Here is a 72,089-nt window from a genome sequence, read left to right as displayed (position 1 = left end):
AGATAGCTTCGGATGACAACATCGCGGACCCTCTCACTAAACCGAATTATGATAAGCATGAAGGGCATGTTATTTCCATGGGAATTAAACTTGTTCCTGAGTTGTAGTAGTTGATTATGAATTCGATACATTATCTTTTTCATATACTATTTATAACTTCATCGTTTTATTATAATATTTTGTTTTTCATGTGGATTGTACTGACAACATTGAACGCCACAAAGTGAACTAAATTACATTATATTTGTTTTGGTCCGTAATCGCCTACATGAGCTGATAACTCTGGCTATTATATTGTGCAGTCGATTGATGGTGGGTTCAACAAGCCATAAGTCAAACAGTTGACTGATCGATCACAGATGCGAGATTATAACGATACCTCGTAGGACAATTTTTGTGACAACGTAATGGAGTCCTAAATGTTTTAAAACATTCGGTGCCAGGTTGTGGATTGGACGTCCATTGTGTTCCTAGAGTCGATTCTTTTGACTATCGACTGTCTCTTGAGATTAAGGCAGTTTTTGGGTGACTTTGGTTTCTTTCTCATGGTTTGCCGTAACAGGAGACTAAGTAGATTTTTTCTAGGTCATTTCATACTGTGCTTACATCTGCAGCATTTGAGTTGAAGAAAATATCCAACCTTTATTAGGTATGATTATTTCTCAGGGCCACTCGAGGAGTTGTAACTGAAATGCATGGCCATGCTCGAATGATGATTCGTTTATCAGTTAAGTTACTCTCTAGTCGGGAAAACCACTCTTGATATTGATCACTTGTAAAATACGACCTTTGTGAATACGGATTTTGCAAATTGTTTTACATTGAGTGGGAGAAATTTTAGGATATGAGAATCGGTTATCGCACATACACTTGTGAGGACAAGTGGGAGTTTGTTGGAGCTTGTGTCCTCCACAAATTAGTGTGATAACATTTATAAATCTCTTATAGGTTCACAAGGGTATACTTCGTATTTTATCAGTTGATTAACGATTACCTAATAACGGTTGGCTTGCTAGAAAGTTTGACGTTATTATCATACTGATGGCGGTGATCAACTGGTCCCTAATAGTCACATCTAAAGGATGTGTTTGAGAGATTTGATTATGGAAATGTAATCACATTGATGTCTTATATGACTAAAAGGTTAGTTCATGTAATTGACTAAACAGTTAGTCAATGTTTTGATGAGACGGTTATTTAATCTAATTAAATAATATTAGCTAAGACGAATTAACTGTCAATTCGTAAATTGAATATAATATGTTATATTTAATAAATGTATATAATGTTAGCTTAAACGAATTAAGATGTTAATTCGTGATTAAATGTAACCAGTTATATTTAATTAGCAAATTATAAATATGCGATATTTATAGTTAATATATATATTATACAATATTGTCTGTATAAATGTTGACAGACCGGTATTAATAAATCGACTGCAAGCCGTTGTGTGTGGACTTATTAATACATGTCAATATAATTGACAATTTATAAAAAGATACACATTTTTATACATTAAGGTAACATCTAAAAATAAGAGGATTTTATCCTCATTTTTTGGAGTTTCGGTCAAACCGAATTGGAGAAAAAAAGGGAAGAAAATAATCTCCCCTTAATTCCTCCTCATACACGGTTTAAAGAGGAGAGGAGATTATTATTATTCCTTATTTATTTTCTAACCTAATTCACATTTTGACCTAGCTTTTCTCTCATCAAGAAAAACACAACAAAACCCTAAAATTAATGAGTAAATTTTGGGGATCTATTCTAGCAAGAACATAGGCATATCTCATATCATCTTGGGTGCAACGATTAGGTGAATATCATTGCGATATTGTTCTTAGGCCGATTTTGCTAGGACCAAAGGTTGAATCTTAATCCTTTACTAATTTGTTTATGCAATTTCTTTTATGACTAGTTTTCATATATATAATTTCATTATAATCTTTATAATGTTAATGGAAGTATACCGATATTTCCTACACAAGGGAGATGAGACCATCGCAAAAGTTGTAGAATCGGTCAAGATAGTCAAGAAAAGGCTCACCTTGGAGTTGTGGGATGAATTTGTAATTCATTATGTAAGGCCAAGCTTTATTACCTACAAAATAGGCACTAAAACAACAAAGAAACCGTGAGAATATCCCAAGGAACAAGTATTCCCCGAGACAAAATAAAACAAGATAAAATTTAACAACTAATTAGTAAACAAAATCGTGCTCCTCGGCAACCGCGCCAAAATTTGATAGGCTATCGCACACCTATGCAAAAATAAATACCCTAGACACAAATGAATGTATTACGTAGGGTCGAATCCACATAGAGACGATAGTTGTTAATTAGTTATTATGGAGTGATATTTATCAAAGTTGGTTATCGTATGATTGGTTGGTTTGGATGTTGGAAGAAAATAATGGTAAAGAAATATTCTAGGGAGGTCGGGTCACACATGCAAATTATGTAAATGCTTAAATCAAACATAGGAGTTGATGAATCGTTAATTGTTTAGGCTTAGAGACATCCACCTCACGATATTAGCGTCAACCATAGACCGGGTCCTAGAGAAACTCTCGTTTATGACTAGGTCGTCCTACTACACATGCTTTGATCTAATCCGAATTTATGCCTCTCGACTTATTCTAACGAATTAACAAACTTAATCAATGAATAAGGCCTTTAAACAAATTTTAAACGTGACGATACAAACATGTGATAGACACAATGAAACGATATTATAACATCTTAGTTTATCATGTTACAAATACTTTTTATGCATAGCTCCCTTCATTCCCTAGACAAGGTAGACTACTCTAGCATAATCTAAATGTAAAATAAACTAATGACAATTGAAATGATAAACATATTGAAAATAGGAATAGAATTACCTTGAAATGGAAATGGAAATGGAATTGAAGAACAATGCAAATACAAATAACTTGAATATAACTTGAAATGGAAATTGTAATATAAATTGAAATGCTTAAAGGAAATTGTTTATAGTAAATCTAATCTAAACTAAACTAAGAACTAAACTAAGAACATGGAAGTAGTGTAGAAAATACTAAGAAAAATAGTGTGTAAAGGTGTGTTGATCAACAACTTTTATATAAGAATAAGGGAGTTTTGCAAAGGAATCCAAAATGGCATCCTAAGCACACTCTTAATTTTCCTTCAATTCTTGGGTAATTGCCAAGAGAATCCCATGTTGGCCATTAACTCCTGTTAGAAAAAGTGGAACAATATATTACCGTAAATACTATTATAACAAAATAAAAAAATATAAATGACATAAATAAAAGAACAATAATATGAAAAGAGTAGAGTAGAAAGATGTAGCCTGGGTCGAATCGCGCTAGGCGCTTTCCTAAGAGAGATAACGCCTCCACTGCACTGGTTACCAAATAGTGCGTTCTTCTCCCAAGATACGACAACCCGATGGAGTCCTTCGGTAGCAGCAAGAGGAGCCCCCGAACCGATGATCGCCCAATGCTCAATAATAATTATGGTTAAAAAGTAAAGTAATTATCTTGACATTATTCATAAATATATAAGTGTACATATGATAATATGTATGACCAAGAGTATGAACGATACTTTAGCCCATGCACAATGCCTCAACCGAGATGCCTATCACAAAACCCACAGCTAAATGACGGTTGTTTTTATAGCCCAAAAGATGAACTCTTGCCCGTTAGAAAGACGAGTGTTAAACATCGTAAATACCATGCCGTAATTCATATAGTAAATACATGTGTTTAAATAGTTGGTCTAAGCAATACCAAAACGTATGAATCATTAAATACTCTCTCTTTACTCCACTTTAAACCAATTCTTAATTAATCCATAATTCTACATAATAACATACTGGTAACTCATAGAAAATAAAGGTAGAGTAAAAGCATTATCAAACCAAATATTAATACTTGGTCAAACACTATTAAGACTTATAATTAAAATAAATCTTAAATCATAAATTTTCTAACAATCCCCCACATGATTTAAGAATTTGAAAACATTTGAAAATAATAAATAAATAAGATTTAGTAGTAAAATAAATTTTTATATGAAAATAATAATAGTGAGCATACAATACCGCGTAATAGGTGTAGGTACCTTTCAGGTTTGAACCAACACTTAGTGTAAGTGAGCTTGCACTCGAAAGAACCATAGTAGTATAAATACTTTGAACTAGGTCCCTTAGATCAAGCTTGGACTCACCACACACACGGCACGGCAATCGATCAGGTTTTATCTGTGGTGCGCGTTAATGGTCATGCGCAGATATCTTGTATCATGAGTGCCTCTAGGGAGTTGCCCACGTCCCATAGTGGCGACCACACTACGAACACTCATTAGGTGAATCCTCCAAGGGTAGGTGTGACATCCACCCCGCAAAAAATTATGCCTTCGGATTCATTAAGAGTTAATGCTCAACCTCAAACCGTCACAACCAAAATCAATGAGAGCACCTCATGAAACACAATATCACACTTCGCCATAGGAATGAGACGCGGACCAAAATAAAATATCCACCAAATAAATGGTGCTCTCCTTAATTAGCCCACCCACAGCTTCGTTATTACCCGTTGAACTTCTTTCATGGGATCTCCAATCTTTGAAGACGGGTTTCCACTGCGATGGCTACCACATGGGCAATAAGTCCCATTCCCCTCGACGATTCAATTCTCATAATTCAAGTAAGTACTTGCTGGCCAGCTTTTTATAAATGGATCCGTGATATCACTTTCTGAATATTCAAATAAGACCACCATCATGATGGAAAAACACATGTCTCAAAGACCACATACATCTCAAATATCTCATTTTCTAATCAAACTTTGCGATTTTAGCTTTTAGCTAAAAATCTTCCACCACATAATAATAGAATAGGAAGGATAGGCGGCTCGAATAATATAGGTATTATAATATATCTCGATAACTCTTCGATCATTTCGCTTCCATGCTCGTGGTGTCCAATAATATAATAATAATAATAATTGTTGGCTTCGGAGATCTTCATAATATCGCTCCTCCAAGAAATAAAAATAGCCATGACATCGAACCTCCGTCAAATAAAAATAAATAGCCATAATAAACCTCCGCCATATAAAAATAAATAGTCATTGTGGCATTTGGACTCATCAAATTTAACGTCCAACTCGCTTCAATATACCCTTCAAATAAAGAAGGAAAAATATAATTAGTGAGATATATAATAAACTTCCAATAAATAATATATGTTCCAAATTCTATGCTTTCACCACATTCAAAAACTTAATCACCTATTAGATAACATTGACCAAGTTTAAAAATTTCTCATAATCTCAAAAATAAAAATGAGTAAATAACACGTCTAACAAATATTTAAAATACTTGGTCAAATCATAAACACTATCATAATAATTTCCACCAATTTTATTTCACAATTCACAAGTGGTAAAAACCATAAAATCAAAGAGTCGTTAACATTTAACAATATAGCCATAAAGCCAGTTAAATCATAAAAGTCAATATGGAGTCATGTTGATCAATACCATAATCTTTCTCATAACTCCTAAATTAAAATTGGATTAGAGGCTCATTAAACCATATTGAATAATTTGTTAAATACTAACACTCATAAACAAATTCTTAAACCAAAATATTGTCAATATAATATCAAAGAGACACATACATAAAGTAAATCTTCATGTGAGTAACCGTAAATAACTCATAACATAATTCTCATCACCCAACAAAAAAAAATTAAATTATATATTTTTTCCACAAACATGAATATTTGTGACCAAATTGATCCGCTAACCACTAAAACTAAAGATTATAAAAACTTGTAAGTCGAAAATAACCCCCACATTTATCAAGTCCATAAAAATAATAAAATATTCCACCACAATACAATTGTACCATTATAAATAAGAATAAAACTCATGCCATAACATAACCCTTACTATGGATGGATCAGATGCAAAAACACACTAATTAAATTTTTTTTTTAAGCAGATTGAAATATGAACTAATATTATCAAAAACGCAAGAACACGATGACGGTATACAAACTCCATGATTTTCACAAAACAAACTTTAACAACTAATCAATTTTATTCACTTTAAGAACAAGACTAAATTTTCAGCAGGAAAACAAAACCACAAAGAAGATGAGCTATAAATATTGGGTGAGATACATGCGAGACAATTAGCAAAGTACTATGGAGTATTTTTTAACGCGGCTTTTTACTACAGAGTAAATCATATTTCGTAGCATATTATATACGGAATATCAAATTTCACATACAAACCAAGAACACAAAAAAAATTAAGAAACTCAAACAAAGAGTTACATCAAAGTTCAAACAAAAAATAATAGTCTGACAATTTGACAAACTTCAAGCAATGACATGTACGTGTAATTTGACTCTCTGTCAACAATTTGAAATACTAGTTACGTCATTTATGTAATTAACACTACTTACGTATTATCTTCATCTCTACATAAAATTGTAATATTATTTACGGTAGATTGTTATAAAAAGTAATTATCTTGACATTATTCATAAATATATAAGTGTATATATGATAATATGTATGACCAAGAGTATATACGATACTTTAGAAAAACTTATTTATGCATAATTAAAACCCATGCACAATGCCTCAACTGAGATGCCTATCACAAAACCCACAACTAAATGACGGTTGTTTTTATACCCCAAAAGATGAACTCTTGCCCGTTAGAAAGACGAGTGTTAAACATCGTAAATACCATGCCGCAATTCATATAGTAAATACATGTGTTTAAATAGTTGGTCTAAGAAATACCAAAACGTATGAATCATTAAATACTCTCTCTTTACTCCACTTTAAACCAATTCTTAATTAGTCCATAATTCTACATAATAACATACTGGTAACTCATAGAAAATAAAGGTAGAGTAAAAGCATTATCAAACCAAATATTAATACTTGGTCAAACACTATTAAGACTTATAATTAAAATAAATCTTAAATCATAAATTTTCCAACAACTCCTTCTTAAACACCCGGTCAATTGCATAATTAGCATCCAAAGAGCATCCTAAGATGAGCATCGAAGGCATTCTCCCATCTTCTCTACTTGGACTTTAACACTTGATTTTATACTTGGGCTCATTTCTTCATTTTTCTACTAACATAAGTTAGTGTCATTTTTGCTTAGACCAACACTCCTTATAAATTTTCATGCCATGATCAAGTTTGCCTCTACTTAGCCTTTCAAATTCCGATGTTTGCTAAAATGACGGGAAAAAGCTTCCGATCGCTTAAATTCCAACAAAATGTAACAAATACGAGCAATACACCTAGAATGCAATATTAGCTCATATAAACACTAAATAAAGCGCAATAATCAAATAAATCGAGCTAAAATAGAGGGATTAAACTATATATAAAATGGACAGATCAAGGCTGATGCATGTCTAAAATATGATGTTTCACACTTTATTCTACACACATTTCAGAGCTCAATTGTGTAATATATGCCATTATTTCCCTATTTCCCTCTACTTTCATGTTTTTGTGTAATATTGCAGAAATGTGAAGAATTCAGCGGAAAATGAGCCGAATCCGTCCCCGATTATTTATCATAGGACCTGACATGAAGTAGTGACTCGAGGAATGAGCTTGGTGCGCGTTTCAAGGCCTAAAGATAGCAAAAGCATGGGTGCGTACGAGTTTAACAAGCAAAGAAGCACTTCACGATATTACAGCCTGCTTCAGATAGCAATATCTCGAGTTTTAGAGCTGATAATTGAGTGATTCGAATTGGAGGTGAAAGCTTATCCTCTTAGCTTTCCAACGCCGTGTAGAACGTCTAATTTGACCAACTAACGAAGAAATGGCAGCTCTTTTAATATCGTTGCGCGCTCCAGAATTCGTCAGAATGCATTACTGTACAACACCCTTGGTCGTTCGAATGACCTACATGGTCGATCGACCAGAGCGCGAATTCCAGAAGCTGCTGTGCCGGTACCTTGGTCGATCGACTGGACTCATTGGTCGATCGACCAAGCTTCGAATCTGACGCAAATTAAGAACGAGAAGTTAGAAGCCCAACGCAATTAGGTTTTAGAAAATAAGAAGTTGTGTTATTCCTATATAACTCGACTGCTATCAGATTAGCAGGGGGGGCACGGACGGAGACATTAGTTTAGAATTTAGCATACGGTTTACATTGAATTACTTTAATTTTTATTCTCAATAAAATTCATTATTTCGCTTTCGGATTCTCTTGTTCCTTCCTTGTTACGGTATTCCTTCTTCATAATTCCAGTTTGTTTTAGTTATTCATGCAGTAGTTAGAATTGTTAGAAAAATCCCGAAACCTTTAGTTTATTATTGCTTTTAATCGTTCAATTTCAATTATGCATTCGTTCATCGTATTTATCGAATTAGTTGTTGTTATCTTCATTAATATGCGTAGCTAAACCCTTCGTGCGAAGATGTAGGGGACCTATAGCGTAGATGGCGTAGAATTAGGCGACCTGAATTAGGGCATTGGTCGATCGACTGTGCCCGTTGGTCGATCGACTGCCTATAGTGGTCGATCGACTGACGCGTGTATGATTAGCACCGTTTTTAATTTATTGAGTGCAATATTTGACAACGAGACCGAGAGGAGACTTGTTAGATGCTTAGTATTGACCAACCCATTAAGATCGAGAGATAGGGGAGGGAAATAATTAATGAATTAGAACGACTAAATTGCTAAGATCGAAAGATAGGTAATTTAGGCTTTAAGAATCACTTTTCAGGGCGAGAGCTAGCATTAGTGAGACTTAGGGGCTAGTAGCATAGGCCGAAAGGAGCTATTGGTTAACTTGGATCGAGAGGACTTGTTATTTACCCATCTACTCGACTTTATTTCAGACTCACCCAGGATATGCGCCGTCATAGCTATAGTGAACCGACCATCTTAGCATCCCTTTTAATATTTGATTTTATCCATTTTATTTAATTGCTTATTTATTTGCTTTAGTTTAATTATATTGCATATTAGCTTTAGATAAACCCAAAACACCCCCCTTATTTGTTACTTTTAGACTGAAATCTAGAACAACTAAAATTCCCTTCCTCCCTGGTTCGACTCGTGCTACCGCTGTCTATAGTAGTAGTTTCGAATTTATAAATTTAAATCTTGATACTTTACGACGGTATCAAATTTTGGCGCCGTTGCCGGGGAAGTAGCGCTAGTTTTAGTTGTTTTTTTTTTTGTCTGTCTTTAGCCTCAAGGGAAGACTGAGTACCTTGAGGCAGTTCCTATCCTCTTCTTTAGTGTTGTTTCAATAGGTCCTACAGGTCCTATTAGCAGTACTTCAGGAGGATTCACCATTTTCCGTTCTTGGGAGCAGCAGGTATGGACCAAGTCTATACTTAAAGGCAATATAAACAAGGTCATTATACGCCGCCACATCAGTACTATCAACAAGGCTTCCAAGAGCCTTCATATTCTTTTGCACCACCTCCGTAAATCCCTCTTCCTTCTAACGAGAAGGCGGATATCAAAGCTATGATATAAGAGATTGCGACCAAAACTGCCAAACGTCGTGAAGAACATGCAGCATGGTTTAAATCAACTCAGTCCCGAATGGCCGACCTTTCTTCTCTTCAACACATGGAAACCGTGCATGCTATGCGCGTTCGTAGTGGGTCAACCCCTGAAGGGCCTGCTATGAAAAAGGTAAGCCCGGAAATTAATAAAGATGAATCGGGAAGAGAGGAGGCTGAACTGTCAGAACAGAAGAATAACGTTAGGAGTAGAATTGCAGAATTTGAAAGTCGATCGACCAACCACTCTGATCGATCGACCAAGACCTCTGTTAATGCTTCTCTTTCCGACAATCAGAAGCTTTTGGAACCCAGCTCCCATGGTCGATTGACCTCGCCTACTGCTGATATTGTTGATAATTCGATCTGAATTCTTGACGGGTCGTTCATTTCAAGAGCCATGAAGTTATTTCCAGGTGTTGATAAGGACAAGGTCCTTAATTCAAAGGATGTTTCAAAGAAGGAAGTAGAAGAGCAAGCCAAGTTGTCGATAAAGCTTTCATTTCCTGAGCGGCTCCAGAAATCGAAAGGCGAGACTGAGCGAAAATAGACTTTGAATGCCATAACACTGAGGAGCGGGTCTACCATTGCCGGGCCCACTGTGGTGAAAGATGGGTCTGAAAAGAAGAAATAAAGGGCGTCTGTGAACCTTGGTAAAATAAAGACGACTAGCAGCATAGGCAGTCGATCGACTGCCTATCATGGTCGATCGACCAATCCCGACCTTCGATGCTCTCAGATGCACGAAGACCTCAGTCGATCGACTGACCAACCTAGTCGATCGACTGAGGAAGCTGCTGAAAGTGCACAGTTCCATCCTCCAATGCCTGATGACTTGAGAGACCATTTGTTTCGGGGTTCGACAACTCTGAAAATATTGAGGCAAGACCCAAATGCTGATGGGTCGATTCCGAGTGCCAGTGTATGACCCCACTCATCATCAATGGTTTGTTCATGCGACGGATCAAGAGGGTTCTAGCTACAACAAAGAGAAGATGGTCGATTTTCACCCAAGTTTTCAAATCTTTGGTATGAGAGATTTAGAGGAGCGTACTAAATTACTTCTCACTACCCCTTATCCGAAAAGACCGGTGCCGACGAAGGATGAGGTATCTTTCGAGAAATTTAAATCTATTATTCATAGTTTAAATGTTCAAATACCTTTTCTTGAGTTGGTAAATCGAGTTCCCGCTATATGAAATTTATGAAGCAACTTTTGACTAAAAAGCGGAAACTTGATAGAGTCGAGTCATTGCATTAACTCACGAGTCTAGTTCTTACTTAATTCATACTTCTCCGCAGAAATTAGCTGACCCGGGTAGTTTCTCTATCCCGTGTCAAATAGGCACCTTTAGTCTCGATAAAGCTTTATGTGATTTAGGCGCTAGCGTGAGTGTTATTCCATTAAGTCTAGCTAAACGACTTGGTTTAACTGAGTTTGCTTGCACGAGTATGACATTCGGATGGTCGACCGTTCTACGGTCCAGGCCATAGGAGTGTTAGAGGATATTCCCGTGCAAATTGAGAAATTCTTCTTTTCTCAGATTTTGTTGTCCTAGATATACCCGAGGATCGTCACACCCCGATTATTTTGGGTAGACCATTTCTCGCACATTCTTTGGTGCGATTATTGATGTTGGCCTTAGGACATTGACTTTTAAGGTGGGGAAGGAAAGAATTTCATTTGCTCAGTCTCCCATTCATAGGGTGTAATACTCCGTATTTATAAGTCTTGGGGTACTCTATCGAGTAGGCCTTACTCTGTCGAGTAAGGGTAAGTTGCGTTTTAGAAAAGTTTCTCGACCAGAGGGTACTCTATCAAGTAGCCTTAGGTACTTGATAGAGTAAGGGGGTACTCTATCAAGTAGCCTTAGGTACTCGATAGAGTAAGGGGGTACTCTATCAAGTAGCCTTAGGCACTCGATCGAGTAAGGGGGTACTCGATCGAGTACCTTGGGTACTCGATCGAGTGTCCGGTTTTACGGGGAGTTTTCTCGGGTTTTGTTAATTATGCGATTAAGGTATTTAAACATAGTCGTCATTGTTTTAAATCACTTTTACAAAACCTAAAACCTTGTTTAAGAGAGAAAGCAACCAGTTCATCTTCCTAATCGCATTCTTAGCAATTCCCGGAGTTCAGACGGTCAGTTCTTGTCGTTGTTCGTACCGTTGAGTTCCTTGCGTCGAGGGTAAGATCTATGTACCCTTTTATTGTATTTCCTTTGATTTGGTTAAACCCTAATTTAGGGATTTGGGGGTTTTTGTGTAGATTGTGATTCGGTAGTGTTTGTATGTTTGTATGTTTGTATGATAGGAGGAGGTTTTGTAGAAGAGCCTTTTTGATACAGCTGTAGAGACCGTCTGATAATTATGCTTTCCAGGTAGGATTTTCTACTCAGTATTAGTCCCATAATGGGATATTGGTGATGTCTTTGTATTTGGTTGTTTGATATAATGATTGTCTTGTGTTTGTGGTTGTGATTGCTTTGTTGATGGTTCTCGAGATGCGTTCTCGGGTGAGTGGGGTCACTTGCGGGAGTGACTTCACGCCCTAGTTTCGCCCTTCGTGGAACCCGCCACGGAAGGGGATGTGCACATTAATGGACAGGGTTATCGCTCGGTATGATGAGCGGGGCTTAGGTGGGAACGGCTGCGGTCCCCCACCAGGGCGTGGTCCGGTCCAAAGGACGATCGGTGATTGAGATTGATGGGATTGGAGTAGTTGTGTGTATGTGTGACGGTTAAGGCATGTCATGTATCTTCTTGTTGATATATATATATATAAGTTGTGTGATTAGTCTTGACCCGTTTAAAATGTTTTAAAACTGTGGTGATCCATTCGGGGTGGTGAGCGATTGCTTGGCGGTATATCTTGGATACGCGTGGGATCTAGTCAGGGGATGGAGTCATCACATATCGTAGTCCTTAGTCTTCCGCTTTGTGTTTATTAGAACAGTTCCTTTCAGTTGGTTTATAGTTTGAGAACAGTTGTATTTTGCTTACAGTTGGTTTTGTAATGTAATCACTTAAACTTATTTAATAAAGTATGTTTCTTCATTGTCTTATGATTATCATGCCTCGGGTAACCGAGATGGTAGCATCCTTATACCTGAGTGGTCCTGGTAAGGCACTTGGAGTATGAGGGTGTTACAAATGGTATCAGAGAGACGATCCTGAAACCTGTAACCAATGAATCCAAAGAATATAGGGAGTCAATTAAAATGAACCCGGGGTAAAGATTGTAGGAGCTAATGCAAAGACTTGGGAGACGTCCTAAAGTCGCGAACTCGCCCTACAATTTTGAACCGGTCACCATGGGATATGTGTCGGGATCGTTATGTGCTTATTGTGTGCTGTGTGTATTTATGTAGTAGTATGTTGTATGAATTGATGGATGAAAGATGATAATGACGTGAATTGTATGTTGGTTGATTGTAAAGCATGAAAGTATAATTATTGATACATGTAATTTGACATGTTATAATTACGTAAGGAAAAGTGTTTTGTCTATATATATATATAAAGCGATGTGTAAGTATACATGTTGTTGTTGTCGTGTTGAGTAAAAGTACAGAAGGTTAGGAGTATGAATTGAACATGTGCTGGGTGAATATGTTGAACGTATATGGTGGGTAAATATGTGGTATGATGGATGAATTAGTGGAAAAAGATGAATCATCGTGGTATGATAACATGGTTCCGGATTAAGCAGGTTATATAATGGAAGTTATTTTATAGTGTTGTTATGTTAGAAACATGGAATAGGATTTGTAATGTATGAGTATGATTTGTCTTACGAAAGGCTATAGAATAAAAGCATGTGGGTAGTGCATGATGAATGTTGTTACTTTGTTTTCGAAAATAATAATATGTGATTGGGGCTACTGGTTTCATGAGTATTGGGTTGTTTTCGTTTAACTTGGTTGTTGTTTAAGTTGTTTGGAAATAAAAATCAAATAATTATGTCGTCTGATTACAGCAAAGTTGTCTTTAAACTGTTATAACTTGAGATGCGTAAATGATTTTAATGTGATTCCAATTGGAGGTGATAGCTTGTTCTTTTACGATTCTAACGATAGGTCACACACCCAAAACGACCAAGAAATGAGTGAGTTATGGCTGTTTTTCTGAAAACTGGACAGTCTTGAGAATTGGGTACTCGATCGAGTATCCTTGGTACTCGATCGAGTAAGGGGGCACTCGATCGAGTACCTTAGCTACTCGATCGAGTAGCCCTGGTGATTTGTTTTACGTGCTTCTGATCTTCACCTACTCGATCGAGTAAGTCCCTTACTCGATCGAGTGGCCTCAGACTCGATCTAGTGACCCCTATTTTGGGTCATATGTTTATCTTTTGACTTCGTTGCATATTATGTTTAATTCAAAGGCGTTATTTTGCTTCTTTATGCATTTTTTTACATGTATGTTGGTCTTGACGCGTAAGTTACCCAATTTTGTGGTGTAAAGAGTGGCACCTATGATGAGTATGAGTTCGGTGGGGAGGACATGATTTATATGTGTTGGGATTAGTAAGACTTAATTGAGGCATAGAGCATGTTATGTGAGACGAGATGAGTGACATGATTGTATGTTGAGTAATGAAAATGTAAGTGAATGTGGGCAAGGCATGATGCAAGTTTAAGGAACGTGAGAATGAAAAGATTGAAAGAAAGGATGTGGATAGTAGCAACCTGAGATGTATAATAAATTATGGAGGGAGATGGCTAGAAATAGTGTTGAGTAAGAACATATGTAATGAAAGGTCGTTTGGAAATAGTGGTATATAGCGAACTTAATGGGACATGTCGCGACGTGGATTTGCGGTGTAGTGACCGAGTTTGGAAATTTGTGTTATCGAGAGACGAAACTACTGTGTGATTTCCTTGGGTAATTAACGGTATTAAATGAATTATGATTTCTAGAGATGTAAAAAGGGAGATGCAATTGTTTGAACATTAAACGTTGATTCTATGGATAGATTAGTGGCAAGTGTGAGTGATAGCATAATAAGAGAAGATCCATGGTAAGAAAGAGTGGGATGATGTCGGTAGAAAATAATGGAATTTGAGTTTTGGAGCAACGAAGGGGTAACTGGATTTCTAAAGAGTTAGCTAGAAGGAATAAGAAGTTGAACTATTAATTGGTATTATTGAGTGTAAAGAGAAAAGCAGGATAAAAGTAAGCTGAGGAAAATATTCACCGGAGTTATGTGATATAAAGGTAAGGAATCATCGAAATGTGTGATATTATCATGAGGATGTTAGTTAATGGTTATATGGGAGCTTCAGGACAACATGTTTAATAATGAGTTTCGAGAAATTAAGGAAAGTAAGAAGTTAGTAGAATATCTGCATGATATGAGATTTTGGTGGAGAAATGGATGATGATTCAATTAAGGAAAATATTGGGAAGAATGTTGAGGTAATTTTGTTCATGGATTCGATGTTCGTTGTTTAGGATGTTAACCAAAGATAGAAAAGAAATCATGATGTTTAGAGATGAGTGAAGAGGTTCGATGTCCGGACAGTGGTAGTGTTATGGTCTTTGACTAGTGGTTAAGGGTAAGGGTATATTAGAAAAGTGGCAATTCTAAAGAGGCTGATTTTATAAAGACTAAATTGATAAAAGTATGGTTGTCAGGAAGTATAAGACATAGTCTTAGGAGGTGGTTTCTCATAATGAGTGTTAGTTGTATGGTTATGTATGGCAGAAGATGCTGGTGATGCGAATGGAAGAATGTGATGAGGGGCATGCGAGTTAAGCTCGGACAACAGGTAACCTTTGTTGAGTGGTAACTTACGTGGTCAGGATTGACTAGTTGGTTGTGATTACGGGTCTATGATATGTGTAAATGTTTGTGTGAGGTTCTGACCTCACAAGAAGTGGTATGGTGTGATAATTATAAAGTCATTTGTTTTATGAATGTTACGTAATATATATGTTGGATACGGTAGTTTAATTGAATGATATCCAAAAAGGTAATAATTTGATTAATTTGACATGGCTAGTTATAATTTTATGTGTATTAATAACACATGTGTATTCCGTGAAATGGTAGAGATGATGTTCATGAGATGCTTATCTGTTTATTCATATAATATGTTGCGTTGTGATTGAGTAAAGTGGATTTGAGTAAGTTTTCTTGTCCGAAAGGTTATTTCCGAGTCAGTATTTATGGAATTGTATGTAGTTGTGATGTCTATCGATGTGGTTGTGGTGCCTCGGGTGGTGATCCGGGCTCGATATTTAGTGTTGTGATGCGGGTATTTTCACACTACGGTGTGGGTGTTGGTGGCGGTGTTGCGATGCCGTCACCGGTTGTGGTGGAGTAGGCGGGATGATTATGATACGAGTTTTTGAAAGTGCATACCAGTTATACATAGATTGTTGTTTTGTTTGCTGTTGTTCTTTGTGAGTTTTGGTTGAACATGTAGACAGTTGTCTTGCTTATTGATGTTTTCTTTACCAGGTTAAGTTAAGAATGAGGTAGAGTATGATATGAAATAGAGTTGAATATGTTTTCGTTGTTGTCATGGTATAGTGATGTTCTATTGATGGGACACGGTTGTGAGAGGTTGTTACAGTAATTTTGATCTTGTTCTGGATAAGGCTTTAGTAGACATGGTAATGGAAAATGATTCGTGGAACATGTGTTGTAATGATCTCGAAAGCGACAGTAGTTCATAATCTTTTGTTGGGACAGTGAGTGTAGGGTGTTGGGGGAATTAATGTCATATTAAGTTATGTATGAGTTTTGCGGTAATGAAGGAAAGAACTTGAGGATCTAGTGTGAGTATAAGTAACGAGTGTGGATCGGGAGTTATGCTTCTGGAAGATAAGTGCTTTACATAGCGAGGTATGCTGGTTTGCGGTGATAATGGAGAGTTAGTATGGTGATTTTGCTACGAGCCTTATGGTATAGGTTAGGGGTGTGCAGATTGATTTGAAGTATGAGAACTGTTGAAGTAAGAGAGCCTTGAGAAATAGGAGTGATTATGGAAATGAGGTTATAGGCAGTTATCTTTGACATATGGTGGTGATGAGGATAATGAGATAATATAGCTAAGGGTTTAGTATTAGTGAGTTACGAGGACGTAACATTTGTCTTAAGAGGAGTAGGATGCAATAAAAGAGAGTTTCATGGTGGTGCATGCGGTAATATAATTGGAAGTAGAGTGTTAGCGTAGCGTAAAGGAGGGATTTGTTTTGTGGACAATACTTATAAAAGGCCATGCCGTGCTTGTAGTCTTGTGATGCTTCGGAGTGTGAGAATATTTTATATAGTGTTGACAGTTGGACGATGGTGTTATGAGTCCGAGTAAACTTCGAGGACGAAGTTCCTTTTAAGGGTGGTAGAATGTAACATTCCGTTTGATGTCTAGCAGTGTCTTGATTTTGGATTTGATAGTGGATGATATTATGGAGCTAGCAGTGTTAGTGGATGGTGGTTGGTTATGTATGAAGTTGGTGTCGTGAGAGATATATATGTGGTGGATGCGATATCGTGAGTCATGGTAAGGAAGTAAACATAGTTGGTGGAGTGGGTGTTAAGAGTTCATGTTTTATGTTTGGTCGAGTTTTGAGTTCTTAGTTATGTTGTTGTGTCTTGGTCGAGTTAGTATGGTTGTTTTTAGAGTATGGGTTGAACTTCGGGGACGAAGTTCTTTTTAAGGAGGGAAGACCGTAATACTCCGTATTTATAAGTCTTGGGGTACTCTATCGAGTAGGCCTTACTACGTCGAGTAAGGGTAAGTTGCGTTTTAAAAAGTTTCGACTGTAGGGTACTCTATCAAGTAGCCTTAGGTACGCGATAGAGTAAGGGGGTACTCTATCAAGTAGCCTTAGGTACTCGATAGAGTAAGGGGGTACTCTATCAAGTAGCCTTAGGCACTCGATCGAGTAGGGGGTACTCGATCGAGTACCTTGGGTACTCGATCGAGTGTCCGTTTTTACGGGGAGTTTTCTCGGGTTTTGTTAATTATGCGATTAAGGTATTTAAACATAGTCGTCATTGTTTTAAATCACTTTTACAAAACCTAAAACCTTGTTTAAGAGAGAAAGCAACCGGTTCATCTTCCTAATCGCATTCTTAGCAATTCCGGAGTTCGGACGGTCGATTCTTGTCGTTGTTCGTACCGTTGAGTTCCTTGCGTCGAGGGTAAGATCTATGTACCCTTTTATTGTATTTCCTTTGATTTGGTTAAACCCTAATTTAGGGATTTGGGGGTTTTTGTGTAGATTGTGATTCGGTAGTGTTTGTATGTTTGTATGATAGGAGGAGGTTTTGTAGAAGAGCCTTTTTGATACAAAACCGTAGAGACCGTCTGATAATTATGCTTTCCGGTAGGATTTTCTACTCGGTATTAGTCCCATAATGGGATATTGGTGATGTCTTTGTATTTGGTTGTTTGATATAATGATTGTCTTGTGTTTGTGGTTGTGATTCTTGTTGATGGTTCTCGAGATGCGTTCTCGGCTGAGTGGGGTCACTTGCGGGAGTGACTTCACGCCCTAGTTTCGCCCTTCGTGGAACCCGCCACGGAAGGGGATGTGCACATTAATGGACAGGGTTATCGCTCGGTATGATGAGCGGGGCTTAGGTGGGAACGGCTGCGGTCCCCCACTGGCAGGGCTGGTCCAGTGGACAGTCGGTGATTGAGATTGATGGGATTGGAGTAGTTGTGTGTATGTGTGACGGTTAAGTCGTCATCGTGTATCTTCTTGTTGATATATATATATATAAGTTGTGTGATTAGTACTTGACCCCGTTTAAATGTTTTAAAAACTGTGGTGATCCATTCGGGGTGGTGAGCGGTTGCTTGCGGTATATCTTGGATACGCGTGGGATCTAGCTGGGGATGGAGTCATCACATATCAGAGTCCTTAGTCTTCCGCTGTGTTTATTAGAACAGTTCCTTTCAGTTGGTTTATAGTTTGAGAACAGTTGTATTTTGCTTACAGTTGGTTTTGTAATGTAATCACTTAAACTTATTTAATAAAGTATGTTTCTTCATTGTCTTATGATTATCATGCCTCGGGTAACCGAGATGGTAGCATCCTTATACCTGAGTGGTCCTGGTAAGGCACTTGGAGTATGGGGGTGTTACATAGGGATCCTATGATGGTTCAGTGCAATGCTAAGACAGCTAATACTTATGTGATTATTGATGATGTCTCGCCTTTTATTCCTACCCATATTCCTGCTTTAACACCTCCGCCCCAGATTGGGAGCGAATTGGAGGAAAAATCTCGTGTTTTACTTGTTGCAGGGTCTGGTTTGGGGAAGGAACTACCGCATATTGCTTCAGCTGTGAAGGAACCAATTATTCAGAAAGGTGGACTGGGATGTTTAAGCTATGGATCAGACGAGGAGCCGGAGAAGAGCCCAAGAAAGAAGAAGCCAACGCGAGTCACGGAGTATGACTTGGAGTTCGATGAGCCAGACGATACTAGAGCATGGGAGGCCAGAGCTGCTGATGATCCATTGAGTTGCCTAGATGATGGAGATGGGTGGAGTCCAGTGAGAGATTAGTATTGCTCAAGGAGTTTCTTATAGCCGTGCGTATTCGAGCTATATGGCGGCATGATTGACGGATTTGATAGTTATTGAACTTTTGGACCATTTTATTTCTGTTTTAGACTATTTACTGTTTTTGGTTTGCGCGAGACTTCACATTTTATATTCGTTTGCTTAGGATTTTTATAGACTATAGACTATAATTTTGGGTTTACCGCAAATTTTGGGCGCGTTATTTGTTGGAGCTTGTGTCCTCCACAAGTGTATGTGCGATAACCGATTCTCATATCCTAAAATTTCTCCCACTCAATGTAAAACAATTTGCAAATCTGTATTCAAAAAGGTCGTATTTTACAAGCGATCATCATCAAGAGTGGTTTTCCCGACTAGAGAGTAACTTAACTGATAAACGAATCAACATTCGAGCATGGCCATGCATTTCAGTTACAACTCCTCGAGTGGCCCTGAGAAATAACTATTCCTGATAAGGGTTGAATATTTTCCTCAACTCGAATCCTGCAGATATAAACACAGTATGAAATGACCCAGAAAAAATCTACTTAGCCTCCAGTTACGGCAGACCGTGAGAAAGAAACCAAAGTCACCCAAAAACTGCCTTAATCTCAAGAGACAGTCGATAGTCAAAAGAATCGACTCTAGGAACACAATGGATGTCTTATCCACGACCTGGCACCGAATGTTTTTAAACATTTAGGACTCCATTACGTTGTCACAAAAAGTTGTCCTACGAGGTATCGTTATAATCTCGCATCTGTGATCGATCAGTCAACCGTTTGACTTATGGCTCGTTGAACCCACCATCAATCGACTGCACAATATAATAGCCGGAGTTATCAGCTCACATTGGCGATTACGGACCAAAACAAATATAGTGTAATTCAGTTCACTTTGTGGCGTTCAATGTTGTCAGTACAATCCACATGAAAAACAAAATATTATATTAAAACGATGAAGTTATAAATAGTATATATGGAAAAGATAATGTATCAAATCCATAATCATGTACTACAACTCAGGAACACGTTTAATTCCCATGGAATTAATGTGCCCTACATGATTATCATAATTTAACGGTTTAGTGAGAGGATTCGCGATGTTATCATCCGTCGCAATCTTGTCTATCACTATCTCCTCTTGCTCCACGTAATCACGGATCAGGTGAGCTTTCCGATGTACATGTCTAGATTTGTTGCTAGACTTTGGCTCCTTAGCCTGAAAGATGGCACCTCTATTATCACAATAGATGGTGATCGGGTCATTCGAACTAGGAACTACCGAAAGTCCTTGTAAGAATTGACGCATCCATATCGCTTCCTTTCCTGCCTCCGAAGCGGCATAGTACTCGGATTCAGTAGTAGAATCTACTACAACACTCTGTTTGGAACTCTTCCACTGACCGCAAACCATTAAGAGTGAAAACGAACCCTGGACCGAGATTTTGAATCATCTCGATCCGTTTGGAAGCTAGCATCTGCGGAATCGATTGCGCATAGCTTAGTATCGCCTCCATAAGTCAATACCCAATCCTTAGTCCTTCGTAGGTACTTGAGGATGTTTTTAACAACTATCCAAAGGTGTTTCACCGAGTCTTTTGTTACCGACTCGTCATACTCAATGCATATGCCACGTCTGGATGTGTGCATATCATGGCATACATGATCGATCCTATTGTAGATGCATAAGGAACACGACTCATGCGCTCAATCCCTTCAGGCGTCGTGGGTGACTGAGACTTGCTCAACTGCATCCCGATCGTCATTGGAAGGTTCCCCTTCTTGGAGTTGGTGATCTTTGAACTTCTCAAGAATCTTATCCAAATAAGACTCCTGACTAAGTGATAACGTCCGTCGTGATCTATCTCGGTAGATACAGATTCCCAAAATGCGCTGTGCCTCACCCAGATCTTTCATCTGGAAATGGTTCTTCAACCATTCTTTAACCGAAGATAGGAGAGGAATGTCATTCCCAATCAAGAGTATGTCATCGACATACAATATCAAGAATACAATCTTGCTCCCACTCGACTTAATATATAAGCATGGTTCCTCGACCGATCGAGTGAAGCCATACTCTTTTATCACCTGGTCGAAACGAAGATTCCAACTCCGAGAAGCTTGCTTAAGACCATAAATGGAACGCTTAAACTTGCATACTTTCTTAGGATGTTTAGGATCTGTGAAACCTTCGGGTTGCACCATGTACAACTCTTCCTCCAAATAATCGTTTAAGAAGGCGGTTTTCACATCCATTTGACAAAATTTCATAATCATGAAATGCGGCAATCGCTAAGATTACCCGAATGGAACGTAGCATGACTACAGGTTCAAAAATCTCATCATAATGCAATCCTTGCACTTGAGTGAAACCTTTTGCCACAAGTCGTGCCTTATAGGTATCTGGTTGCGCGTCTACAGAACGCTTTATTTTGTAAAGCCATTTGCACTGTAGAGGTTTTACCTTATTAGGTAAATCAACTAGATCTCATACGTCATTCTCATACATGGAGTCCATCTCGGATTGCATGGCTTCGAGCAATAGCTTTGAGTCGGAACAGGTCATAGCACCTTTATAGGTAACGGGTTCATTACTCTCTAGGAGTAAAACGTCATTCTCCTCGACCATACCAATGTATCTATCCGGAGGATGAGAGACTCTACCCGACCTCCTAGGTTCCTCAGGAATATTAACCGTATCATAAGTTGGAGGAACAACTTCCTCCATCTGTTCCTCGGTCGTTGGTTCTGGAATCTCCGACAGCTCGAAGGTTCTATTACTCGTCTTGTTCTCGAAAAATTCTTTCTCTAAGAACGTCGCACTAGCCGCAACAAAAACTCGATGTTCGGTAGGCGAATAGAAGTAATGACCAAATGTTCCTTTTGGATAACCTATAAAGTATGTCTTGACCGATCGCGGGCCGAGCTTATCCTCGTGTCTCCACTTTACATAAGCCTCGCAGCCCCAAACCCGAATAAAGGACAAGTTAGGGACCGTTCTCTTCCACATTTCATATGGAGTCTTGTCGACAGCTTTAGACAGACTTCGGTTAAGTATAAGAGCACCTGACAAAAGAGAAAAACCCCATAATGAATCAGGCACTGCGGTGTGACTCATCATGGATCGAACCATATCAAGTAAGGTTCGATTTCTCCGTTCGGACACACCATTCAATTGAGGTGTTCCAGGTGGAGTTAACTGTAAAACGATTCCACGGTCTTTCAGGTGTTGATCAAACTCATTTGAAATATATTCACCACCCCGATCTGAACGGAGTTTGTTGGAGCTTGTGTCCTCCACAAATTAGTGTGATAATATTTGTAAATCTCTTACAGGTTCACAAGGGTATACTTCGTATATTTAATCAGTTGATTAACGTTTACCTAATAACGGTTGGCTTGCTAGAAAGTTTGACGTTATTATCATACAGATGGCGGTGATCAACTGGTCCCTAAAGGTCACACCTATAGGATGTGTTTGAGAGATGTGGTTATAGAAATATGATCACATTGATGCCTAATATGACTAAACAGTTAGTCAATGTGTTGATGAGACAATTATTTAATGAAGATTAAATAATATTAGTTGAGACGAATAAATCACAATTAATTAAATTAAATATAATAAGTTATATTTAATTAAATGTATGTAATGTTAGCTTGACCAATTAATCATTAATTCGTAATTAAATATAATCAGTTATATTTAATATCAACAAGATGAATGTGTCATAGTGGTAATAGTGAGGGTACACAAACCAAGAGGTCATGGATTCGATCCTCACTAGATGACAATTTAACACATTTTATACATTTTTGGATTAACCGAAAATAAGGAAATATACTCCTTATTTCGGTCAAATGGGCCAAAAATTAAAAGAAGATAATCTACCCTAATTAGTTCCATATACACGGTTTATAGGGATTGGAGGTGATTATTATTCTGGCCTAATTTTTTTCCCATTCTTGCCTCTCATCAGAAAAACACAAAAACCTAAACTTTTACAGAAATTTTTTGGATCGATTCTAGCATAATCAGAAGGGCATATCTCATATCGTCTTGGGTGCAACTGATAGGCGAATATCTACTTTGATATTGTTCTTAGGCCATATTTGCTAGGCCGAAGGTTATTTCTGAATCCTTTATTTTGTTTATGTATTTTATTTATGACTAGTGATCGTCTTAATTAAATTCGTTATAATCCTTCAAATTTTAAGGGAAGTATACAGATAATTTCCCACATTATTATGTGCAATTGCAGGTATAAAGACCACATTAACTCAATTTATTGAGTTATGTCAAGAACAAAGATCATTCGCCAGTATGACATGATCGATCGCCCATAGTGGTCGATCGACTGCCTTATTCAGCACAAAAGCTACTGTTTTAATTCCCTTGGTCGATCGACCAAGGCCCGATGCTGAGTTGTTCTTTCTCCAATTTTAAATTATTTGCACGTAATTTCCTCTTCAATTTTGTTTTCTCGGATAATGCACGGTATATTCTGTCTTTTCAGGTACTTATGGTAGCACTGCTGGCTACTGAAACCTCCTATCTCACGCTGGTTTGGGGGGAGGTTTCCTTTTCTTTGCTTAAAGTCTTGTGAGTTTCCGAGTCCTTTTCATGTCTTATTTATTTAATTTATCGCAAATTCCCATTTCCCTTTTTATTTCATTACATGATTTTGCACAATGGGGACATTGTGTGATTTGGATTGGGGAAGGGTTTTGCATTGCATTCACATGTTTTATTGCATTTCTGTTTCACGTTTATTGCATTTCAGTTTGCATTGTTTATTTTATCTCCTATATATACAAAATTAAAAATTAAAAAAAATCAAAAAAATTCAAAAAAAATCAAAAAATTTCACGTTTATTTTAGCATGTAGGTCGAGTCGGAACGGTAGTATTTCAATGATGACATTGCATTTGCATCTGTTTATGCCTAAGCCTTGCTAATTGACATGTTATTAGTAGAATCACATATGCATAGTCTACGAGTTTCTCGTTAATTTACTTGCTAGACTTGAGACTTGACTTAAATTTTGGCAAACTACTTATATATTCTGAGGTTTAGAGCTTATAACTGGTGACATTCATGACCAGTTCATTTAGGATTTGTGAGTAGTTACTCCTTATAAGACATGTTACATTAATTTGCATAAATATGAACTTGATCTACTTAATACCCGTATGCATTCGGTTTGTGGTTTGTTGACACATGTGGTAGAGGTTCCATTTTCTCATTTTACCCATAAGTCTCACATAGCCAGATTGCCTTTTGTCCCATAAGCTACATACCATTATTTAGCCTACCCTATTCGAGCTAGTATTGGTAGTTGTGGGAATGTGTTTATTGCTTTTTGGTTGTATTGCTCTTTATGAGAAGGTTGGTGAAATGTTGGAAAGGAGGAAAGAAAAAAAAAAGAGAATTGAAAAAAAATTAAGAAAAAAAATGATGAAAAGCAAGTAGAAAAGAAGAAATAAAAGAAAAGAAAAAAATCAAAATCGCATAATTCAAAGTCTTTGTTAAAATGGCGATTTTTGCTCCCATGCTTTATTATTATCATATGGGGAGTTGATTATTATTGGAGATTGTGAGATTAGTGCTGATCATTAGCACCGTTTTGTATTGATTAATCTTGAGCAAGAAGTTGGATGTTGTTTTAATTTGGTTCCTGTAGTTACTAGCTTGGCTTTAACTCCTCTATTCCAAATTCATTTTAGCCTCTTCTTACCCATTACCTCACATATCCATATTTACCTCGGCATGTGTCATGGTCATTTGTTGGTTGGAATGCATATGTACGGTTGTAGAGATTATTTTCATATTAGATTGCAGACATGTTCTTATAGGTCGTAGTTAGGTGAGTGTCACTACAAAATGAATTCTTTCTATCTTTTACATATATTCACCTGTGCTTATGTGTGATATGAGCGACCGGTGAGAGTCCATAATGATAAGTCTCTATAGTTGACGGTTCAAATATTTTAACGACTTCATAACTCGTTTGCATGATTCACATCGCTAATTGATTGTTGGTTGTTGCATTAAGTTGGCTTAGGCTTTATGGTTGCATTTCGCTCTGAGATTGAAGTCGTTCCAATAGGTTTTAGGAACGAGTCTAGTTCGTGCTTGGGGACAAGCAAGGTTTGGTTTGAGGAGATTTGATGCGTGTCTAAAATATGATGTTTCACACTTTATTCTACACGCATTTCAGAGCTCAATTGTGTAATATATGCCATTATTTCCCTATTTCCCTCTACTTTCATGTTTTTGTGTAATATTGCAGAAATGTGAAGAATTCAGCGGAAAATGAGCCGAATCTGTCCCCGAGTATTTATCATAGGACCTGACATGAAGTAGTGACTCAAGGAATGAGCTTGGTGCGTGTTTCAAGGCCTAAAGATAGCAAAAGCATGGGTGCGTACGAGTTTAACAAGCAAAGAAGCACTTCACGATATTGCAGCCTGCTTCAGATGGCAATATCTCGAGTTCTAGAGCTAATAATCGAGTGATTCCAATTGGAGGTGAAAGCTTATCCTTTTAGCTTCCAATTCCGCGTAGAATGCCTGATTTGACCAAGTAACGAAGAAATGGCAGCTCTTTTAAGATCGTTGCGCGCTGCAGAATTCGTCAGAATGCATTACTGTACAGCAACCTTGGTCGATCGAATGACCTACATGGTCGATCGACCAGAGCGCGAATTCCAGAAAAACTGATAATTTTAAATTCGATATCAGATCCAATTTTAAAATTCGGATCGGATATCCGGCTTTGCCCAGCTTTATAATATACCTTCATTATATCCCGATTTCCAAGTTTAGGTGATGTAGACTGCACTAATAAGATTATTTGTATTATTACTTTGAGTAACTAATAATCACTAGGTTTAAACCCGTGAAATTCACGGTCTGTTCTCATATATTCTATATAGAAACAATTTTAAAATACATATTTGCATTGAATACAATAGTTATATGATCAAAAAGTATAAAAATTATATGTGCTCAAATAGAGCTTGGACCAAACGTGGGCAAAGTTAACATATGACATACTCCATAATAATTTCACGGTATGACAGTTTATAAAAGAGTGAGAATATGTCAATTATAATTCGATAATTACCAAACATCTTTAATATCTGAGCAATAGCAATAGTAGTTCTTATTCTTTGGGTTTTCAATAAGAACCCCAAATTATAAAGTTCCTCCATTGCAACTAAAAGTTGTTCTTAAAATAAAGAACCATGTTCTAAAATAAGAACTTAGTTTGTTACATACTAGTTGAGATCCCGTGCTAAAGCACGGCAATTGTGAGGGTTGAATATATAGAGGTGGTATAAATTTAAAATGTTTACATAAATGATTTGTACTTAGAATAAAATGTTGAAATGTACTGCTTATAATGTTAGTAATATTATTAAAAAAAAGTTTATTATTCAAAGGACTTTTAGATTAAATTGTCTTTTTGTGAACCTATTTTTATTGTTAAAAATAATGATAGCTGACTATTATGGAATAACATAATCTAATGTAGATTCACTACTTTGTTATTGAATTGATCGGAAAAATTTATAGATGACTTAATCTTTTAGTTTTAGTTATAGGAGAATTATAGAGGATAGAAGGATTGAATACTATAATATGTTATTGTGAAACCGTTTTTAATAGGATATGCTGCAATAAAGTTATACATTATAGAGTTTTGTAGTATATATAATCCTTGTTTTTTTTTTGTTTCTATTTTAAAATATGAAACTATAAAATAATTTTTTAAAATATTTGGGGGGATGCTTAATCTTTTTAAAATATTAGTATGTTATTTTTTTGATTTTGTCTTGTGCTTAATCTTGTGGTTTTTTATATTAAAATATCAGTATGTTATATTTTTTCGCACAAAAAAAAATCAGTATGTTATCTTTTTTATTTCGTATTTTACATTAATATATTTTTTTTATTTATTTTCGGGTTTTTGTGAAGATTGACAGTGTGAATGCTTTATTAAATAGAAAGTTGGTTGAAAGATTTGTTCGGTATCACGGTATGGACCCACATTGTGTCAATCAATTGTGTGTTAAAGATTTTATTAAATATGGGAAAAAGTTGAGCAATCTTTCGTGCATCTATTAATTGTGTACAAATATTTTATTTACGTACAAAGATATCCTATTTCCTAATTGCCTATTTATTATTTGTGTGTCAATCAATAAAAAAATATTTTCAATAGGGGCCCAGTTTTGTTATCAATCAACTGAGCGGGAAAACTTTAGCAATCCTTATTCTTTTAGTTTAGTGGGGATTGGAACTTAGTGACCAATAAATATGATTTTGAAAATTGTGAAAGGCCAATTACATATAATCTATTTTCTATTTAGAAACTTTATATAAATGTGATCTATTGTAAACAAAAGTTCTTAAACATTGAAATTACTAAAATATGACATGGCAAAAGAAGAACTTATATAAAGTTCTTCTATTGCTATTGCTCTAATAAAAGTTTGTTAATTCAATATGCTAGACAAATTTGTCTTCATAGCCTCCTTCAACCAATATTATTCCGCTATTTAACAAATCGGGCCGTATTTGTATTTGTATTTTGGGGTTATATAGCAAAGAAATTTTAGAAAATAACTTTACTTTTAAGTGCTTGGTCTTATGTAAATTTCTTGTATGTTACTACCTTTCATTTAGTGACCCTGTCAAATTCTTACCCGATCAGAAAATATGACCCATTTTCTACGGTCAAGATGGGAAATTTTGACTCTGGTGACCCGTTCGACATGAACTCGTTATTTTTTAGGTTTGAAATCCGACCTATTGGTTAAAAGGTAAATCAAGAATATTTTAAAAATACTTGTGTTTGTTTATGCATTATATTTGAAATAATAGTAAAAAATTATTTATGTATTATATTTGAAATAATAGTTAAAAAATTTAATTTTATAAATATGTCATATACTCCCTCCGTACCACACCAAAGGTAACGGAGGGGAAAATGGAGTATTCAAGAAAAAGTGGAAAAAGTAAGGGTAAAGAGGAATAAATAGGTGAGATATGTAATTGGATGTTTAATTGTGGGTTGGTAGGTGGGGTATATAATGGCATTTTGTATAAATATCAAATGGTTATAAGGATAACTTGGTAATGTTATGGGTCAAATAAGGAATCTTACCTTTGGTGTGCTACGTGCGTTTATAGTAAGTGTTACCTTTGGTGTGGTACGGAGGGAGTAATTATTAATTGTAATTATTAATTAAACCTCTTAAATTTGCTCAATTGTGAAATTAAGCCGCTTATGTTTGATATGTAGTGATTGACCTCTTAAATTTACTCAAAAGTGAAACATAACCCCTTCTTGTATTTTTGAGAGAAATCTCACCGAACAATTATTCAACATTTATTTATACAATTTGTTAACCACAAAAAACATTAATTATAATTGTACTAATTTTCATAAAAAATTATTATACACAAAGTTAGATTTATATGAATAAATTATTAAAAATCCGACAAAGTTTACTCAAATGTATTGGAGTTGTATTATAGTTGGTAAATTGAAAAAAAAAAAATCTTAAGGGTTGTTGAATTGACTAAAAAATTGTTAAATTGTAGGATTATTGTATGTAAATATGATGAATTACTACGTTCCAAATTTATACGGCTTAATTTCACAGTTAAGCAATCTTAAGAAGATAAATTACCACTTTAGCCTTAACCAATGTAAGCGTTGAATATGATTAAAATATTAATTTTAAAAATATACTTTACTTTTTAAAAAAATCGTAAAAAAAGGCGTTGAGAGCTATTTTTTAACCAGTATTCTGACTCTAACCATATTTATAAAAACAAAATTGGCAAAAAAATCGTAACAATATGTAACGCCCCGTAATTTCGGACCGTTAATATATTTCGAAAGTAATTTATTAATCAAGTAAAATTTAATATTAATGTATTTGAAGTAAAAATAATTCAAAGAAATATAATTTTATTATATTTTGTAGTAAAGTATTTATTTTGATAGTTTTGAAATGTTTAAAAATAGTTTAAACCGTGTAAAAACCTTTTATTTCGAAATAAGGGCATATCGGGGAAAAATGACAACTCTATTGAAAATTGGGTAAACGATTTTGGAAATGGGTCGTATGAGTATTCAATTTTCTTGTAATCTCGTGTTTAAAAACTTTGGTCTTGTCGGAATTTGCATTTGACCTACGGTTTTAATTATTATCGAAACGAGCCAAAACCGACTCGTAAAATCACGACTCAAACCCGCTCTTTTCCTCTCTTTCTCCTCTAACCCGCGGCACCCCTCCCCCTTTACCTTTCTTTTTCTGATTTTTTTTGTTCTTATGTTCATCTTCATCAACATCTCACCAAAAACCACCATTTTTCTTACTTTTCAAGCTAAAATCGCCATATCTTTCTCGTTTCTTATCGGTTTTTCGCATAATTTATATTTCCGGAATCCTCTCGTCGAGATCTACAACCTGGTATAATTTAATTTCAGTTTTCTTGAAGTTGTTTTAAGACGAATTTTGGCACAAATTCGGTATTTATACTTATAATTGTGTTTTTATTGTTTATTTAGGTGAAGAATTGGAAGACGAGTTTGGGGACTCGTATATTGTCGAGGATAGCGGCTAGTTGTTGTTAGGGTTTGGGTTTTAAGGTGCTAATTGCTCATTTTCTAGCTTAAGGTAACATATTTCGAGTTACTCGACGAAAAATCGTCACAATCTTTGTTGTTTTTGTATGTTTGGTGATTTTTGTTTGAGTAGTAATTTTCACATGTTAAAATTTGATGCATGCATGCTTAATTTATGTCTTTTGTTAGTTTAAATTAACATAGTTGTATTGGGAACGATTAATTAGTGTTCAGACGATGTTATAATGAACAAACATGAAAAAAAAAGAGGAGTAGGGTGGCGGCAGCAGGCCCGGCAGCAGCCCGGCAGGCCCACGGCTGACCCATGGCTGGCCCGGGTCGGCCCGTTACTTGTTTTGCGGTTTTCCATGCTTGTTCGTCATTTTAGGTTCATTAATGATATAATTAGACTAAGTAACATATGGTTAAACTTAGGAAATGAATCATAATAGTAGTTAAAAATTATGTTAATGGTAAAAAAATTATGTTATATTGATAGTTATCACATGTTAAGATAGTTTACAAAGTGAAATTGTAATTAATAGGCTCAAAATGAATTATATAGCTATAATTGTAATGTTTTGATGATTGTGCCGAAAAATCGAGCCTTAGTCCCTTTGACGATTCGATGTCGCTTAATTGAGTGATTGGTCACCGCAATTTAACCCGTGCACTCGCGCAGGATCGGGTTGCGAGTAAAAATTCGGTTGGATGAAATTTTATATGAATTAGATAATTGGCCTTTTTCTTGTTTTAGGCCATTTATCAAGTTTTAGTTCACATGTATAGTTGATTGTATTTAATAGTATCTTATATTGTAGAAATGGCCCTAGATTCCCCTAAAGCCTTTAATATGGTTAATATTGTTAGAATTGGAAATTGGTATTGAATACTTATTGGGGATACTGTTGGATTATTTGCTGAATAGACATTTATATAGCCTTTCACATGATAGAATGTTAGCATTTAGGTTGGTAAGTTGGACTTTTTGTCCTCTTATGGTTAAGTGGGTGTCTTACTTGTCTTGTGTGGTGTGGGCTAAAGTATTCAAGCCGGGACTAGTTTGGGACTAGGTCCTAGGTGAGTATTTCGGCCTTCATCATAGATAGGTCTTTATAGTCTTTGACGAGTATATGTTCACTGCTTGATAGCCTTTGTGTTCCTAACTAGTGGATTTATATCCAAGTTGGGGCATGACCTCGTTACTTATTTTGATAGTAAGTGGTCAGCTTAAGTACTAGCCAACCCTTTGGTGGACTCCTTAGGGTACTCACTTTGTTTTAGAAAAATTGTGGGTCTTGGGTGCGGTGGTGTGTATCCGCATGTCTAGGTCTGCGCAGATTTTAGGCTAGGGTTGTGTTGTGTCTTGGCCATGTTTTATTAATATTAACCGCTGAGCCAAGATACCGGTTCGATTACCTTCCCTACCTCGTGGTATAGACTCGAGTTACAGAGTGACTATTGACGGTACTAAGAACTTATGCCTGTCTTTGATATATTGCCCTTTCTTGTTTGATAATTCTATGAATCATAGAAGGTGAGATGCAAGCCGGCTATGGTTGATAGAGTTTGGATTACAATTTGTTATATGTTTCACATGATAGTTTAAATTGGTCAATTTAGTATTCATATGTTATAATACTTGGAAATTAGATTAATTATCATATTGTTTACATGTTTTACTACATGTTACATTAATTATGACGATTCGTGGCTGGGAGGACTCGAAGTTACTCCCCACTGAATTGTGGCTTTCGTGTTTGTATAAAATGCGTTTGACAGGTTGTTGATGCTTTGTTGGGGTCACAGACGAGCTAGTGAGCATAAGGAACCTTGGACCTAGTTTAGCTATTCTTATAGTAAACCTTTTTAACTTTTGGTTTTGTATATAATTTGAAGGGACATATGTCTCCCTTTTCTATTTTGGGTTTGTATCATTACATTTTCTTATCGTTAGCTATGGCATGTAAATTAGTTCGTTAGCACTGCAGGTTTTGGCACACGCCTCTTGGGAATGTTGGAAATGTTTGTGATTGGTTTAGAAAAAATTTTTTTGAAATTACAGGTTTTGTCTAGTTGAACCAATTACAAACACATCCTGTCAGTTTTTCTGTAGAATTTACGCGTTTTATTAAGGCTAATTTTTAAGGGTGTCACAGTTGGTATCAGAGCTTATTTGCTCCCGACGCACGTTTGTGCACCCCACCTAAAATTACTTGACCTTTAAATAATAAACTTGAGAGATGGGTAGGATGGGTAGAGTTAGGATTTTATGTGGTAGTCTGTTTGTGATTGCTAATTGTTAGGTTTGTTGATTGTTAGTTATTAATTTTGGTGCCGTTAAAGATTGGTTATGCCAAATGAAGAATGCTTCCACTTTCTCGATATTTTTTTTTCCGTATTCAGTGTATCATACCTTAATCTTCCAATTTCGTTGTTCATTCGTCTTTCAAATTCCTCTTATCTCGCCTTGGTAACTACTCTTCAATTCTTTCTCCTGATTCATCCTTGGTTCGTTTTCTCCTTATAACAGAAGTCCATGTGGACACCTTCCTTTTATTCCGCAGGATAGTCCCCTTGTTCAAGAGAACCCGGTTTTGAGAGAATTTAACTTTGGAGGGCGTGAACGAGTGAAAAATTGATTGTTTAAGGTTTGAGTTGTATAGGAGAATATAACTTGGGATCCTTTGGTTAGTCTTGTTAGTTGTGCTTGATATGGGAGCCTAGTGAGTTGAGAAACACCTTGGGATTTATGACTATAGAGAGCTTGTTTGTTATAGATGATTGAGCATGGGTACTACCTTAGTACATAAGATGGAATGAACCTGAGCTACTTCATTTGAGAGTCTTGATGTTTCTTGTGGAAAATTTAAGGAATGATGTTAGCCCTAATCCTTGTAGGCCTTGAAAGGAATACAATAGGACATTGACGTTGCTTAATGGATTGGTATCGTACTTTGGAATTAGTTAGTTTGTTAAACCTTTTGAGTTGACCAAATCTAGTATAGAGTAGCCCTTGTTGACCTTTCGAAATTTGAGAACACGTGGTTGACCTTTTTAATCATATCTGAATTTGGGAATTTTGGTGGAATGTTGTTCAATGTAGTTCGTGAGTTCAATGATGTGATTCTAATTTATGGTATCGGAGATTAGAAGTATTAAGTCGTGAGATGAGGGAGTAAACAAGCCATGGTACTTGGGGATGACATAGTAAGTGAAGTTCGATGATGAGAATGGTAAAGGAGATACTTTGGGACATGGATGGTAACAAATGAATTTGTGTGGTGAATTGATTTTTTCAGAGTTTGGGGTTGGTATGTTACTACCTTGTTTTGAAATGAGAATCTTGTGGAATATTTGAGGAACTTTCTCTTGGAGTTTATAGCTTGGTATTGGGATTCTTGATTGAAGGTTTACTTTTTGAGGAAACCATAGTTGACACTAGTTGGATACGAATATAGCTTTGTTGGAAGCTTTGACCTTAGGCTTGTGGAAGTTGTTTCTGGATGTTTGAGGATTTGGAACGATGAGATCACGCTTATAGTGGAATACCTTGTTTCAGGGAATAGATTAGGATGAGGTAACATAAGCAATTGAGGAAACCCTTGGGAGTGATGTGGTTATGAGTTTTGTTGTTAGGAAGTTTTTGGAACCGTTTTGGGTGTTGTGGTAGTTTGTGATAAAGGTGTCTGGCATTTCCTTGTTGTCTGATTTTCCTTCTTCCTTGATCATGAGCGTTACTGCTCATACCTCTTTTCCTTACTTCATCATACTCCTCTCATAAGTTTGATTTTGGTAACCTATGAAACTCCATCTTTGACACCCAATTAGGTTCGACTTCAATTCTTACCTCATGAAATTCATACAGCTCTTTTGATTATTATTCTTATTATAGAACTTTAAACTAAAATTTTGAAAATGCTTTTATGATTTTTAATGGTTTTAACATTAATGAGTGTTAAATCTCGTTGTTGGAGACGTCCCAATAATGGGTTTTCTCATTTATTGGTGTAGAAATATTTTTATGTCTTGATATGAATGTGGATGTTCTTGTCTGATCAACGAGAGTATCACCGTTTCATTGAAAAGATACCTATATTTTCTTATAACTATATTATTAAGATGTTGTTTACTATAATTTCTCCTTCTAAGTTTCGAGGGCGAAACTTTTTAAAAGGAGGGGTGATTATAACGCCCGTAATTTTAATCGTTAATATATTTCGAAAGTAATTTATTAATCAAGTAAAATTTAATATTAATGTATTTGAAGTAAAAATAATTCAAAGAAATATAATTTTATTATATTTTGTAGTAAAGTATTTATTTTGATAGTTTTGAAATGTTTAAAAATAGTTTAAACCGTGTAAAAACCTTTTATTTCGAAATAAGGGCATATCGGGGAAAAATGACAACTCTATTGAAAATTGGGTAAACGATTTTGGAAATGGGTCGTATGAGTATTCAATTTTCTTGTAATCTCGTGTTTAAAAACTTTGGTCTTGTCGGAATTTGCATTTGACCTACGGTTTTAATTATTATCGAAACGAGCCAAAACCGACTCGTAAAATCCCGACTCAAACCCGCTCTTTTCCTCTCTTTCTCCTCTAACCCGCGGCACCCCTCCCCCTTTACCTTTCTTTTTCTGATTTGTTTTGTTCTTATGTTCATCTTCATCAACATCTCACCAAAAACCACCATTTTTCTTACTTTTCAAGCTAAAATCGCCATATCTTTCTCGTTTCTTATCGGTTTTTCGCATAATTTATATTTCCGGAATCCTCTCGTCGAGATCTACAACCTGGTATAATTTAATTTCAGTTTTCTTGAAGTTATTTTAAGACGAATTTTGGCACAAATTCGGTATTTATACTTATAATTGTGTTTTTATTGTTTATTTAGGTGAAGAATTGGAAGACGAGTTTGGGGACTCGTATATTGTCGAGGATAGCGGCTAGTTGTTGTTAGGGTTTGGGTTTTAAGGTGCTAATTGCTCATTTTCTAGCTTAAGGTAACATATTTCGAGTTACTCGACGAAAAATCGTCACAATCTTTGTTGTTTTTGTATGTTTGGTGATTTTTGTTTGAGTAGTAATTTTCACATGTTAAAATTTGATGCATGCATGCTTAATTTATGTCTTTTTTTAGTTTAAATTAACATAGTTGTATTGGGAACGATTAATTAGTGTTCAGACGATGTTATAATGAACAAAAATGAAAAAAAAAAGAGGAGTAGGGTGGCGGCAGCAGGCCCGGCAGGCCCACGGCTGACCCATGGCTGGCCCGGGTCGGCCCGTTACTTGTTTTGCGGTTTTCCATGCTTGTTCGTCATTTTAGGTTCATTAATGATATAATTAGACTAAGTAACATATGGTTAAACTTAGGAAATGAATCATAATAGTAGTTAAAAATTATGTTAATGGTAAAAAAATTATGTTATATTGATAGTTATCACATGTTAGGATAGTTTACAAAGTGAAATTGTAATTAATAGGCTCAAAATGAATTATATAGCTATAATTGTAATATTTTGATGATTGTGCCGAAAACTGAGCCTTAGTCCCTTTGACTGATTCGATGTCATTTAATTGAGTGATTGGTCAGCCGCAATTTAACCCGTACCTGTCGCAGGACTGGGGTTGCGAGTAAAAATTTGGTTGGATGAAATTTTATATGAATTAGATAATTGGCCTTTTTCTTGTTTTAGGCCATTTATCAAGTTTTAGTTCACATGTATAGTTGATTGTATTTAATAGTATCTTATATTGTAGAAATGGCCCTAGATTCCCCTAAAGCCTTTAATATGGTTAATATTGTTAGAATTGGAAATTGGTATTGAATACTTATTGGGGATACTGTTGGATTATTTGCTGAATAGACATTTATATAGCCTTTCACATGATAGAATGTTAGCATTTAGGTTGGTAAGTTGGACTTTTTGTCCTCTTATGGTTAAGTGGGTGTCTTACTTGTCTTGTGTGGTGTGGGCTAAAGTATTCAAGTTGGGACTAGTCAGGGACTAGGTCCTAGGTGAGTATTTCGGCCTTCATCATAGATAGGTCTTTATAGTCTTTGACGAGTATATGTTCACTGCTTGATAGCCTTTGTGTTCCTAACTAGTGGATTTATATCCAAGTTGGGGCATGACCTCGTTACTTATTTTGATAGTAAGTGGTCAGCTTAAGTACTAGCCAACCCTTTGGTGGACTCCTTAGGGTACTCACTTTGTTTTAGAAAAATTGTGGGTCTTGGGTGCGGTGGTGTGTATCCGCATGTCTAGGTCTCAAGATTTTAGGCTAGGGTTGTGTTGTGTCTTGGCCATGTTTTATTAATATTAACCGCTGAGCCAAGATACCGGTTCGATTACCTTCCCTACCTCGTGGTATAGACTCGAGTTACAGAGTGACTATTGACGGTACTAAGAACTTATGCCTGTCTTTGATATATTGCCCTTTCTTGTTTGATAATTCTATGAATCATAGAAGGTGAGATGCAAGCCGGCTATGGTTGATAGAGTTTGGATTACAATTTGTTATATGCTTCACATGATAGTTTAAATTGGTCAATTTAGTATTCATATGTTATAATACTTGGAAATTAGATTAATTATCATATTGTTTACATGTTTTACTACATGTTACATTAATTATGACGATTCGTGGCTGGGAGGACTCGAAGTTACTCCCCACTGAATTGTGGCTTTCGTGTTTGTATAAAATGCGTTTGACAGGTTGTTGATGCTTTGTTGGGGTCACAGACGAGCTAGTGAGCATAAGGAACCTTGGACCTAATTTAGCTATTCTTATAGTAAACCTTTTTAACTTTTGGTTTTGTATATAATTTGAAGGGACATATGTCTCCCTTTTCTATTTTGGGTTTGTATCATTACATTTTCTTATCGTTAGCTATGGCATGTAAATTAGTTCGTTAGCACTGCAGGTTTTGGCACACGCCTCTTGGGAATGTTGGAAATGTTTGTGATTGGTTTAGAAAATTTTTTTTTGAAATTACAGGTTTTGTCTAGTTGAACCAATTACAAACACATCCTGTCAGTTTTTCTGAAGAATTTACGCGTTTTATTAAGGCTAATTTTTAAGGGTGTCACACAATATGTGTGAAAAGACTATTTTTTGACCCGTATTCTGACTATATCATGACCTGCATTTTCCGTATTATAACCCGACTAATATAACTCGACCGGCCCGACAGATCTCGTCCATAACATTTGATTTTCGGGGCAAAGTTAAGAATAGTGAGTAAAACATAAATATTGACCAAAATACCCCGAAAACTCTATAACACATCTTCTTCATCCATCCCACTGCTACCCGATAATCCACAGCACACTGGCCACGATCCATCCTCAACGCCATCAAACCCGAGTACACTAATATGGAAATCATATCAAGAATATCGTCACATGTCCGATATTATTTGATATGATATGGTGTATATTTGTGTTTATAGAAAAGAATTGTATTGTATATATTGTTAACTTATTTACCAAGATTAGCATAATATCTTTAGGATGCAATATGTGTATATAATGTAAGGTTGTGATTCTGTTTACGCATTAAGAAATAATCATTCACCAAATTTCATTGCCTCTCTCACTTTTTCATGGTATCGTGAGCTAGGTTTCACATACAATTTTTTTTTGAATCAAACAAAGAATAACAATGCCAGGAGACGATGGCAAAGCTACAAAAATAAAAAGTATTCCCTCAAGTTCCGTCCTATACCTCCATCCATCTGATAATCCCAGCCTATCTCTCACCCAAATCAGTTTTAATGGCTACAACTACGACTTATGGGCTGCCGCAGTAAAAAATGGTTTGGATGCCAAGAATAAGTTGAGCTTTGTTGAAGGAAAGGTTAAAAGACCATCAGATGTTGACGGAGAAGATATCGAGGTAGTAGCATGGAGATCGTGTAATGCCATGTTAAAAGCATGGCTACGGAATGTAATCGATCCAAAATTACATTCGAGCATTGCAGTTGAATTAACTGTGGCTGAAATATGGGAGGAATTAAAGAACCGCTACTCGGCTGGAAACGCACCAAGGGTGCATCAATTAAAAGGGGAATTGATGGAATGTAAGCAAGGGAGATTGACGGTTGTTGAGTATTACACAAAACTCAAAACCATTTGGGATGAACTTGCTAATTACATCAAGATTCCGGCCTGTACTTGTGGTGCAGCATCTGTGATAGCGAAAGAGAAGGAAGAGGAGAAGGTCCATCAATTTCTGATGGGACTCGATAAGAATCTATACGGCCATGTCCGTAACAATTTGTTGATGGAAGACCCCATCACCACATTACCTCGTGCATATGCGCTAATATTGCGTGAAGAGAGAGATTCAAACATGACAAAGGTGGAAGAAGAAAGCAATGAAGCAGCCATGGCCGTGAGGTCTTATGGAGTAAGAAAAAGCAAGGGGAGTTACTCAAAGTAGGATGGAGAAAACGAGGATGAACCCTCACTATGCAGCCACTGTGTGATAGGCTATCGTGTGCCTATGCAAAGATAATTACCCTAGTCACAAATAAATGTAGTATTAGGGGTCGAACACAAGGAGATGGGAATTGCGTTGTGAAATGCTATAGAAAGCTTTCTATCAAGATGAATTTCGTTTGGGTTTGGTTGTTGTTTGGTTTGATGACTAGCAAATATTAAGATGTAAACTATATGATAAAAAGAAGTCTAAAGGAGTCGGGTCACACATGCAAAGGTAAATATATGATTATGTTAAACTCGGTAATAATAACATTGTCAATTGTTTAAGCTTAGAGACACCCACCTTAAAATATTAGTGTCAACCATAGACCGAGTCCTAGAGAAACTCTCGCTTATGACTAGGTCGTCCTACTACACATGCTTAGTCTAATCCGATTCTATGCCTCTCGACTTTTAGAACGAATTAACAAACTTAATCAATGAATAAGGCCTTTAAACATAGATTAAACGTGACGATGCAAACATGTGATAGAGACAATTAGACAATATTATATCAACCTAATTTATCATTTTATATATTTGATTTTGGACGGCTTCCCTAACCCCTAGACTAAGGAATTTAGCTACTCATATTAAAGTATAAACTACAAACTTTGTTATAAGAAATCCTAAACATGATTGTACAAATGATATAACATAAAATAAGAATAATACTAATGTGATATAATAAGAGTGCTAATGATAAACTATGTGATAACTAAAATAGAAATGTAAAATAGTAAGCCAGAATTAGGAATACCGTAATGGAAATGGAAGTTGAATTGGAAAGAACAATGTAGAACCAAATGCTTGAATAACCAAATGTTTAACAATCAAATGCTTAACAATATAGAAACTAAAATATGAAAACTAATGAGAGAATATTGCTTAAGGCTATTATAGAGTATGAAAGACGTGAGAAAAGATACCTCTAATGACGGATTAAGGCCCCTACTTATAAGAAAATAGGGGCATAACGTAAAGTTCCAAGAGGAGGTCAACTCCGATCGGGGTTGCCAGCCCCGATCGGGGGCGTGGTTATCCGATCATTTTGGCTTCAATTCTCGTTTTAATGCTTGAGGGATCCAATGTTCATGCTTTAATGCTCCTTTAATCACCCGATAATGCTTATTATTCTTAGCATCCAAAGCTCCTTAGAATCCAATGCTTTCACCTTAATTTGGACTTTCATTTTGAGCTTGACTTTGCATTTGACTTCATCTGTAATTCTTACTTCAATCCATTAAAATCATGCAAAAACCCATGCAATTTCATATAGTTAGTCGAATACTTGGTCTTGCTTAGCTTTTGCACTCTAGCTTGCATATTTGTTGGATTTTAGCTCCTAAAAGTACCTGCATCATTGTTAGGAGGGGGAGTAGGAGTAGGAAATCCACTCGGGGGATAAGTATAAAATGAAGGGTGTGGTCCCTCGGGTTGGATTACTCCTTGTCTAGGAAAATAATCATATATGGGATGCAATGCAAGTCTTTGGTAATCATGAATTGTATTAACACTTAAGCTTAAGTCTCACATCATATCCATCATTTATAGACTAGAGGATGAATGAATACTAGAGGTGGAATGGCGTGCTTGAGAGGGTTGACCTCCCTCACGCCGCTCAATGGTGGTACGTGTCTCACCTCGTAGAGACAAGTGGTAAGTAGGTCTAGTAAAAGGGGCACTCCCATGATAAGGCTTAGTGTGAACTAAGGCCTTAATTTCTTTCTTTTCTTCGGGTAGACTAATGGAATCTTGCCTACCGATTTTCCAAACCATGTTAGGGTGAGCATCCCTAAACCAATTGTAAGAAAGAAAATATTCATAATCTAGCCCAACCCCTTTTTCTCTAGACAAAAGCAATGGTCTCAAGTCGGTATTTTCTTGGTTGACTCTACACAAGTGGTGAGCAATCTTTGTAACTAAACCTCCTAAGAAAATACAACTATTCTTTGGGTTATATTGTTTGGTCAAGTGGACCGCAAAGTGGTAGGGAATATTGATCCCCCAATTTTCTTCACCATTAACATTTAAGAGAGCACCCAAGATCTCCACCTCAACTTTCCTCACCGAGTGAGGCTCATTTGTCTCAAAAAAGGTCCATCCCATAAACCTTTGCCAAACCCGAATGTCGAGGTAATGTATGTATTGATGAGGCTAATGGTCCCAACTTTGAAAAGGGAATTGAAAATGGCATTCCATGTCAAAACGGGGTCATAAGAAGCGGGTGATTTGGTAGGTAAGTCTTTATGGGGCAATTGGAAGATATTAGCGAAGTTCGCTAGGTCCATTCTATGGTCCTCATTAAATAATCGGAAGGTCACAAAAAGCACAAAACCGGGTTTCTTCGACCTATAAAACTCAAAAGAGCTCAAGAACGCAAGGGTGAGTTCGGGAAAGGTCTTATAATCCATTGTATAACAATGTTTCATACCAAGGTTCTTAAATAATGCCTTAACATCCTTATCAATTCCAATATTGTTCAAAGAAGCTTGGTTAATGAATTTAGTCAGTTTCATACCTTTGTTTCTTAGGATGACCCAATTCTCATATTGCTTCTTACAATTGAAAATTACTCTGGGAAAATCCGGATCTTGCCATTCCGGGACCTCTTCCATCTGCACATCCTCCGCAGCCCGAGAGGATTCCGCATCATTCCTTCTCCTCTTAGAAGCACCTTGGGTAGGAGGTCTTTTTGGTGCCATTTTTTCTGAAATTTAAGACAAAAATTCATCTTAAGGCAAACCAAAATTCATCCAAATAAACATAATACAACAAATTAGTTACCTAATTCATACTATAAACATGAATAGAGCATACTACAATCAATTTCTAGTACAAATAAGCACAAAATCAAATTCCCCCAATTTGAGTTAGGGTTTGGTAAACTTGATTAAATTGATTGAAATGGATGAAATTAAAGAGAAAAGGGAAGAAAACTTACTTGATGATGTTAATGGTTGAATGAATCTTACAAAATGATGAAGAAGTAGATGTTTCCTAGTGATTTTGAGTGAAGAAAATGAGAGTAAAAGTATAGAAGAGTACCGTCGGGTTTAGAATTTGAGAGAATGAACTCTTTTTTTTACCCGTTAAAACAATAGCCACGAAATTAAGAAACCACGTCCCCGATCGGGGCTGGCAACCCCGATCGGGGTTGACCAGTCCATGCCTTTTTGACTTTGCTTCAGTATTTTATTTAATTCCGTCCCGTTTTTCGAAAACTACGTCCCCGAACGGGGTTCTTGCATGGGGAAGCGTGCTATTTTCGCCTCTAATTCTCCTTTTATTTATTTTCACCTATAAATCACAAAAAGAAACATCGTCAAGTCTAGCATATTATTATTAATCTACGAAAAGTAGTAAATTGTGGAAAATTAAAACAAGAAATAAATAAAAACAAATAAAAAGCTTGGGTTGCCTCCCAAGAAACGCTGGTTTAACGTCCCGCACGACGTAAAAGCTTGAGTCGGTTTAAGCTTTCTTGAGTAGAGGTTGAACGGTCACTTCCTCTATCACACCAACGATCACATTCTCATGGTAGATCTTCAAACGATGGCCATTTTCTTTGAATTTGTCACCCTTGGTGGTCATTACCTCAACGGAACCGAACTTGTTGACATTTGTGACGGTATATGGACCGGACCACCGTGATCGTAACTTTCCCGGAAATAGCTTGTAACGGGAATTGAATAGCAACACCTTATCACCAATTTGAAATTCCTTGTTCAAGATCTTCTTGTCATGCCATCTTTTTGTTCTCTCCTTGTAAAGATGGGAGCTCTCATAAGCTTGTAAGCGGAATTCATCAAGCTCATTTAGTTGCAACAACAGCTTTTGTCCACTCAACTTTGGATCAATATTAAGTTCCTTAACCGCCCAATAAGCTTTTTGTTCCATCTCAACGGGGAGATGACACGCCTTTCCATAGACCAACCTATATGGTGAGGTACCAATAGGTGTCTTATATGCGGTACGATAGGCCCACAAGGTATCATTGAGCTTCATACTCCAATCCTTTTGTGACTTGGCAACAACTTTCTCAAGTATGGACTTGATCTCATGGTTAGAAACCTCGACTTGGCCACTAGTTTGTGGATGGTAAGACAAGCCTCTTCTATGATAGACTCCATAATTCTCCAATAAGGCATCAAGTTGTTTCTCACCAAAATGAGTACCTCGATCACTAATGACCACTCTTGGCACGCCAAACCTCGGAAATATGATCTTCTTGAATAAGTTGATCATGGCACGGGCATCATTTATTGGAGTAGCAATTGCCTCTACCCATTTAGAGACATAATCAATGGCAACCAAAATATACCGATTCCCTTTTGAGGAAGGAAACGGTCCTTGATAATCAATACCCCAAACATCGAATACCTCCACTTCCAAGATACCATTTAAAGTCATCTCGTGCCTCCTTAATATGGAACCCGTCCTTTGGCAAGCATCGCAAGCCATTACGAAATTTTTAGCATCTTGGAACATAGTTGGCCAATAGAAGCCGGATTGCAACACCTTTGCAACGGTCTTGGATGGTCCATGATGACCACCATAAGGAGAAGAATGGCATCTTTATAGCACCCCCTTTCACATCCCAATGTGGGATACATCTACGGTATAGCCCGTCGGAGCAATGTTTGAACAAATTTGGATCGTCACATAGGAAGAACTTGGCATCATGTAAAAACTTCTTCCTTTATTGATATGAAAGGTTAGGTGGCAATTCTCTTCCAACTAGATAGTTGGCTATGTCTGCATACCAAGAAGTATTGGCTTCCAACATCATCAAAACATCATCGGCGAAGGAATCATCGATAGGTAACTCAATACCTCCATCATTGAACTTCAAACGGGATAGGTGGTCGGCAACAACATTTTCGGCCCCCTTCTTGTCTTTAATCTCAAGATAAAATTCTTGCAAGAGCAAGATCCATCGTATCAACCTTGGCTTAGCTTCTTGTTTGGCTAGGAGGTGCTTTAGTGCGGCATGATCGGTATGAACAATGACTTTTGAACCGATCAAGTAAGAGCGAAATTTGTCTAAGGCATAGACAATGGCAAGTAGCTCTTTCTCTGTGGTGGCATAGTTGATTTGAGCCGCATCCAAGGTTTTGCTAGCATAGTAGATAGCATTGAGAATCTTTTCCTTTCTTTGTACTAGCACGGCATCTACCGCATAGTCACTTGCATCACACATGAGCTCGAATGGCAAGTTCCAATCCGGTGATTGGATGATAGGTGCAGAAATCAAAGCCTTCTTGATCCTAGTAAAAGACTCAATACAATCATTAGTAAACACAAAGGGAGCATCCTTTAAAAGAAGCTCCGTAAGGGGTTTTGCAATCTTAGAAAAGTCTTTAATAAAACGGCGGTAGAATCCCGCATGGCCTAAGAAACTCCTTACACTCTTCACATTTACCGGTGGGTGTAGTTGCTCAATAACTTGGACCTTAGCACGGTCCACTTCAATTCCTCTTTCCGAGACAATATGACCAAGCACCACTCCTTCATTCACCATGAAGTGGCACTTTTCCCAATTCAACACTAAGTCAACCTCTTCACAACGCTTCAACACTTTAGACAAGTTAGCCAAACATGCATCAAAAGAAGAACCATAGACACTAAAATCATCCATAAACACCTCCATGATAGACTTGATAAAGTCGGAAAAGAGGCTTATCATGCAATGTTGGAAAGTGGCGGGGGCATTACAAAGACCGGAAGGCATTCTACAGTAAGAAAAGGTACCATAGGGACATGTAGATGTGTTCTTCTCTTGGTCATCCGGGTGAATGGGTATTTGAAAGAACCGGAATAACCATCTAGATAGCAAAAATACTTGTGACATGCCAACCGCTCCAACATTTGGTCAATAAAAGGCAATGGGTAGTGGTCTTTCTTGGTGGTTAAATTTAGCCTCCTATAATCAATACACATTCTCCAACCCGTCACAATTCTGTTGGAATTAGTTCATTTTTATCATTTTTTACTACGGTGGTTCCTCCTTTCTTAGGAACCACTTGGACCGGACTCACCCATTTAGAATCGGAAATTGCATAAATAATTCCCGCATCCAATAATTTAAGCACTTCCATTTTGGCCACTTCTTGCATGTTAGGATTTAGTCGTCTTTGAGACACATGGTTTATGATCTTCCTCCAGATTAATTCTATGCATGCAAAATTCGGGGCTTATGCCCTTTAAATCATCAAGTTTGTATCCAATGGAATTCTTGTGAGACCTTAAGACATCAAGAAATTTAGACAATTGACTCTCATTCAATTTAGCACTAACAATTACTGGACACATCTCCTCATCATCTAGAAAACCATACCTTAAATTGGAAGGGAGGGGCTTAAGTTCGGGTTTTTGTACCTCAAGGTCGTGAGGTGTAGCAACCAAACCTATAAAGTGTGAGCTTTCCTCCAATGATAGCTCTTTACATCCAATTCTTGCTCCAAAGCATCAATCTCCTCATTTCCAATCTCATCATCACCTGCAAAAGATTCCAATAGCAAGAGTGCCTCCAAGGGATCTTTAGATAAAGATCGAGGTGTAGAGTCTTCTATAACAAAGTCAACAACATCCAAAATGTCAATAGAATAACAAGATTCTTCAATCATGGGACTCTTCATGGCACTATTCAAATTATATGTGACCTTATCGTCACCCACTTCCAATGTAATTTTACCATTCTTGACATCAATTAACGCACCCGCGGTATGTAAAAAGGGTCTTCCCAAGATGATTGGGATTTGGGCATCCTCGGCCATGTCAAGAACAATAAAATCAACCGGAATGAAAAACTTACCAACCTTAATGGGAACATCCTCCAAAACTCCTAAAGGGCGTTTTATAGAACGATCCACCATTTGCAATGTGACACTAGTGCATTTTAAGACTCCCATATTAAGCTTAGCACAAATAGAGTAAGATATTACACTTACACTAGCACCTAGATCACATAAAGCTTTATCAATTTGATAGGTGCCAATTGTGCATGGAATAGAAAAGCTATCGAGATCTTTTATCTTAGGAGGGGACTTGTTTTGCAAAAGATCACTCACCTCGGCAGTGAGGGCTATCGTTTCAAGTTCGTCAAAAGTCCTCTTCTTAGTTAAAATGTCTTTCATGAACTTAGTATAAGATGGAATTTGAGTGATTAATAAGGGAACAGTTACCTGGAGATTCTTCACAACTTTCATGAACTTACCGAATTGAGAATTCTTTTGATACTTTGCCAATCTTTGAGGGAATGACACTTTGACTTTTCCGACCTTCGTTTCAACATCTTTCTTTGGAGGAGAATCCTCCACATCTTTGACTTTTTCAACCACAAGTGGATCATCCACCTTCTTTGGAACATCCTCACCTTCATTACCATTTGGCTAAATCTCCAACTCAACAAGTACCTCCTCGTCTTCCTTGGGCATGGATGGTCTATCATATTTCGTACCACTTCTTAAGGAGATAGAATTTAGGGTAGCATGTGGTTGCTTACTTTGAGGGGGTAGTTGACTCGTTTTACTTGAAGAGCTAGATGAGGCTAATTGAGCCATTTGTTGCTCCAACATTTTGATTGCGGCATTTTGAGCTGCTTATTCTTTTGGATTTGAGCCAACAATTCCTTTTGCATTTGTACTATCAAGCCCTCAAGTTTACCTCCTCATTGGTTGTTTTGTTGGCCATTTTGTGGTGGGGGTTGATTTTGTTGGTAATTATGTTGTAGTGGCCTTTGTTGGTTTTGATAACCCGGTGGAGGATTATACTTTTGTTGTTGAGGGACATAAGCGTTTTTTTGTGGTGGGGGTTGAGGTTGAGGATTAAGCACATTATTGCTTCAATAAGATATATTCGGGTGGAATCTTGAATTTGGGTTATATGTATTTGAAAATGTACCCGGTGGATATGAACTTTGTCTTAGAGCTTGAAAAGCATTTACCTTCTCAATAGTAGCTTGGAAATGAGCGGTGTAATGACCCGCACCTACACAACCATCACAAACAATTATTTGACTTGTAGAAGACACGACATTGAGTTGTTGAAGGGAATCTCTAGCATCTCGTTCCGCCAATTGTTGTTGGAGTAAGGCAATTTGAGCCAACAAGACGGGATTGTCGGAGGATTCCTCTTTACCTTTGAGTGGCACACTTCGAGAATTGACATATTGTGCATCATGGACCGCCATAGATTCGATCGTGGCATGAGCAATATCGGTGTCAATTTGATCTAACCGCCCATTGTTGGCGGAATCAAGAATCCTTCGGGACTCGGCATAACATCCATTGTAGAATGTTATAGCAAGAAACCAATCATCTAGCCCATGATGTAGGCATTGTCTTTGTAATTCTTTGTACCTCTCCCAAGCCTCATATAAGCTCTCAAGGGCTTGTTGACGGAATCCGGTGATTTGGCTCCTCAAAGTTTGAGTTTTCTCCGGTGGAAACAACTTTTGATAGAAATCAAGAGTCAATGTCTCCCAATTGGTGATTCCCATAGTGGTGCGGTCAAGGCTATTTATCCAAAGCTTGGCCTTGTCTGTCAAAGAGAAAGGGAAAAGTATTTCCCTTATTTGGGATTGAGTGACGCCCATTTGATGAATCATGGAGCAATAATAGCAGAAATTTTGCACATGCAAATTGGGATCCTCCAAAGGACTTCCCCCAAATTGCTTCCTCTCCACAAAGCTAATGAAAGCCAGTTTGATCTCGAAGTCCGGCGCGGTAATTTGAGTAGTTGTGATACCGGCCGGAAGCATGGCCGCCATGGGCTTTGAGTGATCGGAAAGTTTCAACATCTTTTTAGCTGAAGATGGTGGTGGTGGTGGAGATGATGAACTTGAAACTTCCTCCTCTTCAAGGGCTTCTAGATCGTCTAAGTAAGACTTTCTAGCACTTTCAACTTGTACGGGAGAAGCGACTTCTTTCACTTCTTTCAAAAAACGTCGTCTTCTCCTAAAGGTTTTCTCGGGATCGGAATCCGGTGAAAGCAAATATCCACTACGAGAGGACCTGGACATAAGACAACAATTTCCAGAAAATGATAAGTAACGGTCTCAAGGAACAAGTGTTCCTCAAGACAAAAGAAAACAAGATAAAAATTGACAATTCAAAACGCAATAAAACCATTCTCCCCGGCAACGGCGCCAAAATTTAATAGGCTATCGTGTACCTATGCAAAGATAATTACCCTAGACACAAATTAATGTAGTATTAGGGGTCGAACACAAGGAGGCGGGAATTGCGTTGTGAAATGCTATGGAAAGATTTCTATCAAGATCGATTTCGTTTGGGTTTGGGTTTGGTTGTTGTTTGATTTGATGACTAACAAATATTAAGATGTAAACTATATGATAAAAGGGAGTCTAAGGGACTCGGGTCACACATGCAAAAGTAAATATATTATGTTAAACTCGGTAATAATAACATTGTCAATTGTTTAGGCTTAGAGACACCCACCTTACGATATTTGTGTCAACCATAGACCGGGTCCTCGAGAAACTCTAGTTTATGACTAGGTCGTCTTACTACACATGCTTAGTCTAATCCGATTCCATACCTCTCGACTTTTAGAACGAATTAACAAACGTAATCAATGAATAAGGCCTTTAAACATAGATTAAACGTGATGATGCAAACATGTGACAGAAACAATTAGACAATATTATATCAACCTAATTTATCATTTTATATATTTGATTTTGCATTGCTTCCCTAGCCCCTAGACTAAGGAATTCAGCTACTCATATTAAAGTATAAACTACAAACTTTGTTATAAGAAATGGTAAACATGATAGTAGAAATGATATAAACTAAATGATACAACATAAAATAAGAATAATACTAATGTGCGATAATAAGAGTGCTAATGATAAACTATGTGATAACTAAAATAAAAATGTAAAATAGTAAGCTAGAATTAGCAATATCGTACTTGAATAGCAAAGAACACAGTAGAACCAAATGCTTGAATAACCAAATGTTTAACAATCAAATGCTTAACAATATTGAAACTAAAATATAAAAACTAATGAGAGAATATTGCTTAAGGCTATTATAGAGTATGAAAGACGTGAGAAAAGATACCCCTAATGACGGATTAAGGCCCCTATTTATAAGAAAATAGGGGCATAACGTAAAGTTCCAAGAGGAGGTCAACCCCGATCGGGGTTGCCAGCCCCGATCAGGGGCGTGGTTATCCGGTCATTTTGGCTTCAATTATCGTTTTAATGCATGAGGGATCCAATGTTCATGCTTTAATGCTCCCTTAATCACGCGATAATGCTTAGTATTCTTAGCATCCAATGTTTTCACCTTAATTTGGACTTTCATATTAGGCTTGACTTTTCATTTGACTTCATTTGTAATTCTTACTTCAATCCATTAAATCTTCATGCAAAAACCCATGCAACTTCATACACTTAGTCCAATACTTGGTCTTGCTTAGCTTTTGCACTCTAGCTTGCATCTTTGTTGGATTTTAGCTCCTGAAAGCTTAAACTCCTAAAAACATGGGGAAACAAGCAATTGCAACTAGAATAACAAATATTAGCTCAAAACACTATGATAAGTGCTAAATGACATGTAAAATGGAGCTAATCTAAGGGGTAAAACTACGTAAATTATGCACTTATCACTGTGGAAAGTATTATCACACGGAGGAAAACTGTTATGACAAGCACGGGTATGAGGCTGTGAAAAGCAGAGAAAGAGGAAGAGTAAGACACGGTGGATATGGAAGAGGACGTGGTCGAGGAAGGTCATAGGGGCGTGGACAACAGGGTGGTTACTAGGCCAACGCTTTGAGTAACTCGTCAGTACTAAAGAATGAGATGCAGCAAAGCAGAATATCCCCTTCACCAGTACGAGATAGAAAAGATTTGAACTCTACTCAATGCCAGTCCCGAAGGTAGTGACAAGTTCACAGGTATGTACATTAAAAATAATCGAGAATGGTTAATTGATAGTGGTGCTTCGCACCACATGACAGGAAGACGAGATTGTCTCATCAATATTTGGACCGAAGAGACATCTACTGTCGGGTTACCAGATGGACGACAAATCAAAGCCCGGGAACATGGTGAAGTCGTGTTGAATGATACGTTTATACTAAAAGACGTGTTATATGTGCCCACACTGACATGTGATTTAATTTCGGTTCAACAATTAATTCATGAAAACAATTGTGTCGTAACATTTTTTCCCGACTATTGTGTAATGCAGGATCGGGTTTCGTGGACGGAGATTGGACGGGGTGAGCATCATGATGGGGTTTACCAGACCAAGTTGAACAAAACAGAGATGGTGAAGACGGTGTCAATGGCGAAAGATGCTGAGCTATGGCACAAGCGACTTGGACATCCGTCAATGAGTAAATCGTTTTCTTTTTCTAAATTAATTAATTGGAATTTGAACTGGGATTCTAGCCAAATTTGTGATTCTTGTTGTAGGGCTAAACAAACACGTAATTCTTTTAGCCGAAATAATAAACGGTGTGATGAATTATTTGGATTAATTCATGTCGATATTTGGGGAAAGTATCCTGTTGCTAGTCTATCCCGAGTTCATTATTTCTTGACCATAGTAGACGATCACAGTCGAGGTGTGTGGGTTTATTTAATGAAAAAAAAAAAGTGAGGCTGGCGAACTCATGAAATTTTTTTGTCAAATAGTTAAAACTCAGTTCAACAAAATTGTTAAAATCATTCAAAGTGACAATAGAACTGAACTTTTATCGAGGGTCATGAAATATTATTACGAGGATAACGGGATATTGTTTCAAACTAGCAATATCGACACTCCACAACAAAATGGGAGAGTTGAGAGAAAACACCGTCACATTTTAGAAAATGCTAGACTTTGCAATTTGCTTAGGACATTTACCTATTCATTTTTGGGAGAGTGTGTTTTGACTGACCGCATACTTGATAAATTGAACACCGACTCCTTTACTCCAAAATAAAACTCCATACGAAATTTTATACCACAAGAAACCAAACATGACCAATCTCAAAGTCCTTGGATGTTTATGCTATGCCCACAATAAAGAAAAACCACGTGACAAATTTGGGGAACGTGGAAAACGATGTTTGTTTTTAGGTTACCCACATAGCAATAAAGGTTGGAAAATGTATGATTTAAACACACAACGAATGTTCCTCTCGCGTGATGTAATGTTCTTTGAACATGTTTTTCCCTTCTACGAACCAAATAACTCACACAATCAAATCGACAATTCGGGTGAGCATGTGGATTATGTTGAGGACGATTCAGAAATCGTTGAGAATGAGGTTGCCTAGTGAAGAGGATAGTAACGATACAAGGGAAGGGAATGAGCAGGATTCTGAGATAGAGATACCTACTGTGAACGAAACACGGAATGTTTCGATAGAAAATACCGAGAATGAACGAGTTGGTCGAGAATCAAGGGAGCGACGGGAGCCATATTGGAGAAAGGATTATGTTTGTAAATCGACAAGAATTGTAAAACCCATCACCAATGCTCATCACGATCAATCGAACTCAAGAAATCGGTACTCGTTATCCCCTAGTTAATTATGTTAACACAAATTGTTTTTCCAATTCCCATAAAGCATTCCTAACAAAAATTGTCAAGGTAAAAGAACCCGTCTATTACCATGAAGCAGCAAGTAATGTGAAATGGAGGGAAGCGATGAATAAAGAAATAGAAGCATTGGAAAACAATGGGACTTGGAAAGTCGTGCAATTACCAAACAGAAAGAAACCAATCGGCTGTAAATGGGTATACAAGGTTAAATACAAGGCGGATGGATCCATTGAATGGTATAAGGCACGATTAGTGGCACAAGGGTTCACTCAAATCGAAGGCATCGATTATCACGAGACATATGCGCCGGTAGCAAAGATGACTAGCGTTCGTTGCTTATTGACCGTCGCATTAGGAAAGAAGTGGAATATTGAACAATTGGATATCAACAATGTATTTCTACCTGGAGACTTGGAAGAAGAGGTATACATGAGGATTCCACAAGGGCTTGAACGAAAAGGGGAGAATAGAGTTTGCAAGCTATTGAAATCGATTTATGGCCTAAAACAAGCATCTCGTAACTGGTTTTCAAAGTTCACTAATTTATTACAGAGGTATAATTTCGTTCAATCCTTGGCCGACTATTCCTTGTTTACTTATAATAACGGGAAAATTTTCATTGGAGTCTTGATGTACGTCGATCACATGATAATAGTAAGCAACAATATTGAAGAAAGTGGAAAATTTAAAGCTAGTCTCAATGAACAATTCGGAATTAAAGATTTGGGTCGACTCAAATATTTTTTGGGCATCGAGGTAGCACACGGGCCGAAGGGTCTGTTTCTCAATCAACGCAAATATGCGTTAGGCATAATTGAAGAAGCAGAAATGAGTGGAGCCAAACCCGTGTACACACCCATGATTCAACATCATCAATTGGAGTTAGCTAATGGCGACTTGTTAAAAGATGTGATGAAATATCGAAGACTAGTTCGAAGATTGGTTTATCTAACCATCACTAGACCGGACCTTGTTTATTCGGTACATGTGTTTTCTCGTTTTGTCAGCGAACCACAGAAGGAGCATTGGGATGCTGCCTTAAGGGTGGTACGTTATATCAAGGTGAACCCGAGCAAGGGCATTGTTCTAAGTAAAGATTCAGACTTGGAATTACGAGGTTATTATGACTCAGATTATGGACGGTGTCCACTGTCAAGACATTCCTTGAGTGGGTATTTTGTTTCGCTTGGATCATCACCTGTGTCATGGAGAGCAAAGAAGCAATCAAAAGTCTTGAGGTCGACGGCAGAGGCAGAGTACCGTGCTATGGGTAGTGCAACAAGTGAATTGATTTGGTTGAAATCATTTTTGGCCTCGTTGGGTGTGTTTCATACGAAGCCCATGGTGTTATGTTGCGATAATCAAGCTGTCATTCACATAGCGAAGAATCCCGTGTTTCATGATAGGACAAAACATATAGAGATAGATTGTCATTTCATTAGACAACATCTCATCAATAATAAGATTAGAATGGTGCACGTTCGAAGTAAAGAGCTGGTGGCAGATTTGTTTACGAAGGCTATGGGAGGAGAAGCTTTTGATCACTTACAATGCAAGTTGGGTCTAGGTTTACCCGGAGCTCTAACTTGAAGGGGAGTATGGAAATCATATCAAGAATATCGTCATATATCCGATATCATTTGATATGATATGGTGTATATTTGTGTTTATAAAAAAGAATTGTATTGTATATATTGTTAACTTATTTACCAAGATTAGCATAATATCTTTAGAATGCAATATGTGTATATAATGTAAAGTTGTGATTCTGTTTATGCAATAAGAAATAATCATTCACCAAATTTCATTGCCTCTCTCACTTTTTCAACAAACGGCGCGACCTCTGTGCCACCACCACTATCCGAAACCACTGCCGGAGTCACCCAGATCGATATTTTTGCGACACGATTTCAGAAACGGCCACCGTATTCAACCTTCATCTTTCCCAAACTCATAATAAAATCCTAGATCTAGAAACATATATAAGTAGATTTCAAAAATGGGTACCGTAGGTGTGTTCTCCTTCCTTGTACGCTTCTGGTGGTACTGAGCGTTTCTCTTCGATTAGTGGTCGGTGGTCTGATGGCGTAAATGGTAGCTTGGGAGTGAGTGAATGGCAATGATGGTGGCGGGACTCGAAGGAATCTGGTGATGATGGGGTGGTATGGCTTGCGAGTGGTGGTGGTGTTGGTCGCGGCGATGGGGAAGAAATCTTATACTTTGCAGTTATAACTTATATTTTATTTTATATATTTTCTTATTAAAATGAAAGAAAAAGAAAAGACAGGATAAAGAAGTTTATATGAGATATTTGAAAGAAAAAGAAAAGACAGGATAAAGAAGTTTATATGAGATATTAGAAAGAATGGGTGAAGTTTCGTTATTGAAGAAAGATTAGAATGACTGGAGTGTATGAGTATCATATCTTGTATGAGTAGAAATCTTGTCTTTGTCTTGTATGAGCGAGAATGAAGATAAGTATTGGTTTACGATTACGATATATAGATTGTGTAGACATATAGAGTGAGCACACGAGATAGCCCAAGCTAGACTCATATGACTTGCGGGGTAACAACGTAGTGTCGTACTTTGTATATTATGCCATGCCTTTGTATATTGCGCCACGTCACTTGTGCTAATAGTAAAGGTTGCCATGTCGTGATTGAGTTAGAAGATTAATACGGAGTATATAGATAGATAGATTATTTTCTTCATGTTTTATATTTGGGATTTTTGTTTGATAAATCATAAATGTCAAATTTGACTAATTGGAGTACCTCATAGATACGAATAATCATAAGATACTGTTTCGAAAAAATTGTCTTATAAGAATGTCTCACACTAGAATTTACAATCATTTTCTACAAGCCCGTAAAATAAGCGGGACATCAATTATACAAGTAAAATGAGAAAAATCAGAAGAGTAGGCCTTAAAATTGTAAACTATGTATGTTTGTTCACCCTTACTTCTTGGTAACATTCTAAATGGCCTTTTAACTTCGGATATGATTGAAAAGTATATTACATTTAAATTATAATGCGTTATTTTTTGTTGTCGTGTGAATATGAAATATAAAGATATAGTTTATACTTCAATTTAATTTTCAAACTTATGTCCGACCCACCTTGAAAATCTCTTCAAGATCCGCCACTAGATAAGCATAAAAGTAATCAACAATGCGTGTAGTTACAGTTTTAATCATATCAACGAGAATAATGAAACTATTAGTAACAACAACAAGAATAATGAAATTAGTCGTCTTAGTAACAACGATAATAATAAAAGTAATAATAGTAACAACGAGAGTTATGGAGTAGTGAAAACAATAATAGTAACTGTAAGAATAGTGAATGTGTTTCAAATTAATCATATTCTAAAAAATGCTATACAAAATTGTATCCTAATGTAACATTCTGTTTTGATGGTTGATCTTATTTTGTAGATTGTCTTGGTATTGAGTTGCTAGTGAGTGTTATGGAAGCGAGATAAGGTTGGCAACATTATTTTGTGGTTATTCGATAATATTATGGAGTCTATATCGAGAGGATATGTTATCTAGTAAGCGTGGTTGGCGGAGTTAGTGTTAGGTGTTCATGTTTTATAGGTTGGGTTGGAACTTCGGAGACGAAGTTCTTTTTAAGGGGGGAAGACTGTAATACTACGGATTTTATAGGCGGTACTCGATCCAAGTATGGCCTACTCGGTCAGTAAAGTGTGTTGGTATTCTGTTTGTCTTACGCCTAGGAATACTCGGCCGAGTATGAGTAATACTCGACCCAGAGTAGAGGGTACTTTTCGGAGTATACTCGACACTCGGCCAAGTATCCGATCGACGGGTAATATTTTAGCGGTTTGATTTGGAGATGATTAGGGTTATATTAAAACGTAAATCAGTTTCTAATTACACTGTTCCACAACATATCACTCAACGACGCTCTAATCTTCTCCAAATCTCTCCCTATGGTGTGGATCGTTCGTGAGTCTAGTTCATCTTTCCTTGTGTCGATTGTGTCGGTAAGCCTCTAATTTCGTAAGTTTCATTAATTGGTCTTAGGGTTTTGCCCTAATTTGTGATTTGGGGGAAAGGGATTTTGTGCGATGTGGTAATTGGAATTATATGTGATTATTGTATGTAGGTGACGGTGTCATGAGGAACTGCTATTGATTGCTTATGTGTGCTTGGATCGCGAAAGGTAGGGTTTCCCTACTCGGTTTCTCTTAATTGATTTAAGACTGTGCTTGTGTTGTAATTGTTGTTATCCGCTGATCATCAGAGTATGGTTGTTGTGTTGTGACGGTTGTGGAGTTGGGACAGCGGTGATGCTGTGTGTGTTGTGATTGTGGTGGAGTCACTTGCGGGAGTGGCTTCACACCCTAGTTCGCCCTCCGTGGAACCCGTCACGGGAGGGGATGTGCACATTAAGGGATAGGGATTGTTAGTCGCTCGTTGATGAGCTGGACTAGATGGGGATGGGCTGAGGTCACCCACTGGTGGCGAGGATTACCTATTGCTATGGGTAATCTGGCAGGGCTACACACTTCGGTGTGTAGTCGGTTACTGTGTGAGATCGGGAGACCGGAGATGGAGGATGATCAGCCGGTTACAATGATTTTTTATCTTATATTGATTGAATGGTACTGACCCCGTTGTTGTTGTTTTATAAAACCTGCGGTGATCCATTCGGGGATGGTGAGCGATTGTGACAGTAATACTGGATGCTTAGCTATGGGACGATTATGGGAGTCATCACTCGAGTCTAGCTTCCGCCGTCGAGAGACTTAGCTTGCTTTCTTTATAATTAATAGTTATTTTGCAGTTATGTTTTGGTTTGGTTTTGAAAACTTGTATTCGCTAACTCTTTTTACTTTAATAAAGGTTGTTTGGAATTGGTAACTTTGATATACTAACCTCGGGAAACTGAGATGGTAACAGTCCTTCATGCTAGGGTAGTCCTTGGTAAGGTACCTTGGTATGAGGGGGTGTTATAAAGTGCCTACTCGGTCGAGTAAAGTGTGTTGGTATTCTGTTTGGCTTCTGCCTAGGAATACTCGGCCGAGTATGAGTAATACTCGACCGAGTAGAGGGTACTCGGCCGAGTATACTATTCACTCGACCGAGTATCCTGGTCTGACGGGTAATATTTCAGCGGTTTGATTTGGAGATGATTAGGGTTATATTAAAACGTAAATCAGTTTCTAATTACACTGTTCCACAACATATCACTCAACGACGCTCTAATATTCTCCAAATATCTCCCTATGGTGTGGATCGTTCGTGAGTCTAGTTCATCTTTCCTTGTGTCGATTGTGTCGGTAAGCCTCTAATTTCGTAAGTTTCATTAATTGGTCTTAGGGTTTTGCCCTAATTTGTGATTTGAGGGAAAGGGATTTTGTGCGATGTGGTAATTGGAATTATATGTGATTATTGTATGTAGGTGACGGTGTCATGAGGAACTGCTATTGATTGCTTATGTGTGCTTGGATCGCGAAAGGTAGGGTTTCCCTACTCGGTTTCTGTTAATTGATTTAAGACTGTGCTTGTGTTGTAATTATTGTTATCCGCTGATCATTGGAGTATGGTTGTTGTGTTGTGACGGTTGTGACGGTTGTGGAGTTGGGACAGCGGTGATGCTGTGTGTGTTATGATTGTGGTGGAGTCACTTGCGGGAGTGGCTTCACACCCTAGCTCGACCTCTGTGGAACCCGTCACGGGAGGGGATGTGCACATTAAGGGACAGGGATTGTTAGTCGCTCGTTGATGAGCTGGACTAGGTGGGGATGGGCTGAGGTCACTCACTCGGCGGCGAGGATTACCATTGCGATGGGTAATCTGGCAGGGCTACACACTTCGGTGTGTAGTCGGTTACTGTGTGAGATCGGGAGACCGGGGATGGAGGATGATCAGCCGGTTACAATGATTGTTTATCTTATATTGATTGAATGGTACTGACCCCGTTGTTATTGTTTTATAAAACCTGCGGTGATCCATTCGGGGATGGTGAGCAGATTGTGACAGGTAATACAGATGCTTAGCTATGGGACAGTTATGGGGAGTCATCACTCGAGTCTAGCTTCCGCCGTCGAGAGACTTAGCTTGCTTTCTTTGTAATTAATAGTTATTTTGCAGTTATGTTTTGGTTTGGTTTTGAAAACATGTATTCGCTAACTCTTTATACTTTAATAAAGGTTGTTTGGAATTGGTAACTTTGATATACTAACCTCGGGAAACCGAGATGGTAACAGTCCTTCATGCTAGGGTAGTCCTTGGTAAGGTACCTTGGTATGAGGGGGTGTTACACCTAAATTGAAAATACGTGAATTAAGGAAATCAACGCAACTTTATTTCATTAGAAATAAAATTTAAATGGTAATAAGTAATATTGATAGGATGGAACGCCAAAACTAGTTATCTTAACTTACAACGCCAACGATATAGCCAACAGTTTGCCACAAGTAATACATTTTTAATGTAAAGTATGGGTAATTGATTCTTGGATTTCTTCCAATGTTCGCCCTTTTGTCTCTGGAATGAGTTTATAGACAAATACTAAAGAGATAATACAAACGGTTGTAAATATGAAAAATGTTCCTGAAAAAGAACACATAAAAAACTCAGATTACTAAACTATGTTCATGTGTTTAGATTACCTGCATTGTAATCTTAAGATTCACAGCTAGGTATAGCATTAAGACTCATATGACCAACTGTTGAATAAATACTCGAGTATGATTAATATGTCTGCAATTCATTCAACAAACTCTAATTTCTAATACTTCTAGTGACTCATGCAACATGCAACACAATCGATAGAATTAGTTGATAGATGCTTACTAGAACTAGCTATCTCCACCTAGATTTACCATCCCAATCAACTTTGGTCGTTCACTTTTAGTATAATTTGATCATTGATCTTATGTAAGAAATATAAAATTAAATTTTGTTTAGTTATACAGAGTATTTCATAAAGTTTTAAGTTGAAAATAACAACCAAACTGACTAAGGATCAATTTAACTATAGTTGTATTACGCATATTTCTCAAATGAAGTTCATAAAAAAATTGAACATTAACTACATACGTCATGCACCAAAATTTCTTGCACTCATTTAAGAGTTACAAAGTTGTTTTTCTATAAAAAAAAATGTACCTTTAGTCCACAAAGCCTATTTTATCCACAAAAGTCGACTAACAATAAAGACATACGTATGACTATCAAAGGGTCATAACAAATGGGGCAAGAACCCCTAAAGAAAAGTTTTAAGAGTACCTGAAGAACTCCAATCCATCATAAAGTTAAACGTATATGAGACAATCCAACCACAACATCCGCTGGCAGTAGTTGCTAAGCTTCCAGCTGCGCCTTTAACATTCATCGGGAATATCTGAAAATTGAGTGTTGATGTTTTAGGTACAAGTTTTTCAGGAAATAAGATTAAGGAATCTAAAAGCGGTAAGATGAGCACATACTTCGGACATTATGACGTATGGTATCCCTCCCATTCCTACAGGATATGTTGCACCATACACCTGTTGAGAATCATGTCAAGTAAGGTTAACGATTTCACTTGATACACCATATTGTAAAGATAATAGTATAACATTTTGGTGCAGCTGATTTTAAGAACAATTATGTTGTCTTTTGCAATATTTCTTGTTGAGAAAGATACATGTACGCACATGAAGGAAAACTAAGATGATTTTCGTGCTTTCGCGTGATATGTGGAAGTAGTACTAGAAATCTATAAGTTTACTCAACTGGTCACAGCCATATTTAGCTAGTTATTAATAATTGTAATCATGAATTAGGATAACTTATGTTACTTCGTGATTACAACGAGTTCTAAATTGGTGCTATTTGGTACGTTGTTATGAAGCGTGATGGTTGGAACATCAAATCGGTATATTTGATCAAGGGATGGAGAAGATTGGCGCATTAATTTAAATGCAAAGGCAATGTTAAAAACACAAACATTAAGCAACTGGTCTCTTACACATGATGTTGGTTTAAGACAGTCTCAAAATCACTAAGAAGCGTGAATGTCTCAATGGTGTCTTTGAAGAGTGTGAGATTTCTTCCTATTGAAGCTCTTGTGAAAGCTGCTTTAACCCAAGTTAACAAGTATTTCGTTGATAGGCATGAAATTGATAGATTTGAATGTCCAAAAGTTCAAAATGGGGAGAAAAATAATTGCGAAACTAGAGCGGAATGATGAAATAGGTGCTCAATCTGAGGTCACTTGATCTACATCACGGTATTTATGACGTCATTAATAGACAATGACATTGTGAAGCAAGCATGTCAAACGGTAGTCACACCTTGAATCTTTTGAGTAGGACATGTACATGCAACAAATGGAAAAACCTCCACTTCTCATGTTCTCATCTTATGGTGGTTGGTCACGCACACTCAATTGACTTCGATCAATATTTAGATCCTTTGCAATCTTGTGAAGGGTACTTTCAATTATCTCGTGCAATTTTTTTTTTTTTTTCTCGATGAGGATTATTGGAAGGCATGGAGCAGATCTACTCTTATACCCAACCCCGCTTTGAAAATGAGTGATGGGTGGTCAAAATCTAAACGGATTCGTAATTAAATGGGCGAGGTTTTAAAGGAAACGGTAACATGTAGTTTATGCCATATAGAGGGTCATAACAAAGGCTCTTGTCCATCTAAGGCTTTCTCATCAGGGCCGTGGGGTTATGTCTTTAATTTATCTCTCCGTTGTTGTTTATGATTTTTTTATTGTTTCTATATTATATCTAAACACTATCGGTTCAGCAAGTCTCGTTATAGACGGGGATATCCGTCTATAATGAGAGACGGGTCGTACCCCTCTCACAAAGAGGCAAGTAGGAAACCAAATGGTAACCCACTTGATTTTCCACGTGCCCTCCTACTTGCCTCTTTATGAGAGGGATCCGACCTGTCTCTTATTATAGACGGATATGCCCGTCTATAATGAGACTTTGTGCTATCGGTTTGATGCAGATCACATGGATCCAGGTCCACAGGATGCTAGTGTTCTCGCCCTTCAAGTAATATAGAAGCTCATGCATCGAGGAAACAGAGGCAAATGATATATCCGATAATTAATATTCGTTAATATAATTTTATAAATCTAAAATATTAATTGTCTTTTTTTTAAAGGAATGTTCATAGTTGTTTGTAGGACACTTTATGTGGAAGACACATTTTCATGCACTTGTACCCGTTGTGAATTTTATTAGTGGTACAAATTTTGAGGGGATTCATAAGCTATATTAAGTTGTGATTCACTCCGATTAAATAACCGCTTTGGTTGAGAAATGGCGATAAAAGATACACACTTTTCATTTATCAATTTACCAGGTGGATATAACCTTACAAGATATGAATGTCTTCTTAGGTTTAAGGGTCGGAGGAAGACCGATAAAGATCATGGTGAATAACTTTAGGGTCAATTGTTAGAACATTATTTGGGATTGCACTACCACAAGGGTTTTGAAAGGGAACGAGCTAAAATTGTTATGATTAACGGAAAACCTCCAAAAATTACCATATGATGCGTAAGAGCAACAACTCCATTCATATGCTCTCGCTCTCCATTCCTATGCTAGGGCTTACCTACTCTACTTGATTGGATCCATGCTCTTTCCGAATAGAAGTGGTAATCGAGTACAACTTATCTACTTCCCACTTTTGCTCAATTTGACTAATTTAAGCGAGTATAGTTTGGGTATGTAATGGATGTTGGATCATGACCCAATTAGTGTCTAGCCCAAAAGTTCACTTTAGAGCTTGGTCTTATGGAAATTAAACATAAGGTTGCTTGGTTGTTTTAGTGGGCTTGGTCCCACATTGTGTATGTTGAAAGCCAAGGAATATTTGGCTGGTAGCTTATAAAAGAAAGCATTCTTGTTCTTGCAGTGTAGTACACAACAAGCAACACACAAACATAAAAAGCAAACTTGCAGGATTAATTGAGCGTACGCTCAATTGGTGCCATATCTTCTAACAAGAAACGGGTCTGTTTTTCTTGGGTCTTTTCACACACGGTTTGACACAAGACGGTGCTTGTCTTGGGCTAGTGTGTGGTTGGGTGGCAGGAGCAAGGTGATTGTCGTCGAGATTCTTATCTCGGGTTCAGTTAATCGAGGTCAGTATAACTCTTTGTATACGGTCTTGTATAAGGGTTTACACGTAATTTAGGCGGTTTAATCTAGACCGTCTTACTAGTCAGTTGGTGGAATTTGTCAATTGTTCTAGGGTTTAGATTTGGTTTTTCTTAAATTATTCTGGGTTCCGAATTGGTGTATTATTCGAGACGGCGGACTGTACTGGTACTGTTATTATAGAGGATTGCTCGATTGACTGTGGGTTTTATCTCCGGATTTGGAGGGTTTTGCCCTGGGTATTTACCCTATATTTCTGTCTCGTATTATTGTTGTTTACAGTTATCTACGTTTGGTTTTATATTTTCGATTGTGTTTCCGTTACGTGTGGGTAATTGGTGTTAATTTCCCAACAAGTGGTATCATAGCCACTTGGGCTCGGTCCTAGGTGTGGTTTAATTGACAATGACATCAAATATGGGGTCTCAGTTTGGTGTACCGAAGTTTGACGGAAAAAGTAGCTGCACCCTTTGGCAAAGGAGGATTAAAGACCTTCTGGTTCATCTTGGCTTGGCTAGAGCCTTGAAGGGGGTTAGTGGTAAACCGGAAAAGATGAGTGATGATGACTGGGAAGAGATGTGTACTAAGTGTGCTAGTACCATCAGGTTGTGTATTTCAGATTCAGTCATTAATTGCGTTCTTGATGAAGATTCTCCATCGGTGATATGGGAAAAATTGGAAAAATTGTATATGGCTAAAAGCTTGACCAATAAGTTGCTTTTGAAGCGGCGGTTGTATCGGTTGAGGATGGATGAGGATAGAAATCTCATTGGGCATATGAATATGTTTAATGGACTCTTAGATGAGTTGAATAAAATCGAAGTAAAGTTGGAGGAGGAAGACAAAGCATTATTACTCCTTAACTCTCTCCCGGATACATATGAAAATTATGTGGATACAATCTTGTGCGGGAAGGATACCATTACTACGGATCAAGTGCAAGCGGCTCTATTGTCTTTTTATGCGAGGAAGAAGGGCGAGGCTGGGGTGCACAGTGGCAGCGGAGATACGACTGCCGTTGCTCATGGTGGGAGAGGTCGATCATTAAACAGGGGTGATGGGTCAAAGCATGGCCGGTCTCAATCTAGGAATACTTCTACAACCAAGGATGTGAAATGTTACAAGTGTGGTGAACTTGGGCATGTTAGGAGGTTTTGTCCTAATAAAAGCGGGAAAAGCAAGGGTGACACCAACTTGGTTGTCGGCGAAGGAAGTGAAGGAAGTAGTAGCTGCTTCTTAACTGATGGTGATGAATTACTTGCGGTCTCAAATGGGCACGATGCTTCTTATAAGGAGGAATGGATTTTAGATTCGGGTAGTGTCAATCATGTTTGCTTTCGGAAAAAATGTTTTTAAGAGCTCCAATTGGGTGTGACTAAGAAGTTGAGTTTGGCGGATAATTCAACAGTGGATGTCATGGGTATTGGGGTGGTGAAATTTAAGACTTCTAATAGGGTGGTGCACACTTTGGTTCGGGTTGCTTATGCTCCAAAGTTGAGACGAAATCTAATTTCACTTAGTCAATTAGACTCTCAAGGTTATGGGTTTAAAGCTTACGGGGGAGTGATGAAGGTGACTAAGGGTTCAATGGTCCTTATGAAGGGGGAGTTGCATCGTGGGTTGTACCGTCTGAATGCTGCTACTGCATTGAAGAGCTCACATGTTGGCTGGAAAAACGAAAGGCGTCGAAATGTTAGTTTCCAGGTTGTAGACGGGGGCAAGGGTGGTAAGAATGAGGGGGAGAGGCATCTCTCCACTGTCAAGTGATGCTACCAAATTGGTACGGTTGTACACGGTGTATTGGCCGTGGTTGTGAGTTAGGGGGAGGATACTAACTCGGGTGTGCAGTCGGTAAGTACGGAAGGTCAATGGTTAATTCCTCGGTTACCCTTGGGTTGGAGGGGGAGATTTGTTGGGTCATGACCCAATTAGTGTCCAGCCCAAAAGTTCACTTTAGAGTTTGGTCTTATGGAAATTAAACATAAGGTTGCTTGGTTGTTTTAGTGGGCTTGGTCCCACGTTGTGTATGTTGAAAGCCAAGGAATTTTTGGCTGGTAGCTTATAAAAGAAAGCATCCTTGTTCTGGCAGTGTAGTACACAACAAGCAACACACAAACACAAAAAGCAAACTTGCAGGTTTAATTGAGCGTGCGCTCAATTGGTGCCATATCTTCTAACAAGAAACGGGTCTGTTTTTCTTGGATCTTCACATACACGGTTTGACACAAGATGGTGCTTGTCTTGGGCTAGTGTGTGGTTGGGTGGCAGGAGCAAGGTGATTGTGGTCGAGATTCTTATCTCGGGTTCAGTTAATTGAGGTCAGTATAACTCTTTGTATACGGTCTTGTATAAAGGTTTACACATAATTTAGGCGGTTTAATCTAGACCGTCTTACTAGTCAGTTGGTGGAATTTGTCAATTGTTCTAGGGTTTAGATTTGTTTTTTCTTAAATTATTCTGGGTTCCGAATTGGTGTATTATTCGGGACGGCGGACTGTACTGGTCCTGTTATTATAGAGGATTGCTCGATTGACTGTGGGTTTTACCTCCGGATTTGGAGGGTTTTGCCCTGGGTATTTACCCTATATTTCTGTCTCGTATTATTGTTGTTTACAGTTATCTACGTTTGGTTTTATATTGTTGATTGTGTTTCCGTTACGTGTGGATAATTGGTGTTAATTTCCCAACAAGTGGTATCATAGCCACTTGGGCTCGGTCCTAGGTGCGGTTTAATTGACAATGACATCAAATATGGGGTCTCAGTTTGGTGTACCGAAGTTTGACGGAAAAAGTAGCTGCACTCTTTGGCAAAGGAGGATTAAAGACCTTCTGGTTCATCTTGGCTTGGCTAGAGCCTTGAAGGGGGTTAGTGGTAAACCGGAAAAGATGAGTGATGATGACTGGGAAGAGATGTGTACTAAGTGTGCTAGTACCATCAGGTTGTGTATTTCAGATTCAGTCATTAATTGCGTTCTTGATGAAGATTCTCCATCGGTGATATGGGAAAAATTGGAAAAATTGTATATGGCTAAAAGCTTGACCAATAAGTTGCTTTTGAAGCGGCGGTTGTATCGGTTGAGGATGGATGAGGATAGAAATCTCATTGGGCATATGAATATGTTTAATGGACTCTTAGATGAGTTGAATAAAATCGAAGTAAAGTTGGAGGAGGAAGACAAAGCATTATCCTACCTTTGCGACAGTGGGTATATGGATAGTGTAGCAGTTGCATTTTTTCTTTTTCTGTGTGGCCACAACTTGCGACAGTGGGTATATGGTGCTAAAGCCGTCGCAACGTATATTCAACGACAGTTTTGTTGAAATTGCGACGGTTTCAGCCGTCGTCGCAATTCCTGTGTAACCTAAGCTAGTAGTGACCGTCACTCCAATCAAACAAATGCAGACTGCAACACTACTACTATCCTACCTTTGCTGACTACTCTTTACTAGTAAGTAACATATATTTATAGTGTAAGGTTTATTTATTTTTGTCCGTATTGGCATCAACAACGATTATTTTTCAAAATACCTTAAGTAGATCAAAGCGAGTATTTTTAACTATCACCAAGCCTCTTCCTTACTTGCCACTGCCACAAAAAATGTGTTAATGGCTCATGTGCAAATGTTGTATAAGATGCAGAAGATGGCTCTCTAAGCTCTACAAAACACTAGGCAAAGACACCTCATTCATCTAGAACCGGAAGATGAAGAAAAGATAGCTCTCAACATAATGAGATTTCACACTACGACATCCGGACTTAATCCCAAGAGGAAGACACGCCCAATGGGTTGACATCTCAAGGGTGGAATAAGATAGATCATTCTTGACGAAACTAGGGCGTTTTAATTAGGGCCGGTCCTAAATATTTCAAGTAATTCATGTGTCATTATCTAATACAATTTAATAAACGAAATAACAGACGCACAAAAAATTTTGAGCTACATGAGGTTGATTCTTGAAGAAACCTAAAAAATTTAGAAGAAATAATGGCTTTGGATTAAGAGAATTGGAGATAGGGTACCTTATAATTCAACCATTTTATCTTCAAAAAATCGCAAAAGTTCAAAATTCTTTCAAAGTTTAGATATTAGCTTTGTTAGATGAGTCCAATGAATGTATAATTTGGACAAATTATGCTACGGGAAACACAATTCGTAAAAAATCTAATAAGCATGGAAAATATCTTATTTAATTCAATGACCCACTAAAATATAAGTAAAGTGAATTCCAAAAAAAATACTCCCTCCTATTCATAATAACTCTCTCCCTTTTAAAAGGGCACGCAAATTAAGTGGAGGGTTATTTTATTGTAAAGTATTGTGGTGGTGTAAGTAATTGGAGAGATGGAAGGTATTATTGTGGGGTAAAATGATTAAAATAAGTATTGTTGTGGGGTAAGGAGATTAAAATAAGATAAAGTATGAGTATTGTAGGGTATTGTTGTGGGGTGATGTGATTAAAATAAGAATAAAACTTTGCTAAATAAGGAAAGAGGGAGAGTTATATGAATAGATGAAAAAGGAAAGGGATGGAGTTATTATGAATAGGAGGGAGTATAAAAATGGTGAAAAGAATCTGCAAGGAATAGAAGTATAGAACACAAGACCTCTTATCATTTGGAAAGATACAAAATCGCTAGACTATGATAAATTTTATTTGACTTCTAGTTCTATACTAATGGGCCCCTTCTAGACTTGGGTCATTGTCATTTGTCAACCCAAACACTCTATTGGGCCAGCCCTGGTTTAATTTAGTTACTTTATTTGAAACTTTAAGTGTGTATGAATTTGAAACAAGTGTGTGTTAGAATTTAGGTATGAAAGTTTGTGTTGAATTAAATTTGGTGGTGTGGGTCTTGAAGTTTTTGCTAGTTGTTAAAATGTCTATGTTATGATTGTGTCTGCGGCCTTTGAAATATATTGAAATTGTGTTAATTCTTGCTGCGTTTTTATTAATTATTATAACAGGGAAAGCCGCTACTTAACGTAGCAGTTGCCAACAAGACAACATAAAACCACTAATTAAAATAGCGACTTCCTTAAAAAAAACGCTCCCACAATCCAGTAACTACTGGATTTTTGGGAAGGCATGCAATTGGTAAAGTCACTACTTCAAGTAGTGGCTTAACCAAAAACACACAAAGTCGTACTTTAGTTGGCGACTTCTTGTAAAATTTCACATGCATGTACAACATGTATTCTGCCTATTTTACAAGGGTTAAAGCTTATGCTTCAAGTAGCATCTTTACTTAAAAATTGAGAAAAAGAAAGTGATAACGTTGAACCATGTTAGGGTGCAAAATCATGTTCCACATCGGTAGTGTAAGATGTAATATCATCTTTATAAAGTGCCACCAATTATAATAGTACGAGACCTTTTGTGAAGGAGGCCAAGAGAAAATATGTGAGGGCATGGCCCAAACTGAACAATATCGTATTATTATGAACCGTTGACACAAGTAAACAAGGGCCAATACGAGGTATCAACGCTTCCGCACAACAAACCATTTAGAACAAATAGTTTCAAATGGGCTCCAAATCGTGAATTAAATTAGACATTAAAACGATAAAAAAAAATTAGAACAAATGACCAACGGCATATAAAGCTAAGGAGTGATAGCGAGAATTTTATAATCCTTAAAAAAACTTGAGAAAGAAAGGAGTTTTTAGAGAGAGAAAACTCTCTCAAAAAACCCCAAGAAAATTACAGATCTGAAATTATTTTTCATGGTCTTCTTCCTCAAGCTCTTCTTCTTATCTTTTCTTTAGTCATCTTTCTTCCTAATCATGTTCTTCCTTCCTCATGATTATGTAGATTGCTAGTCTCTTTTTTTCAAGCCTTTTCAATGGAATTTTTTTCAGAATTTGTTCTTGATTTTTACCTTTTTAAAAGACTAGACTTTAATTTGATTTTAGCCTAGAAGAGCTTTTTTCAAGTCATATGTCTTAGTTAAAGAAGGTTTAAATTAAGAATTTAACAGCAAAATTTCAAGAGTTAACTTTAGAAAATGATTGTGTGAGATGGTTGATTCCTTCATATTGTAAAAGTTTCTTTGTGATGAATGTTTTTTTTGGAGGTTTTAATTCTCTGGGAGTTGAAACAAATCTGAATTTTTTGCATCCTTGGGGGCTCTTGCCTTTGGATCTTTTTGTTCCTGGTGTTAGTACAACTTAGATTATTTCTAAGTTTAATTTTTTTTTTTTCATAACGAGTTTATTTTCTTTTTTTCTTTGGGGTTTTTATGTGTCGTATTTTCTCGGAGAGAATTTCCTGTTTTGCGCCCTTTTTTTCTTTGGTTACTTGTGATAAAGGGAGATTCTTTGAATTATGTTTATCGTTCACATCCGTAAGGATGTGAATCAAATCAACCTAGTTTCCTTACCTTATCAAAAAAAAATATATAAAGCTAAGGAGTAAGGACATTACCAAAATTCCAGTAAAAGCAAGATAAGGACTGTATTTGGTCAACAACTCATGTTCCTGTCACAAAAAAAACAACACATAAATAAAGGGCGAAGGGAGAATAAAGAAAAGAATACAGCAGAAAATAACGGCAAAGTCTTGAAATGGCTTGAAGCCAATATGCAAACCTTCAAGAAGAATGATACCGCTACTGACAAACAACCTATGAACATCCCAAATACAGAACCCTGCACATCAACAAACACTAATTACATTTTTTTTGTTAATTTCTAAGAAATTCGTATACTGGGATATAAATCAGATACGGTAGTCATGCTTACCAACAAAATTGGCTTTCTTCCATAATTATCCATCAAGAACACACCTAGCAAAATTAGCGGAAGCTGCAAACATTTACGTAAAATGGATTGTTTGAATTTAAGGTTGCATAGATGATTATCAGTGCAATTCATTAATGAAAAATGAGTCATTAACGTGATATTGTTTACTCTGGGCTAAGTCCGCACAAATTTGTTAATAAAATCCTTCTTGAAATGTAATTTAAAATCATACCTGAATAAGAGCCATTGTTACAGTTCCTACAGTGGCAGATGCTCCTACAACATATTATAAATGTCATAAGCCTAACTACAACGAGAGTACGAGACGATTTAGAAGATTTCATGGCATAATTATTTCTTACCAGCTGATTCAAATATTGTGCTCGCATAGAACAACATTCCATTGGTTCCAGTAAATGGTGTCAATACCACAAGCCCAAGGATTATCTACAACAAAATAAGGTAACATTATTTCGTGAACATTAAGAGATTAAAAAACAATAACAACAAAACCAACGATTCGTCCCATATATTTAAGGGTCGGCTAACATGAATCAAGCATGCAAAAAAGCTTTCTTTTTTGAAATAGAAGCATGCCTGCACTTACTATTAGTGCAAAGGCATATTTCCGCTGAAAAATGTGGAGTAGACCATCTTCGGAGATATTGTTTACAGCGTCAATGTACTCCTATAACAAATTGGAAACAATTATTCTTCATTTCGTATAGAATTAATCAACATTGTAGAGTTTATTATTCATAAAATTATACGAATGAATATATACTTTGATTTCGGATGCTTCAAGAGATATATCGACGTCCTTTCCTCTAAGACTTTGCAAAATTGCTTCATAACGTTGATCACGTCCGACCTTTACCTGCAAGAATTAGTATTGCTTGTTTATATATTGGTTTTATTCACTTCCATCTATTATCGGTATTAGTATGTGAAAGTATATCATTGGTTCTCTGTACATCATCGTAAGTTACAGGCATAAACTCTAGAATTTCAGGCATGAGTGTAGCTTACCAGCCATCTAGGAGACTCTGGAATAAAACCTAAGCCAAGAAGATGGATCATGCATGGAAAAGCACCTGAAATTCGGTGAAAATGAACATTAAGTTTGTTGTTGTTAGTAGAAGACTAGAAGCTAAGATATTTCTTTTACAAAAGGAACATACGACACTCTATTCTTCGAGTGTTTAACACAACAGTCAATGTAATATTTTTGTTGATGAAACGCAAGTGTAAGATATACGATGTTACCAATCAGAGCTAAGATACGCCATGTCGTTACTAGCCCAGCAATGAATGATAAAGCTATTCCAGAACATAACATCAACTGCAAAGAGTAAGTACCGACAGTTTGCTTAGTTACCAAGATAAAGACTAACCAGCTTTAATTTCTTGTAATCAGTTAGACGAGACAATGTTTTGTATACCTGCTGGAGAAGCACATATCCTCCTCTAAGGTTCCTTGGTGTTATTTCTGCTATGTAAATCGGAACCTATTTTACAGTCATTTGAATATTTATTACCTCATCAAAGTTAAATGCCTTGATAACCAACCATGGAAGTAAACAAGTTGTTCTTAATAAAATTACCACATAAACAGTGAGCCCGGATGCAAAACCCGTCACCAATCTACCAAGATCAAGGGACCAAACGCCCTTCAGAGATGCAAAAAATATAGATTTAGAGTATGAATTATCCCATTAATAAGTCGAAAAAATAACCAATGTTGTTTCCTAACCAAAACAAACTACTCCCCATATGTATATTATATTATGATATATACAATCATGCTAAGTACACCTATCAAAAGCTTATTGACATTTAACACAATAAATCAACCCTCCATCATGCAATGGCTGAGCCAGGATTTGAATTTAGGGGGGGCGAACGGTTAATTGTATAAGGTACACTCGAAAAAATTAACTAAAAATCCCGAAAATCTTGTCCGCGAGGGGGGGGGGTTAGTAGTTGTTACTTGTTACAAGGGGTGGTCAAATATTCGGGCAAGGCTGACGCGCGGGCGGGCTGGGTAGGGATAGATGGACTCGGAACTAACCCGAGGTGGGGTATGGCACAGGTAGGGCTTGTTGAGGTAGACCTGAAACCGACCTACGGTAGGGTCAAAGGGAGGGTCGAAGGCGGGTCCGGGTCAAGGGAGGGTTGCGACCCTTGTTGTTGACGGGTTGGGATCGGCGGGTCACAAGTCAAGCAGACCGGGTGAAAATTGACCCGAGGGACGAGGCGGGTGTGGGTGACCCTAACGTTTGACCATCCCTAGTTGTTACCCATAGAATTGTTATTTAAAATTGAATTTAAATATTTCAACTTAATTAATTGAAATAATGAAAATGAAATCAGGTGCTGCAGAAAAGTTAATACTGGAGGACTAAAATTTAACCTTGGACAATGCAATGACAAACCATCCAATTAGAAAGAGTATATTGGACAACCCCATAGCCTGCACAATTAAAATGATCAAGAGTCAAGAGACACGACTCAAAACTCATTTGAGTATATGATGCACAATACAAAAACATACTCCTTTACGACTGATGCAATCTGTTAACTTCCCACACACCAGTGAGCCTAACAATCCTCCTAATGTCAACATTGATCCAAAAAGTGAATACTGTAAAACACCATAAGTTACTCGTTATGCATCATTATATTTCATTTGCTTATAATATAAATACTATATTGATCAATAAAGACGATAGCAGCGAATAAACCCTACATCTGCTGTCGAAAGTTCCAAGTCGGCCATGATTTCGGACTGTACAGGAGAGGAATAACCCATCTGTAGAAGATTAAATCATAGAATTAATGTACTGGAAATTTGATTAATTAACTTTACTTAATTAAACAATTAAATTTGATTAGCCGCTACTAAAATTATTGATATACACACTAAGCAAGATTATCATATTCATCTTTCGCATAGCAACGGTGCGGCCTATAAAACTTCGAATTTTTTTTTTTTTTTTTTTTTTTTTTAAATTCAACAACGGTCTATGCTAGAGATAAACGGAGGAGACATAATCCACAATACAAGCCCAAGAGGGTTCCAGTCTAAAACCAACTAGTTTTAAACCCGTGCAAAATTTCACGGGTATGTATTAGATCAATATGAATATTTTTTTGATGAATATTTAAATTTGCATTTCTATTATAATAATTGGGCAATAGGTGACATTTCGTGATGTACATGATTAATGTGTAATAGATAATATTAACATTAACAATCTGAATTAACAATTATTAACATGAACAATTAGCAATTAACAATTCAATCCCGTAATTAAATGTAATTCCTTCTCGTAATTATGGTAATTTTATTATTATTTAATTTTTTTAAAAATTATGTAATTCATTTATTTGTAATTAGTTTCATTTATTCCGATTTGTAATTCATTCTGCTTATATGCCATTAATTTCATTTATTCGGAATGTATAAAATTATTTCATAGTATTTGTTCTAAGACGGAATTTGTCACATGTTTGTATAGCCGGAATTCTGAAGAAATAAATACACTGCACACTAACGGGTCCCACCATAACATGAATTTCCAAAAAAAAAAAAAAGCTGAATTAATGATGTGGCACGCCCTGGATTGAGTATTGTCTTCTGAATTAATAAATATAAGTTTGACAATAGAGGTAGTAGCCCCTTGCCTTATATGGTGGAATTCTCTTCTCTAATTCTCCAATGTGGATCCTTATATGTGTAACTCATATGAGCCGGATCTTTTATTCTCAATATTTTTATATATTACCTATGTGTTTTTGCAAATTCTACTTGGTACCCTTTTACTTTTCAAAACGCGTGTACCCCTTAACTTTATCATAACCATCGTTGTAACCCTAGACTTTTTTTCCGTCAATATTTATGTAATTGCTCCGTTAAATGATGCTTTAACTACCATCAATGCTTCTTTCCCACCTATGACAATTAATCAACAATTCAACCACCAAACCTCTTATTCGTCACACCACTCCACCCACATTGCACGATGTTGCACCATCACCATAGTTGTTACACCACCAACAACTTTTGCCTAGTCCTCTTCGCATCACCACCAACTATTTTGCCTTATTCGTACCACCAACCTCGCCAATAACCATTCTTTTAAATTCCATTATCGCCACCACGGCTTTTGCCAATAAACATTCATCTTTTATTTCTATTTTTGCTAATAATCACCCCACACAAATCCCCGAGCCCTTCTATCTCCTCAACCCAAACTGACACCAACTTTGCACCTCCGTTTCCCACGCCATCATCTCTCCCCTTTAGTTATGAGTCCTCCGGACAACGATGTAATCAAAGGGTACAAAGGGGGGCG

At 37.1% G+C, this 72,089-nt stretch overlaps 2 protein-coding genes, 1 long non-coding RNA gene and 1 other non-coding gene across 5 annotated transcripts; 3 read left to right on the top strand and 1 right to left on the bottom strand.

Annotated features, from left to right (window-relative positions):
* Positions 1 to 29,486: 29,486 nt before the first annotated feature.
* Positions 29,487 to 31,733, top strand: LOC141637695 (uncharacterized). The gene is made up of 3 exons (XR_012541867.1): positions 29,487 to 29,606; positions 29,705 to 29,813; positions 31,544 to 31,733. It is a non-coding gene; the product is annotated as an uncharacterized LOC141637695 (long non-coding RNA).
* Positions 31,734 to 37,437: 5,704 nt separating this feature from the next.
* On the top strand, positions 37,438 to 38,217 carry LOC141637698 (uncharacterized). Its single transcript, XM_074447149.1, has one exon. It carries the CDS (start codon positions 37,438 to 37,440, stop codon positions 38,215 to 38,217), a length of 780 nt encoding a protein of 259 aa, XP_074303250.1.
* An 8,365-nt stretch (positions 38,218 to 46,582) lies between these two features.
* Positions 46,583 to 46,689, top strand: LOC141637710 (small nucleolar RNA R71). Its single transcript, XR_012541872.1, has one exon. It is a non-coding gene; the product is annotated as a small nucleolar RNA R71 (small nucleolar RNA).
* A 10,462-nt stretch (positions 46,690 to 57,151) lies between these two features.
* Positions 57,152 to 70,586, bottom strand: LOC141637707 (sugar transporter ERD6-like 5). Of its 2 annotated transcripts, none has more exons than XM_074447157.1 (17): positions 70,481 to 70,586; positions 70,286 to 70,375; positions 70,145 to 70,204; positions 69,336 to 69,401; positions 69,174 to 69,239; positions 68,998 to 69,073; positions 68,761 to 68,825; positions 68,516 to 68,608; positions 68,339 to 68,419; positions 68,094 to 68,178; positions 67,964 to 68,007; positions 67,732 to 67,794; positions 67,579 to 67,638; positions 67,415 to 67,468; positions 58,300 to 58,359; positions 58,100 to 58,214; positions 57,152 to 57,421 (listed from the first exon to the last, which is right to left on the bottom strand). In XM_074447157.1, exons 1-17 carry the CDS (start codon positions 70,541 to 70,543, stop codon positions 57,297 to 57,299), a joined length of 1,266 nt encoding a protein of 421 aa, XP_074303258.1. In that variant the 5' UTR covers positions 70,544 to 70,586; the 3' UTR covers positions 57,152 to 57,296. The 2 variants fall into 2 exon arrangements, with proteins under 2 accessions (XP_074303258.1, XP_074303259.1); XM_074447158.1 differs by lacking the exon at positions 57,152 to 57,421 and adding an exon at positions 57,909 to 57,961.
* Positions 70,587 to 72,089: the final 1,503 nt, after the last annotated feature.

Source organism: Silene latifolia, unplaced genomic scaffold (assembly GCF_048544455.1).
Source record: "Silene latifolia isolate original U9 population unplaced genomic scaffold, ASM4854445v1 scaffold_134, whole genome shotgun sequence".
Classification (NCBI taxonomy): Eukaryota; Viridiplantae; Streptophyta; class Magnoliopsida; order Caryophyllales; family Caryophyllaceae; genus Silene; species Silene latifolia.
This window is presented reverse-complemented; position numbering and strand designations above follow the sequence as displayed.

Bases quoted from the DNA above. Each gene is read 5' to 3' on its own strand.
- LOC141637707 (XM_074447157.1), bottom strand. From the start codon at position 70,543: ATGGGTTATTCCTCTCCTGTACAGTCCGAAATCATGGCCGACTTGGAA. The intron at 70,376-70,480 runs GTAGGGTTTATT...GGTGTTTTACAG, and splicing joins TGGAACTTTCGACAGCAGAT to TATTCACTTTTTGGATCAAT. The intron at 67,639-67,731 runs GTAAGCATGACT...GTTGATGTGCAG, and splicing joins GAAGAAAGCCAATTTTGTTG to GGTTCTGTATTTGGGATGTT.
- LOC141637698 (XM_074447149.1), top strand. From the start codon at position 37,438: ATGCCAGGAGACGATGGCAAAGCTACAAAAATAAAAAGTATTCCCTCA.